This window comes from Rhincodon typus, chromosome 9 (assembly GCF_021869965.1).
Source record: "Rhincodon typus isolate 14 chromosome 9, sRhiTyp1.1, whole genome shotgun sequence".
NCBI classification, from domain to species: domain Eukaryota; kingdom Metazoa; phylum Chordata; class Chondrichthyes; order Orectolobiformes; family Rhincodontidae; genus Rhincodon; species Rhincodon typus.
Window position 1 is genome coordinate 10,076,469 of NC_063340.1, and position 54,919 is coordinate 10,131,387.

The 54,919-nt window shown below is 39.1% G+C and overlaps 2 protein-coding genes across 5 annotated transcripts in view; one reads left to right on the forward strand and one right to left on the reverse strand.

Moving 5' to 3' along the window:
- Positions 1 to 1,890: 1,890 nt before the first annotated feature.
- gzf1 (GDNF-inducible zinc finger protein 1) lies at positions 1,891 to 25,117 on the forward strand. Of its 4 annotated transcripts, none has more exons than XM_048600746.1 (8): positions 1,908 to 2,231; positions 5,433 to 5,509; positions 7,072 to 7,183; positions 8,851 to 10,295; positions 11,886 to 11,980; positions 19,314 to 19,481; positions 20,374 to 20,531; positions 23,392 to 25,117. In XM_048600746.1, the coding sequence occupies exons 4-8, from the start codon at positions 8,872 to 8,874 to the stop codon at positions 24,052 to 24,054; spliced, it is 2,508 nt and encodes an 835-aa protein (XP_048456703.1). In that variant the 5' UTR covers positions 1,908 to 2,231; positions 5,433 to 5,509; positions 7,072 to 7,183; positions 8,851 to 8,871; the 3' UTR covers positions 24,055 to 25,117. The 4 variants fall into 4 exon arrangements, with proteins under 4 accessions (XP_048456704.1, XP_048456703.1, XP_048456706.1 ...); XM_048600748.1 differs by lacking the exon at positions 1,908 to 2,231 and adding an exon at positions 2,274 to 2,292; XM_048600747.1 differs by lacking the exon at positions 5,433 to 5,509 and having other exon boundaries at positions 1,891 to 2,231.
- Positions 25,118 to 37,147: 12,030 nt separating this feature from the next.
- LOC109936176 (beta-soluble NSF attachment protein) overlaps positions 37,148 to 54,919 on the reverse strand; it is a 38,904-nt gene continuing 21,132 nt past the window's right edge. Inside the window, exons 4-11 of the mRNA XM_048601041.1 lie at positions 53,895 to 53,941; positions 53,662 to 53,739; positions 51,951 to 52,006; positions 51,781 to 51,865; positions 50,735 to 50,839; positions 49,615 to 49,683; positions 49,063 to 49,113; positions 37,148 to 39,318 (exon numbers count right to left, since the gene is read on the reverse strand). Coding sequence (XP_048456998.1) covers positions 39,220 to 39,318; positions 49,063 to 49,113; positions 49,615 to 49,683; positions 50,735 to 50,839; positions 51,781 to 51,865; positions 51,951 to 52,006; positions 53,662 to 53,739; positions 53,895 to 53,941 — 590 coding nt within the window. The 3' untranslated portion in view covers positions 37,148 to 39,219. The remainder of the gene's footprint in view (positions 39,319 to 49,062; positions 49,114 to 49,614; positions 49,684 to 50,734; positions 50,840 to 51,780; positions 51,866 to 51,950; positions 52,007 to 53,661; positions 53,740 to 53,894; positions 53,942 to 54,919) is intronic.

The following is a 54,919-nucleotide window of genomic DNA, read 5'->3' on the forward strand; positions in this document are numbered from 1 at the left end:
TTTTTTCCCTTCACAGATGCTGCCAGACCTGCTGAGCTTTTCCAGCAACTTTGTTTTTGTTCCTGATTTACAACATCCGCAGTTCTTTCGGTTTTTATAATACCAAATTAAACCAGTCCAACCTGCCTGCACTTGGCCCATACGTCTCCAAACATTTCTTATTCATGTACTTACCTAAATGTCTTTAAACATTGTGACTGTACCCGCATCCACCACTTCCTCTGGAAATTCATTCCACACACTGGCAACTCTCTGTCTAAAGAATTGCCCCTCGTGTCTTTTTTTAAACCTTTATCCTCTCGTGCCCTCTAGTCTTGAAATCCCCCACTAGGAAAAAGACAACTGCCATTCACCTTATCTATACCGCTCATTTTATAAACCTCTAAAAGGTCACCTCTCGATCTCCCATACTCTAGTGAAAAACGTCCCAGCTATCCAGCCTCTCCTTATAACTCAAACCTTCCATTCTGGTAAATCTTTTCTGAACCCTCTCCAGCTTAATAATATCCTTCCTACAACAGGGAGACTAGAACTGGATACAGTACACCAGATAACACTGGACTCCAACTTAAAATTTAGACCATGGCCTCTGAAATACAGCTGGGACTTGATGCCTGAAGAACAGTGCTCAGAGCAGAAAAATCCAATGTGTCACTATCGTCAGCAGCAGCTGAGATGTAAGTAGGCCTGCAACAGATCTATTTTCGAGAATTTCTTTCCAACTGCCAGTCACTGAATAGGTCTTCTACAAGTGGGAGTGGGTTTTGATCACACACTTGATTGTGACCTTAAATTCGCCACAAGTCCTCATCTGCTTTTAAGAGCAGAACAATTGGAGTGGCCCATTCACTGATTCCAACACTCCCACCCTCAGCGGCTGTTCCAGTTCCACCTCCACTTTAGACTGAATGGCATACACTGTACTGGATGCACTTTCAGACTCCTCAGATGAGCATCTGGATCCAGCAGTATTTTAATTTTGACTCCTTTCATTTCCCCCAGGGTTCCCATGAAGACATCTTCACACTTGTCCGGGGTTTCTTGTAAACTCAAGTTTGAGTCCACCAGCGTATTAACCACGCCTCGTTGAACTTTAATTTTTGTAACCAGGCACAACTGAAAAATGCAGGGTGTTCGCCTTTTACCATGTATAGTGGCGATTCTGCAGGCAAGTACCTTAACTGTACTTTCACCAGTACATAGCCCTTCAGTGGCATCACTCGTTCCGTGTATGTCTGCCATTTTAATCTTGACAGGCTGCATTGGTAGTGCCCTTAATTTCTCCCAGTAGACCGATTTGGGAATTAGGAAACCACTGCGCCCATATCCAATTCCGTCTTTACTGTCTTCCCCTCTAATTTGGGAAGAACCCAGAAATGATCAGCTTCACCCGAAACTCTGCCGACTCTCTGTCTACTTTCTGGCTGGCAACATGTACCCATTAAATGGGGATGGGCGAGCAGGCTCGAGAAGCTGAATGGCCTGCTATGTGAAGAGTCAAGCACATTCCTGTGAATGTTGAGTCTCACGTAGGCCAGATAGGTAAGGACAGCCCTTTTCTCCCCTAAAAGGACATTGGTGAACCAAATGGGGCTTTTTTCCTCTGACAGTTGACACAGGTTTCATGGTCATTGTTAGACACTTAATTTTCAAATTGCAGGTTTCCAAATTCAAATTCCACCATCTGCCGCGGCTGGATTCGAACCGCCTGTCTCCGAATTTATTGACCCTGTTCCCCGAAGGCCGCCGGTGTCCCTCGATCTTACGCAATCGCAGCCGTCAAGGGGCGTGGGGAAGCAAGAGGCGGAGCGAACAACGGGCGAGCGTCACGCAGGCGCATTGGAAGACTGGCGACGGGTGGCCGGCTCGCTGGCTCCTGTCGGAGGGCGCAGGCGCAGACGCCGGGAGCGCGAGGCGCGGCCGCTTGGTTCAAGTTTGCACCCCGCTCCCCGCGACCTTCCCGGGAGATGGTGCGCGCGCCCACACACGCGCGCGCGCACGTAGGCTCACGCGCGCCCATGCCACCCCCACTCTTCCTCCTCCACCTCGCCGATTGCTCGCGCCCGAGGGAGAGGGCCCAGCGCGAGAGGCGTCTGATGGCGACCTAGAGCCCGCCGGCCCGCGGGGGGAGGGTGTGTGTGGGGACCTACCGCCTTCCCCCCTCCCACTACACACACACCCACCTCTACAACTCTTTACACTTGTCCCAGGCCGACGGAGAGAGCGAGCAGGTCAGTCTGACCCGGATGGGGAAGGGAAATGTTATTCGGGTCGCGGGGAGGTGGGAGTAGGGTAAGGTGTGCTCGATAATACCTCAGTCTTGTCCCTTTCAGGCTGTGGACAAGTCAAACCTGAGCAGCCCGGGCCCTGGGGAGTTGGTGGGGAGACTGCGACAGCCCCAGGGGCAGAGGAAAGGGAAACATTATTGTCTTGAGGGGAGACAGGTGGAGGGAGCAGCTAAGGCAGCCATTGGGATTGGAGGGTGGGGGTGGAGAGTGTGAGTGAATTGGGGGGAGGGGGTTGCAGTGGTGGTCAGAGCATTTCCTATTTTCTTTTTGTTTCATTTCTTTGCTTCCACAACTTGCAGCTTTGGAGAATGAACTTAACTCACCTTTTTGCAGCCCCCCACCCCGCTCATCGTTTGCATGCCGTGGCGCCCCAGATGGATACAAGGCGCGGAAAGAGCCTCTGGCCCACCCCAGCCCCCAAGGCTGATAAACGAGATGTGTCGGACAAGGAAATGCCCATGATCCCTGGCCCACGTCTAACCCTATCCCATAGCCAGTTAGATTTTGCAGTTGAGAATTTCTCTTGACTTTCTGCACCCTCCCAATTCCCTCATCCCTGCTGTGGCAATTAGAACAATTTCAGATGATCGTTGTGCCCTGTCATTCTCAGTGGTACTGTACCAGGGAGATCATCTCCAATGGAGAGACAAGAATCTGGGAAGCAAACTTCTTTCATTGAGTTGATTTCTCTCCCTGCAAATTAAAATTTTGACTTGGTCCCTGCTCTTCTCTAACCTCTTTAATGGAGATGAATTGCGAAGTCAATGCAATTTGTTGCTTTCATTATCTACAAACCTCAAAAGGATCTCCACGACGGCTCCCCCCGTCTACACTTCTATAAAGTTGGTTAATTAAGATGTTGCTCTTCAACTTTTTAAAAAAATCTTTACAAAGCAGTAGGCTTATTAATATCAACATAGCATTTGCTTGGTCCTTTTGACTTTTCACAGCAGCACAAAGTAATCTGACATGAGGATGTTGATTGTATAATAGAATGTCCAGCAGCGATTAATATGTGTTGCGTGTAACATTCAAACTAACCAGTTGACCATTAAGCTGATGTGAATTAGAAGTAAGTAAACATTCTATAGAACACCAATTTTAAAACAGAAGATGGCTTCATTGCATTTATAGTGAAAAGAATGTTGTATGCAAATATTTTGCTTTAATTAATTACCTGCTTCGCTGTTTTACCTACCTAACATGAATGTCTAAAAAGGTATGAAACAGGTTATGATGAGGCCACAAAGCCCCTCATACCTGCTGCATCATTTTGTGCGATCTTGGCAAACACTTTTTCAACCCTGTTCTCCTGCCTTATGCCATATTCCTTTACTCCCTTAGAAACCAAAAATCTATCTGTCTCAACCTTGAATAAACTAATTGACTGGGCATTCAGAGCCCGCTGGGGTGGAAAATTGGAGAGACTTTCAACCCTTTAAACAAAGAAATTTCTTGTCTCTGAATGAAATTATTATGCTCCTTATCCCGTGACTGTAGACTGTCCAGCCAGGCGCCCCAAACTCCATGCTGTCCAGCGCACTGCAAATCTTACGTGTTTCAATGAGATCACCTCTTGCCTTCCCCAAACTCCAGACAATAAAGATCCGTTTTACAGAATTCCTACTAGGACAGTTACTGCAAGTGTTAGTTAGAATTTGACGAAAATATAGTATTAGACTAAAATGTAGTATTAGAAGTCTTTGTAGTCATTGGCGTATTTCATTGAATTGCAGTCAAAGTAATTAATTTCATTTTCATTAATGTCATTAATTTCAATCTGCTCTATCATGTAACATATTGTAGAATTTACCCCAAGCAGTAAGCAAGTTGGAATTTTTTTTTATGAACGAGTTAACAATTTCATTACACTTGGCATTAACGTGTGTTATCATTGCAAAACTCCATCTCAAAATTTTTAACTAACTATGCAGTTCATGATTCATATAATAGTTTTCCAAATCCACTGGTTTTTGTTTTGGTATATAATTTCGATTGATTGATATATTGTCATGTGTACCGAAATACAGTGAAAAGCTTTGTTTACGAGTGGTTGAGGGAGATAATAGTAAGCAAAGAATGTACAGATTAAAAATACTTAGACAGAGGCTTACAGGTTACATTGCACAGGGTGTGGGCTAGGCGAGATCACCGTTTGCAAAATCCGTGTTATTTGAGGCTAGAGAGTCCATTCTCGGTCTGATAACCACTGTGCAGAAGCTGTTCCTGAACCATGTGTGCATGCATTCAGGCTTCTGTATTTTCTGCCTGACGGAAGAGGTTGTAGGAGATCATTACCAGGTTGTGATGGGTCTTTGATGTTGGCAGCCTTTCCATGGCAGCGAGCCATGTAAATGGAGTCTTTGAATGGAAGATTGGCTTCTGTATGGTCTGGGCTGTGCACACCACTTTCTGTAGTTTCATACGGTCCTGGGCAGAGTAGTTGCCATATCAGGCCATTATGCACCTGGACAGTATGCTTTCAATGGTGCACCTGTAGAAGTTGATGAGGGACCTTATGGACATGCCAAATTTCCTGAGCTGCCTGATGAAGAAGAGGCATTGTTGTGCCAACTTGACTGTTGCATCTGCGTGGGAAATCCAGGACAGGTTGTTGGTTGGCGTCACTCCGAGGAACTTGATGCTCTTCACCTTCTCAACCTCAGCTCTGTTCATGTAGATGGGGGCGTGTTCTCCTCTGTTCTTTCAGTTCTTTAGTTTTTCTGACATTGAGAGACAGATTGTTTTCATTGCATCACGTCACCAAGCCCTCTACCTCCCTTCTGTTAGATATCCATCCCACTGTGATGGTGTTGTCAGCAAACTTGATATGGCGTTCATTTCGAATTTGGCAACACGGTTGTAGGTGTAAAGGGAGTACAGTAGGGGGGTGAGGGCGCATTCTTGAGGGGCTCCAGTGTTGTGTGTTATTGTGAAGAAGGTGTAGTTCTGTATCTACACTGATTACGGCCTGTGGGTCACAAAGCTGAGAATCCAGTTGCAGAGGGCGGAGCCGAGACCAAGGTCACGGAGTTTTGAGATCGGTCTTGAGAGGATAATGGTGTTGCAGGCAGAGCTGTACACCTGATCATCTTCCAAGATGGTTCTTCAAACTTATCTATGATTTTATATTTCCCATCTTAGGAACCTCCACTGTTTCAAAATATTGAGAAAACTGAGCTGACGAAAAACTGAGCTGTTTCCATATTGTGATTATTTTAGTAAGTTTACTTTTCCTGCAAATATACTTGTTGTATTTATGAAATTAATAATATTCTGTTTTTCCCCATTAATAATTCTCAATACAGTCCCTCCTAGATTGAAGTATACTGAACAGTGTGCCTCAACTCTTATAATGCCCATTGCTAAATGTTGCTGCAAAGTACTGTGCTCATGAAGGCCATGAAAACTTTATGGCTATGGCAATTGCAACTTTCTATCCATCCCAGGGTACCAAGGCTTTAAAGTATGAAACAAAAAAGCCAGTCAGCCCATTAAATCTGTTCCTTTCATTGACAGTTTGTGATCCAGCCTACAATGGAATCTATTGACTTACGGTCAAAACATACTGTTTGGGGCAATATGTGTTTATCTTCCTGATAAACCACAGAAATTTTAGCGAGACAGGGTCTTATCTAAGTTATTGCACTATGTCCGATTTAGATCATCTTCCTAGGAGAAACTAAATTCGGTTTGCTGCCTGTACTTGTTTTTGTTCCAGTGTCTGGTGAATTGCTGTACCATGCATGCAAGGCCAAAATTTGGAACTCTGAGAATTTCTGTTGTTCGTATTTCGGCCCCCTCCATTTGGTGAATATTCCATTGTATCCTCTAGTGGTATGTTGTACATAAATACTGTCAGATCTCAAAAGGTAATCTGGCAAAACTTGATTGGTTAATTTATTTCCACATATGCTATTAAAGACAATTTTGCTGGTCCAGAATAGCTAACATTCTTTAAAGTCACACAGTGACCATCATGATTGTAGAATATGCATGACTGTCTACATATATATTAAAAGCCTGCTGTTCTTCAATTTGATATTCCACTTCATAATGTACAACAAAATCTACAATCATAACAGCTCCCAAAGCTGTTCCTGGGGGATGGACAGCAGGGGGGACTCCATCTGGTGAAATTGTACTGTTATTTCATGAGCTATCATTCTTACATTGCAGACATGGAATTTTTCTGCACTGAGTGAGTTCATTTCATTTGTTTTATAGCTTGTTCCTGTGGAGGTCTTCTAAGAACTCCAAAAGTTTTAGAAGTTAGGTGTACATGATCTTGGGTTTAAATCAGTATATTCTCAAGCAATCAAAGCTATATCACTAATAATTTCTGACAAGTACAACAAAGTTGCAAAATAGAACACCAGTGCAGCTTCCTGTTGAAAGTACTGTCACTTTTTATTACTGTTGAGTTGGAGAAAAGAGGAATTTTAGTCTAAGTCTCTTGCTTATTTTCTTTCCTAACTGCTGGCTCTGAAAATGATGCATCCTATGGTTGTGTTGCATCTACCAACCGGGTGATATAACACATGAACGGAATTCATTCTAAGTGAATATTTATATTGTTTGTGAACCTTTTCCAGCCTTTTCCATGATTTGATTTTCCTTCTCTCTTGCATGTGCAAATATGCTATCTGCTTTAATCATTCCCATGCACGGCATAGCTTCCTCAATGTATGTATTTAAATAGCAGCAATATCCTTAAAATCAGAATTTATGAGCACTTTAGCTCATTGTTTTTATGTTAACAACCACATTTGTCTGTATTAAGGTTGGAAGCATTACCAGAATTTAATCTGCACTAGACTTTTGTACTTCAAATCCAGAATACTGATCATCTTACAGTCATGACATAATTGACTCTGGCATACTAAACCTCACAAGTAAGTGTGTGTCTTTTTTTTAAAACTATTTAAACCAACTGACTTGCACTATTTGTTCAGCTTTAAGGCCTGTAGTCTTCACTGTATTTCTATTGTCATGTCAGTTGTGTTTACATAGGTCCTTTAATTTCAAAAAATTACCAGAACTACTTCATCATAAACTTGATGAAAGCTCAGAAGCAGGATTGAAAAATACTTGGTAATGACCAGGGCGTTTGAATTCAATCCTAAAGCAGAAAAGGTGTTGGAAAATTTTATGATCCTCCAGAGTACAGGGCGTAGATGGTTGAAAGCATGCCCCTGATGATAGGATGAATGCATAGAGATATGCACGAGAGGCTCACAATATTTGGCCTGTTAGCAGCAAGTATGGGAGAGAAACAGCCTGCAACTGGAGGAGCAGCTTCTCGCTGATTCTATCCACTCTATTTGCAGCATGACTTTTCTCTGGTTGCCTCATGATTGAATTCTCCTGGGCATTTAGAGGTCTCTGTGTATTTTTAGCTCCAGAATTGGGAGACATCATAAATGGATTTGAACTTGGGGGTGGAAGTTTAAAGTTGAAGGTGTTTGAAGATTGGAAGCCATTGTAGATTAGCAAGGACTAGAGTAAAGGACAACTATCATTTAGTATCAGGCAATGGCAATTTAAATGAGCTGAAACTTATGCAGGACGGGTGGCCAAAACAGCTTTGAGATGATTGAGTCTTACATTGTTAAATATTTTAAGAACACATGGGCTGAGGTGAACCAAGGAGAAAGAAAGTACTTTTTAACTTAGTAGATAAGAGTCCCAAGCTAAAGTCGCTGTTGAATCAGATATTAACGCCACTCAGTATAGTTCAACATGAGACAGTACTATGGAATAGGTGCAAACAGTTTGAGGGATGGACTGATTTTGATTGATACTAGACCTCATCCAAAGCTTAGGTCAGGTAATGAAGAAATGCAGGCAGATCATGATTCCACATTCAAAATTGCATTGTCAACTTCTGTGTTTTTTTAGTAGGGACTACATTGCGCTTCACTCCATTGGGGTTAGGTTGTTTTCCAACCGTTTGATTTTCTACCTTGTAACTATTGTCTTACATTTTCCATGGAAAAGAATAAGTCATAGGGGTGAAGTGATGTATTTCCATAATATTAATGTAATCTATTATTTCTCAGTGTGGTCTTTAAATTTATTTTTTCCTACAGAAAAAATAGATTATCGTGTCTATCAGTAGTAGATGAAGAGTAATGCTTTTGATTGATCAAATGTTCCAAAACGTTTTGACAGGGAAGGGAAAATTTATCCATTAATTTTTTGTTTGCGTATCATTATTCAATTCTCACAGCAAGATATTCAGACTCATGTACAGTTACAAAAGTTGTTTTGAGGTGTAACAAATCTAGAGTTTTTTCCTGCATAGGCTTTGTCTGTGTTCCTGCTCGGCTGGTAATGAGCTGTTTTCAGCCTATCGCATGCAGTGAATATATTGATTTAAACATGAAGGTATGAGAGATCAGATTGTTCAATAAAAATGAGTGCTAAGAGTAATTAGAAAAATCTGAAGAAACAATACATAATGAATTATGTGCTATTATTTGTCAAACAAATTCAGAATTTATTAGGCAAGCCAGGAACATAATTGCTCAGTTTGACTATATACACTTTTATGTTGCAGGGTTTGACAAAATAAAGGAAGATGGTCAGCAATCAAGTTGTATTGGAGTCAAGGGCAGCTCCGAAAAACTTGTTGGATGAAATGCACAAACTGCGGATTTTATGCTACTTCTGTGATGTAACTGTGCAGATCGAGCACCAAGGCAACAAAGAGGAATTTGTTGCTCACAAAGCTGTGTTGGCAGCTGCCAGCAGTTACTTTAAGGAACTGTTCCTTAATGAAATGGTGAACACTAAGATTACTATTGTTACTTTGCAAGACATTTACACGGCAGACTTTGCCTCTTTTTTGGATTTTGTATATACTGCAAAAGTCGAGGTTGAAGCCGAGAGGGTACAAAGATTACAGGAGATTGCAGAGAAATTGAAGTGCAGGGAACTAGCAGAAGTCTGCAGTCAAGTAAAATCACAGATACTTGAGTCAGCTCTAATGGACTTGGGCAATTTGGCTGATTCCCAGGGAACAGAAGGAATTATAGACAATAAACAGGACAGTCATTGTGTTTCCCTTTCTTCTCAAAACACATCAATTCCTTCAACACCAGACATTCGCCAAGTGTCCTCTGCCCAAGATATTTCTGATGAAGAGAAATCTCATGATCAAGATTATAAGCCATTGCTAGTAACCACTAGAGCCAAAGGCTGGGAAAAGTCAGAAAAAGAGAAGAAAATGGGGAAATCTTTTGGTGTAAAGGCCAAACGAGCCAGTGGAAGGCTGGCAGGCCGAAAAGTCTTTTTGGAAATTCCCAAAAAGAAATATACTCGCAAGCTTCGCGAGCAAGAGAAGGTTGATCAAAATTTGGAAGAGGCATCTGAAAAATTGACCTGTGTAGAAGATAATCAAGTCATTGAAGACCAAGTGAAAAAGGAAACGATGGCAGAAATTGTTGAAGATCCAGATGAAGATGATGGGATGATGGAAGGGGACGATGATGAAGATGAAGAGGCAGAGAGTGATAGTGATTTTGAATTAGATGAAGATACCAAAAAGACACCTGATGAGATTGAGAAAAAGAGAAGAGGTGGAAACTTTAAATGTGACAAATGTGAGAAAGACTTTCAATATGAGAAGAGCTACTTGAAACACATAGAGCAGAATCATGGTGTGACACCTGAAATAATTTATCGCTGTGACACTTGCAATCAGACTTTTGCTAATCGCTGTAACTTAAAAAGCCACCAAAGGCATGTCCATGTTGAAGAGCGTCGCTTTCCATGCTCGCTTTGTGGTAAAAAGTTTAAAAGGAAAAAAGATGTGAAGCGGCATAACCTTCAGGTTCATGAGGGTGGTGGAGAGCGTCACTTGTGTTTGCAGTGTGGTAAAGGACTGAGTTCCAAAACTGCTTTGAGACTCCATGAAAGGACGCACACCGGAGATAAGCCTTATGAGTGCACAGAATGTCATGCTAAATTTTCTCAGCCTTCTGCACTGAAGGTGCACTTGAGGTAAAATTGTACAGAATGACTTTTTATAGTATGGATTTTAAGCAACTGTTAGCTGTGTCATTGCATGGATTTGAGCTTGTTCCGAAGATGTCCCTATGATCTTGTTCTTTGCAGCAATATAATCTGCACATAACTAAAGTATAATCTTATGTCTTACAGTTTTATGGGCAAGGTGGAAAAAGTAATTAATTAGTATAAGAGTACACAGAAGAATTCTTGTTCTTGCAATTTCTTTAGAAAACTATGCATTTTCTTTGAATGCTTTGTTTCATTGAATAGGTGATTTGCTAACGAAAGTAAAAAGGAAATGTACTTTAGCATGCATATGATGAGACCACCTCATGCCTGCGATTCCACTTAGCCAGACTCCAGTCTGAGGGTATTGATTTTATTTAATTAGCAACTGCAGATCCCTGAAGCCATGGAAGAGCCACCTCATTTGCTGAGTTTAAGGTGATTATTACACCACTTTGTGGTGGTGACACACCTCAGTAATGTGCAGCATTGTTTATGTCTTTCAACAAGTGCATAAATAGTTTGTACTGAGGCCTCATTGGTAGAGGTTGCCTGTCCTGGCTTGTGTTGAACCCCCTTATTGAGGACCACTTTTACTGTGATATTTCAGAGCTTGCCACTTGACAAATGGGGTTTGTCACAAGGAACTTGTTAGAGAATTCCTTTGGAAATTGTGACCATTTGTAATGTACAACTGATCTTACCAAGAGAAGAATCAAAAATTGAAAAGAAAGTCGATCCTAGTTTCTAAAGTCTAGCCACGAGTTAGAAGCCAGCAATAATCGGCTGCTATTGTTCTCTCTTATTTACTTTTGCAGAGTCTGTTTGCACTGTTGTACTGTATGATGCCATGCATAGGAGCATCTTGAAACAGTTATTTAAACACGGCCTATTTGTCCTCTGCATGGTACATTCCTGATGGATTTTGGGCCACAAGCCCACACAGCTTAGAGGAAAATTAGTGGTGACTCGATTTATATAATATTTCATCACCTGTACCGTCAGTGTGAAAAACAAAAGTGTGAACGCTAAGCAGGTAAAGAAGGAAAGTTAGAGGGGGAAGATCACAAAGCATCATAGAGCAGGGGCTTAAGGAGCCTTTTGAAGGCAAAGGTAAAAATAGCAAGACAAAGTTTCAAGAATGAATTTCAGATTGGGGTGTAGGAGCATGCTACTTTCTTACATCCCCTTTCTATTTTGATAATGAGTTTGGGAAAGAAATAAGGGAAAGATTTGGTCCAAGTGTTGTGTTTGTTTTTACAATATCAGATTTTAAAAAATGATACTTATCTTTTCAGGTCAATTAATTATCTGTGGGCCTCCATTTGAAAATTGAGTTACCAATGAACTGCCTAATTTCAGAACCTACAAGAAAAGTAATCAGCAAACTGCCTCTGGTTGTTTTGAAGTTGTAACTAGACTGTATGCAGCATTGGAAAAGGCATTTATTTCTGCTTTAGAATTTAGTATAGTTGATTTGAAATCTCGTGCAATGTTTGTAGTTTGATCTTTTAAATAACTCTTGGATTTTAGTATATTAATACTCTTTTTCTCTTTCTTGCTTGCACTCTCAAGGGTCCATACTGGTGAAAAGCCATTTGCCTGTGATGAATGTGGTGCCAGGTTCACACAGAATCATATGTTGATATATCATAAGAGATCTCACACAGGTAATTTGTTTTACGCTTTTCTGAATTCTATTTGTATGCCTACTTTACGCCTAGTACAGCCTGAAGCAAGATGTAAAATGTAAATCAAACATTGTGATTCAACCTTGTCTCCTAGCTTATTAACAATCATCTAAAATTGGCAGCACTGCTTGAATTAGCTGATAACCTTGGAGCTGTGCCATAACAAATGGCATATATTTGAAAGAGAGTGAAAATAGAAGCTAAAGAAATTGATAGTAATAAAGAATAAAGGAATGACAAGCATGATAGGTCTGTGCAAGCAAAATGTGAGTCAGCTGATCTGTCTCTAGATCTGATCTGTCTCAACCCGACCATTATGGTCCGTGAGATAGTAGGAACTGCAGATGCTGGAGAATCTGAGATAACAAGGTGTAGAGCTGGATGAACACAGCAGGCCAAGCAACATCAGAGGAGCAGGAAGGCTGACATTTCGGGCCTAGACCCTTCTTCATTATGGTCCGTAGCTTGTTGAATTAGCACTATTATCGATTGAACAGTTTGATTTCTGGAAGGTAAGTACCCAGACGCTAGAGAAAATAGTTTCTGAATGAAGAGTATGGTAATGGTGGAAATAAAATGGAAGTATCACTTTGCAAAGGACTGTCTCGCATTTCTGTTGCATTTTATAATATTAAATCAGGCTGTGGAAAAGTTACTTTGGTTGCTTTGACCGTCTTGTACAGGCGTGGAGAAACTTTAATGTAAAACTAAATGTAACAAGGAGTAAACTTTAATTTTTCCAAAAAAATAGCTTTTTTAAGAATTATATTTGCACAGATACGACCATTTATTTTCACATTAATTTTCTTCCCAGCCTTTCTTTAAGTGTTAAACGCTTGCTGAGGTATGGGCTCCATAGTTGTCATTGGACTACGGTATTTACAATAATCACTGTACATGAGGGTGGCTTATTTGGAATGTTCACAAGGTAAAATAGCTTGTGTGAATTGCAGCTGATCCTAACCTTGGTTAATGTACACTCATTCACTTTCAGTAAAGGCCACTGGATAATGGTCAGGATCAAAACCTTGGCCAGTTCTCCTCCCCTTATTTTATCTAATTTTCCTGCTGTGCTCACAGATTTAATGAAACGTTACAGATTGGGGATTGAACTTGCTTGTGTAACTCATTCATGTGATAAACCGTTGAGCCCCAGAGGCATCCCCGAAGAAAATTCCTTAATGTTTGCATAACTCCAAAAATGAAAATGGGTGTTTTTGTGTAAGTGACAAACTGTTGGAAATAATTGTGACTGCTGTTTGTTTTTCTGGATAGTTCACATATGTGAATAAATTTTGGAGCTGTTAGTATTCTTCTAAAGTGTGAATGTTTGTCCAAGCTTAAGTATTTAGACAGGCTCTACAGAACCAGGATTTTGAGGGAATCCGTAATTCATTAGATGTGTTGTACTTTGAGATATTCCCAATCGATGTAATATGGTGCTATATGAAAGCTAGTTTGTTAATTGAATTTAGGAGAACAAATTGATACAGGTTCCAGCCAGCCATGTTGCAGAAGAAATATTGATGGATATAGCTACTACATATCCAAAAAGAAATGTATTATGTAAAAATAAATGGTTATTGGAACTAAACATGTGGTATCAGAAAATTATGGAACAGCACAGTTGGATGTGCAAAGCAAAGATTAGATTGACATTTTGGTCCACTTCTTGTGTCTAAAACATTAACATGTTCTTCAAGAAATTGATGAATCTGCTGTGCATTTCTGAAGTGTTCTAGTTTTCATCTTGACTTTCACTCATTTTCTTTTTTACCACCTTTTACGCATACATAATATCTGAAAAGTACTGCAAACCGATTGTATGACCATAAGACACAGGAGCAGATCTAGGCCATTGGGTTCATCAAGTCTCTCTGCCATTCACTGAGATCATGGCTCATCTGATCCTTAATATCACTCTCCTGCACTTTCCCCATAACTCTTGATTCCCTAACTAATTAAAAATATGCTTCTCAGCCTTAAATATAATTAACTATCCAGCCTCAACACCCCTTTATGGTAAAGAATTCCACAGACTTACTACCCTCAAAGAGACGAAATTTGTCCTCCTCTCATAATTATGCGACCCTTATTCTGAGATTATGCCCTCTGATCCTAGACATTTTCACAGAAGGAAGAATCTTCTCAGTATCCACTCTGTCAAGCCCTCTAAGAATCTTGTATGTTTCATAAATTTCAGTATATCCAAGATCAGTGGGTAATAAGGAAAAGAAGAGAATAGAGTGCAAAAATTGAGAAGTCTTGCTAAAGCTGCATGGGCACAATATAGACCACATCTAGAATATTGTGAAGTTTTGGTCCCCTCGTAAGACACAATCGCTCCTTGAATAAGGGACCAAAATTTCTCAATATTCTAGATGCAATTTAAATTATGCCTTGTACAGTTTTAGTAAGGCGTCACTTTTTATACTCCATTTCCTTTGAAATAAAGGCTAACATTCCATTGCCTTCCCAGTTTCTACTGAGCTTGGAAGCCAGCTTTTTGTGATTTATGTAAGAGTATCTCCAAATCTCCCTCTGTTGCAACTTTCTGCAGTCTTTCTACATTTAAATAATTTGACTTCTCTTTTTCCTGCCAAAGTTCATGACCTCACATTTTCCTACATGATATTCCATTCACCATATTTTTACCCATTCACTTAATCTGTTTATATCCCTCTGCACCTTTTTGTGTCATTTTCACCTTTTGCCTTCCCACCTATTTTTGTGCATGTGCAGACTTGGTGATAGTACATTCACTTCCCTTATCCAAGTCATTAATGTGTAGTGATACATATAAATCACTGATGATTCTGTCATTATTTTCATGTTTTTCAAATGATCGTGTCAGTCACTCTTTACAACCTGCTATCAACATCTAAGAAACAAGATATGGTGCATATATGTTCCTATAATTTGACATGTGGAATCTGAATCAAACTGAACTGAAGTGATGCTTACGTTTTCTTAATAGACTTTAATTAACATTCTGATCATTTAGTATTTTCAGCCTACACTGTTTTCAGCATATATGAATTTTACACTTCATATTTTCTACTTATTGCTACTTAATCTTATTGTACTGAACATTGGGACTATTTAGTCAGCATTTTTAAAGAATGCATTGCTAGTCTTTTTTTTAAACTGGTACATGCATGCTCTGGCATGAATGGTTCATGCCAGTAATTCCCAAGCAAAAATGTGTTTGCTTGGGTTTGTCCTATTAGGAAGAGATGTTTACCAAAGGTCAGAAGAGGAATGCTACTGTGGCTTGCATTGGTGCTTCCTGGTTAGTCACAAATGTATCTCTATTTGAATCTGTGAGCATGAGGTAAGAAAAGTGAGTGCCTTCCCAATATGGGAATTGAAATTAAAGATATTGTCGAATTTTGTGAAAACGCTTTTCTTTAAAGTAAAATAAGATATTATAGTTGTGATGAAAAATACACAAGATAAATCTCAAATTGCAACCATGACCGGGAAATCCTTGTTAGACTTCATTACTCACTTAAAAGCTTCTTGAAGCCATTAATAAAGTGTATAATTAAACACCCGTTAACCTGATTGACTTGTTGCCTGATATTTTTAGTTCTGCAATTTAGGGCTCTTGTGGCATAGTTGTAGTGTCCCTACCTCTGAATCAAGAGACCCAAGTGTATAATAACTTCCCTGGACAGGTTGATCAGGAAATATCTCAGTTCTGGAATTTCTCCATTTCTTTTAGCATTTGATCCACTTTAGTGACAACAATATTACTGACAGTCATGTCACCTGATTTCTCAGACTGGTTTGCAATTGGCACACCATTCGTAAGAGCAATGCTTCAGCTAATTAACTTTCTTTCTGCTCTCCATGAAGTTTGTGTTAATTATCTTCTAATTTCTCTCATTTGCATACCTCAAATGCAGTATCAGTTGCCATTTTCATCAATTCTGATAGCTTTGGAAAACCTGAACTTAACTGCTTCTGATTTCACCTGGGCAATGGGAAGGGAAAATGTAGGTTTTGATGTAAGATGTTGGGAAATGCAGTTGGAGCATAATGGAAACTGTCTGAGTTAGCTTACCTCCCCTTCTGTCCTTCTGCTTTTATTACTTGTCCAGATTTGTATTTCAGTTTTAATTTTTTCAACAAAGTGGGGATAACTTCAGCTTTTAAAATAAAATCTGAATGGTAACTTCAACTGAATTGCAGCAGAAGTTTGAATTTTTTTCAACCAAGATTGAAAAGTTGAGATCCATTATGTTGGAAAGGTGAAGTGTAAAGCAAGCTTGAATTTTAAAAGCAGAAAGATGATTATGGGGACATTCATAACTTTGAGATCTTACAAATAAAATCTTGATTTCATTGTAGGACAAGAATGAAAAAGTAAAACAGCAAATTTGCAGCTTGGAACAATTTTGAGGAGACTGATCAAACATCTAGATAAAATAGAGACATGACAGTTTACAATCTAATGAAAGGGGAAGACACCTAGCTGACGCTTTTTCTGCACAGAGAAAAAGAGTTTCCTTAGATGGAGGCGATGAAATGAAGATTAGGTATACGCTTCAAAAAGAAACTGAATTTCTTGAAGGCATCTTTAACAATGAAAGAATTTTGGATGCTCTATTTGAACTGAGCAGAGATAATGTGGCCAGTATATGAATTGACCCTATGGAGCCATTGTTGATATCTGTTGATTGGACTTTCAGAAAGTGTAAAGAAACCAGAATTCTGATGCTGAATTTTAGCTAAAAACAGGACTGTTGTTTTCTTTCTAATTAAAGGCATTAACAAAATTGCACAGGAAGAAAAAGAATTTAGTATTTTTTTAAAGCTGTTTAGAGTCAAAATGTGGCAGAGCCCATCGCAAATGATTTTGATGCAAGGTCATTCCTGTGATGAAGACACATGCAGCTGTACATTGCTAGGTTCAATACAATGCAGTGAGAAGAATAACCAGTTAATGTTTATTTGTATTATTGGTTGTGAGATAACTGTTAGCCTCGACTTCTGGAGAACTTCCTTATTCTCCCATGTGTTGGGACCTTTTATGAGCACTTGAACAAGTAAACATGGTTTTGTTATTTTGCTCAAGGACGGTTAATTATGGACTCGGACACTGTCTTCCATTTAAGAAAAAACATCACTCTGTACAGAAATATTGAAATAAACAAGATTTCCAATTCCTCATCAAAATCTAAATTCAAAATTCATCCTATCTTCTGAGAGGAAGTGATAAAATGGCTTACATACAGTTATGATTATTTGGGTTGATAGACTGCATACAATATGCTATATAATCACTTAATGTTACCACTACAGTCTGATTTCTTATTGTCTGATTTGTGGGACCTCTTTCATGAAGTGACTGAGTTCAGGCTTAACAAGTTTCATAAAGCACAAGTTTCTAAACTGTAGCATATGCATATGATCTATACCACTAGAGCGTTGGCTGTTCAAAAACATCAAGCAAGGCTATAGTCTGTAGTTGACATTAATGAATCCTGAACCTCAGTTTTAAAAATGACCAAACAAATAGCATGACTCAGGGCTAGTATGTTCCAGAAAATCATTTTGATTCTACTTCGTTTTATTTGAAGTGCCTCAGTACGTGTATTTTACATTGTCTGGACATTGGGAACATAATAGAATAAACATTTTCTGCAAACTTGTGGAGTGTAAGTGATACTTGCATAGTACAGTACAAAAGCAGCTTTGATAGAACATGAATATAGAACACTTTCTCCACAATGGCCAAGATTGAAAATGCAAGATCCATGTAGACATATCTTCTTGTTTACTTGTCAATTCATGAAACTGGTCTTTATACTGGAACCCATTATCATGTTTTGTTGTCCCATTCTCCGCTCCATTGATCTACATTTGTGGAATGGTTATATCAGTTTCCTATTGCTGATTAATTTGATTTGACTTTTTCTTTCAGACATTGGACTGATCTGTGTATAGTTCGGCATATTCTGTCTCTGTTTTGGAATTTCAGCCATTCCAATTTGCCTTTTTATCTCAATTAAGGAACATAGGAAAGTAAGGAGCTGTTGCTAAAGTTATACAAAACTCCGGTCTGGACAACATCTGGAATACTGTGTACATTCTACACAGTGCATCTTTTTTGTTTATTCTCTCATGGGATGTGGGTGTCAGTGATTGGCTAGCATTCATTGCCCATCCCTAGTTGTCCTTGAGAAAGTGGTGGTGAGCTGCTTTCTTGAACCATGTACGTTGACCAACAAAGCTGTTAGGAAAGGAATTCCAGGATTTTGACCCAGCAACAGAAAAGGATTAGTGATATATTTCCAAGTCAGGATGGTGGCCAGCTTGGGGAGAACCTGCATGTGGTGGTGTTCCCATGTATCTGCTGCCCTTGTCTTTCTAGGTGGAAGAGGTTGTGGGTTTGGAAGGTTGGATCTAAGGATCTGACATGAATTTCTGCAGGGCATCTTGTATATAATACACCCTGCTGCTACTGAGAGTTGGTGGTGGAGGGAGTAGATGTTTGTGGATATGGTGACAAGCAGGCTGCTTTGTCAGGATAGTGTCAAGATTCTTGGATGTTGTTGGAGCTGTATCCATCCATGTGAGTAGGGAATATTCCGTCACACTCCTGACTTGTGCCTTGTAGATAAAGGACAGGGTTTGGGGAGTCAGGAAGTGACTTAGTTGCCTCGGTCTTTCTGGTCTCTGACCTGCTCTTGTAGCTACTGTCTGCTGAGTCCAGTTGAGTTTCTGGTCAATGGTAATCCCAAGGAAAGTGGAAGATTTTAGTAATGGTAACACCATTGAATGTGAAAAGGAGGTGTTTTAAAATGGATTAAACTGTATTGATTTTAGGAGTCCAGAATAGATTCAAAAGAATGTTATAAATGCTCCAAACATTAAATTGAGGATTACATAAATTAGGCTTGTGTTCCCCATGCTTTACACATTTTGAGGGTGAGATTAGAGCCAGACTGTTCAGAAGAGAAATTGGGAAAAACTACCTGAAAAGAATGATATGAGTGTGGACCTCTCCCTCTCGCTTTTCTTCTTACCCTCCCTCTCTCTAAGTAGTAGATGCTGGTTCAGTTGGTAATTTTGTTTGAGATCAATACATTTTTGCTTGCCAAAGGTTTTAAGGGATTATTAAGCTAAAGCAGGAGAATGGAGTCAGGATGCAGATCAGCCGTGTTGATTGGTGGAACATGCTTAAGAGGCTGCACGGACTTCATCTGTTGTCATGTCATCCAGTTACCACTGTTCGTTGCTAAAACACAACTTTTCAAGAACGCTTATGTAGCTGAATTAATTTGACTGCTTTGTCTTACAGGTGAAAGACCATTTATGTGTGAAACATGTGGCAAGAGTTTTGCTTCAAAGGAGTATCTGAAACATCACAATAGAATCCACACTGGATCAAAACCATTTGTTTGTGAGATCTGCTACCGAGCTTTCGCACAGAGAAATTCTCTTCATCAACACCTTAGAGTTCATACAGGTATCATATGATTTGTTCTAACTTAGCCAATAATGCAAACAGTGTGGACCCAATAAAGACTTGCCTCATTTCATTATTTACTTAAACTCTTAAGTACTAAACCTGAGCTTGTTTTAAATGGAGTTTACTAAATTTAGCAATCACCTGAGCACCTGTATTGAAGGAATGGCATTGCCGGTCAGAGACTCAAGTTTGTGGGGGCAATAACTACTTAACTTTGGTAAGAGGAAGTTATAGCTGATGAGTAGTCCTTGGTCTTCAAACCTGATTCTCTGTGGTATTATAAATATCTTCACTAATTTACTAAGCTAAATTTGACAATTTTCTGGGCTGCAAAATGTATATCAAGATCCTTTTTGCTTTTGTAATTTCTACCAGAAAACATGAATGTTAGCCTACAACAAATCTATTTTGTATATTGTAATGCTGCTAACGTATTGGTAATTTTTTTCTTTGTTCATTCGCGGGATGAAGGCTTTGCTGGCTCGGCACAGCATTTATTGTCCTTCCCTAATTGCCCAGAGGGCAGCTAAGAGTCACCCACATTGCTGTGGGTCTGGAATCACATGTAGGCCAAACCAGGTAAGGATGGCAATTTCCTTCCCTAAAGGACATTAGTGATCCAGATGGGTTTTTCCTGACAATTGGCAATGGATTCATGGTCATCATTAGATTCTTAATTCCAGATACTTATTGAATTTTAATTCCACCATCTGCCGTGGTGGGATTTGAAACCAGGTCTCCAGAACATTACCTGGGTCTCTGGATTAACAGTCCAGCAATAATACCACTAGGCCATTGCCTCCCCTGTTAATTGGTAATTGTTAATGATTGAAATGTTTGAAGCTTTGAAAAGCTGAGGCAAGCGTGTAATAATTTTGTTTTTTTTCAGGTGAGAGGCCTTACTGCTGTGACCAGTGTGGAAAGCAGTTTACACAGCTGAATGCTCTACAGCGCCACTATCGCATACATTCAGGAGAGAAACCTTTTATGTGCAGTGCATGTGGGAGGACCTTTACTGATAAATCTACACTCAGAAGACATGCTTCAGTGAGTATGTGACTGATTCAATGTAGTCATTCAGATAGAACATAGAACATTACAGCGCAGTACAGGCCCTTCGGCCCTCGATGTTGCGCCGACCTGTGAAACCAATCTGAAGCCCATCTAACCTAAACTATTCCATTATCATCCATATGTTTATCCAATGACTATTTAAATGCCCTTAAAGTTGGCGAGTCTACTACTTTTGCAGGCAGGGCATTCCACACCCTTACTACTCTCTGAGTAAAGAACCTACCTTTGACATCTGTCCTATATCTATCACCCCTCAATTTAAAGCTATGTCCCCTCGTGCTAGCCACCACCATCCGAGGAAAAAGGCTCCCACTGTCCATCCTATCTATTCCTCTGATCATCTTGTATGTCTCTATTAAGTCACCTCTTAACCTTCTTCTCTCTAAGGAAAACAGCCTCAAGTCCCTCAGCCTTTCCTCATAAGACCTTCCCTCCATACCAGGCAACATCCTGGTAAATCTCCTCTGCACCCTTTCCAATGCTTCCACATCCTTCCTATAATGCGGTGACCAGAACTGTACGCAATACTCCAAGTGCGGCCGCACCAGAGTTTTGTACAGCTGCAACATGACCTCATGGCTCCGAAACTCAATCCCTCCATAAAACTGCTTAAACTATAAATTCCTTTACCAGAATAATTATTTTTATTTTGCAAGTGGTATTAAGGAATTGTGAATGAAAGTGGATTATGGTGTAGCTGTAGTTGGGTCCTCCTGTTTTCTAACACAATTTCAATCTTATCTGTCAAATCTGCTGCTTTCACCAACAAATATAATAACCTTACAGATTGAGACTTTAACACAAAAAAGCCAGTATGCATATGTGTCATAAAAAAAGCATTCTTGTATAGTCCCATTCACTCAATGTTTAACATTTTGCTTGTATGTGCATTTCCTGTGAACTTTTCCACTCTGAATTTGTGTATCGACGTTTTAAAATGGAAATTGTCCATGTGAATTTGTCTGTTGTTTCATCCCCAAGATACTGTCTTTCTATTTAGCCTTTTACAGCGGGCCGTATTTGTGCCCGTCATTGCTGGCCTTCATTTTGATATCACGTGCACAAATTTTTTGCATTCCAGAATTTTTTTCCACTATCAAACACGTCACATATACACTCATTACTGTTTTTAGATCAATTCTGTTCTGATTACCTTCTTCTCACCCACATCCCTGGCAGATGTAATGATACTGGAAATCAACTAGCATTAATTACTTGTGTTCTGGCAATGGTTGTTAACAGAAGTCAGTGTTGAGAAAATAAAGCAAACAAAAAGGAAGTTTATTAATGCATAGTAAAAAGCAAGAACTGTGTTGATTTTTGACTTATTTATCTTGCATGTAAAATGAAAAGCACTTGTCCTTTATGATTTAAATATTATTTTAAAACTTTTGTAGCTTTTGTTTGCTATGGCAATCTTTCCTAGCAGTGGAATGGATCTAGAATTCCTATTCAGTTGGATTTTTCATTTCTCAAATTGTTTCCTCAATGTTCAGCCAGTGGTTTTTGAATTGTGAAGTTTTCTGCCTTAATTGGAGAGAATACCTCAAACTGGTTCTGCATTTTGCTTCTGATTGTTATTTTTTCCTCACCAGCATTTTAATTTTAATGGATTTTTGTCTTCATTTGTGATATTTAATCTCTCTATCCATTTAACATGGGCAGAAGATTCAAAAATTAAATGTAACAATTGGCCTTTTAGACAAACTCTGTTTACTCGCATTAGTACATTTAATGTACTGAGATGCAAAATTAAAGAGTACCACCACTAAGACCACCTGGTGACTGTAAAGTCTAGATGGTCTTAGCGACTAAATAGGTGTGACTTAGCTCCGTATTGATACTAACAAATAACTGGAATGCACACCCTTGTAATGCCAAATTTCCTCTGCAGCAATTTAGAATTTTAGCTAATTTTGTTACATTAAGTCATTGACACAGTAATAATTCTTGTAGTTTTGTGAAATGCCTTTGGGATTTCTGAGACATTTTAAAATGCCAAAAATGCAAATTACTTGCCTTGAGGTATTCCAACCAAAATTTCAAATAATTTCAGAATTATTTAATGCTCTCACAGACAGTGAAATGCACCAGCCGATGGACATCTTTCATAGTACCTATAATTCTCATTATCACTATCGAATTGCTTTTTGTATTCTAAAATGTTTATGACTCCAGTAGCTAAATGTATTATATAGATGTTTCAGCAGAGAAGTAGGCAATTTGGCCCAACTAGTCTACACTAGCATTGGAACTTTACATGTCCTAATCTACTTTTATTTAACCGTTACAGCATATCCATCCATTCTTTTTCCTGGATTCATTCATCGGACTTCCCTACAATATCTCCTGTATTTGCCTCTAGTGCTCTATCCAATACTGCATTCCAAATGTGAACCAATTTTTGATAAAGTTCTTCTGAATTCCTTATTACTGACTATTTTTGGAGAAATATATTTTTGATGTTAAACCTACTTAATCCCTCCCTAGCTTTAAAATTTCTCTTAAGGCAGCTTCTTCTTTACTTGAAACATGTATCTCAACTTGGTCAGTTGCTCCTAATAACTATAAACTTTCAGTGCTGGTATCACTTGCACTTGTCTTGTTATTGTGGGAACTTTTCAAACCTCAATTAAGCTATTTCTGGTCCATTTTCTCTTCCAATCTATAATTGTCATGAAAGCGGTGGATAGCAGGGCAGAATGAGCATGTTCACCAAGGATCAATTACAAATATGTTGTGTTTTATACATGCTTCATGTGATATTTTAAACCCACCTGCATTTTAATTATGCTGTTCTAAACAATTGTCTCAATCTTTTTTAAATTAACAGGTTCATAACAAGAATGCACCATGGCAATCCTTCCTTGTCATTTTGGATGAGGGCTCTAAAAAGAGCCATATTCAAAGAACAGATCTCCACCCATTTGTTGATTGTGAGCAAGTTGCCCCCTCAGAAGCACAAGAATCAGTGTCTTGTACAGAAATACTCAATGACCAAAATACAGTCACGCTCCATGGAAACATCTCTTCACATGAACAAAACACATCTGGTACTTCAGATTGGAGGTCAGCTGCTTTGCCTTCCATCACTATGGTAACTCAAGCAGCCTCCATGGCAGCAACTTTTAATGAGCTTGCAGTACTCCATGCACCAACCGATTCAGTGCAACCTCACTTGCATATCTTGGCAAATGTTGAACAGTTAGGTGCTGGAAGTACACAAGCTCTAGTGCTTGACAATAACACATTGGAAAAAAATGGGACCCCTAGCACAAGCATTGTGACCACGATTTCTGTGCCTGCATGTCTAGCCATGACTAGTCACATCAGTAACATGTTAACACATGGAGCTGGGGTTGGTCAAATGCAGAGTGGAACACCTGTCACCATATCAACAGGTTCTTCACAGCTAACTGTTATGCAGACTGATAATCTATCGACATTGCAGAGTACAGTAAATGGAGTGACCAATATACAGAATATTCAAATTTAAGCTAATATTAACCAGCTGTGTTGTTTCCATCAGCCCATAGACTTGTTGATTAATTTTAAATGATCAGATCTAAATCTTGCAAGTGAAAAAGGAATAAATCACATTTTGTCAATCTTTGGTTATCTGTAAAATATTTGCTGTTTTTATTCACTGGTTGTAGCCGTATAATCTGGAGCATCAGGAGTCTGGTTTATTTCCTCAACTCCTTTTGAAGCTCTCAAAGCTGCAATTTATATTTTGTTGTTCCACTTCTTCCTGATACCTTTTCTGCTGGGATTTCTGGGAAATGTTTTTTTAAAGATGGGTTGGTTTTAGTAACCTATTAAGGTTTGATAATTGGATGTTGAGCATCAAAATATCTTTTAACCTAATGATTTGATAGATCCTCTGGAGCAAATCATGTGATGCTGAGTGTTTAAATTGTCCTGTTGCACAATATTTCTTTTCCAAATCAGCCATTAATTTTGGCATACTATATTAAACAATTCTTAGATAACATAAACTGCATCTTTAAGTTTTCAGAGAAAGAATCTGTTGGCTGACAGTGGGCAAGTGTGCTTTCTATTTTATTTGATCACCCATCATGTTTCAGATTCATTGCCTTATGATGTGGGTAGCAGTATTTACATCCCAGATTTCCCCCATAGAAATGTACGTGCCTTTTTAATACTACGTAGGTGGATGAGTAGTTTGAGGGAAGCCTTGCTGTTTGACTTCATGTTTTTATTGATAATGTCATAATACACATTTAAAAGACTCCTTTTAAGATCAAAAGTTTCCACCAAAATCTTGAAGCTGTTGTGAATCCTAAATCAGAATGATAACTAAATCTTCAAAATGTATAAAGTGATCATTTAAAGTGTATTAGGCACGTGGAGAAAATTTGTAGTAGGAGAAATTTTCTTCACTATATCACTAACTATAATATGAGAGGTTTGTGATCATCTTGTGAACTTGTATTGAACTTCAGTATAAATTGGTTTTGCAAATCTCACAAATGCAATTGTAGAAATTGTCAGGTCAAAAATGACATGCAGTTCTTTTTTTAAAACAAATTGGGTAATTTTATGCTGTACTGTTGTCTTTGTGTATGTGTGCATTAACTTATTGTCTTAACAGCTTCAAAAATGCTTTACAGGAGTTCATCATTTTTCCTGATTCTTTTATTTGTCAGATTGTGAGCACTCTTGAAAAAGAATGTGATGGAGTTTCTGGAATTTGTAAACAACAATGTGTCCCCTCAATAATGGACAAGTTCCTTATCAAATTGACTAGACTTGCAACAACCTTATTTCGGTTCCATTATCTGGCACTTTTAAGACGAGCTTTGTTAGAAATTATCAATATAATTCAATGTAGTGATAAACACTATCTGTTCTTCAATGTACCTACCTATTTGAAAGATTGTGTTGTACTTCAGAATGAGAAAGGTAGTCATTGCTTTCTTTTTCTCCCCTTTAGTGATTGAAGGTTATCCATCTCTCTCAGTAGATAAATGCCCTTTGACTTTATATAGTGGACTTCGTAACCTTAAAGAGCCAGGTCTCATTCAACCACAATATCAGTGGAATGATGTACATCCCGTAAACTTAAATTATTTTAAAATTTGGAATACACTCACTAGTAACCTGTTACATCCTCCACTTTCCCCTAGAACCAAAAGCTTCTTTCCAACACCAGAATTTCCATATTTGGATATGAAAGCTTAAATGCAGGATTGGGAAAACACTGTTCAAAGCCTATGCAACCTCTCCAAGGGGCGTGTTGTAAGATGCTAGTGACGAGAGTTATCAACTCATTTATCGCCGACAGTTGTTCCTTGTGACCTGAGATTTCTAAATTTTCATATACATTGTTATTCGTAACAAAACACTAAGTATTTATTTAATTTCTCTGCCAAATCTCTATCTTCTACAGTTAATCATCATTCATTCCTAAGCAGTTATTCTTCTTAACTCTCTTAATGTTTAATATGTTTGAAAGTTCTAAATTTTTTTTATTCTCCGTCACTTGCAAGTCGTCTTTTTCAAAACATCTCTTAGCATTTCTAATCTCCACTTTCATCTCGTGAAAATTGAGTACAGCAATAAAATTAATCACAAGCCTCCCTTTTAATTTTAATCTCTAGTAAAAACAAAAACTCTGTTTTTAATTCCTTCCCATAAAATCTACCCATTTTGATGTTCAGATTTCTTACTGCTGTCCGTAGACTTGCTTGTTAAAATTTTTGCCCATAGAACGTAAACAAGATCCTTGACAAATTTTGCAAAGTTATTGTTTTACTCTTGTTTCAAATGAAAATGGACCTCCTCTTGTAAGTTCAGTATCACATCCTTCATAGTTCCTTACTTATTTGTTAATCAAATGGGTATTTTGGCATTTATTTTCCATCCCTAATTTCCCATGACAAGGTGATGGTGAGTTGTGAGTTTGAATTGCTGCAGTCCACATGTAACAGGTACACTCACAGTGCTTTTAGAATGGGTGTTCCAGGATTTTGACTCAGACAGTGAAGGAACAGGAACGTGCTTCTAGTTAGGATGGTATGTGAGAGCTCACACATGATGATGTTCCCATGCATCTATTGCCATGGTGAGTTGCTGCAGTGCATTCTTTTGAATATTTTGCACATTCGCCAATGTACCACTCATTCCTGACACGATTATTTTTGAATATTGGCTTGTATTTTGTTTACCTGTTTTTCCAATTTGTTTTTATTACCCCTTGCCGCATCTGCACCAAAGTCTATATATAACTTCTGTTTAGTTGCATGTTCCATCATAGATCATCTGTCTTCACTGCTGCCTCACAGCGCCAGGAATCTGGGTTCGATTCCGCCCTCGGGTGACTGTCTGTGTGGAGTTTGCACTTCTCCCTTTGTCTGCGTGGGTTTCCTCCAGGTGCTCTGGTTTCCTCCCACAATCCAAAGATGTGCAGGCTAGGTGGATTGGCCATGTTAAATTGCTCATAGTGTTCAGGAATGCTTAGATTAGTTGGGTTATAAGGGGATGGGTCTGGTTGGGATGTCTGAGGGTCGGTGTGGACCTGTTGGGCCGAAGGGCCTGTTTCCACACTGTAGGGATTCTGTGATTGTTCTAGAGTTCAGATAGTGTATCCATAGTTGAAAAAGTATAGTGAATGTCCCAATTTGAAGCAGGGATTAGTAACTTTGCCTTGTCTCACCACAGGTACATTTTCCACTAGTCGATTATGAAATTGTAAAGATTGCAGTAATTTAGTGTTTTTCACGTAAACTACCCCTCTCCCAGTTTGAGGATAATATAGTGGAATGTGTCTTTCACCGAAAGCATTTTTGAAAAAACACATTATTCTCAGATGCAAATAAAAACAGTCTCTGCTCTGTTGAATTTAAATAGCTTTAATCTAAGTCTCTCAGTCAAATACATTTTATGTTGTCGTATGATTGCACTGGATTAAATAATTGTGCACAGTGACATTTGCAAACTGGTAATGATGGGGCAAACTCTGTAAGCGGTAGAGATGACCTGTGGTGACCTGCACAGAGAGCCTGAATGTTTATGCTACTTGCTACATCCAAGGTTGTCACCACACACCTAACTATTGCCAGTAGTATTTTTTTAATTTCTTACAACTGTAGGTGAAATCTACCCAACATTGAAGTTATTTTGCATCTGATACTAATGGTGTTGCTCAGTTCATAGGCTAACTTGTTAAGGGAATCCAGTGGCAGATCTTTAAGGAAAATAGGGGAGTAGGGATTTTTTCTTTTGTGTGTATCTAAAATGTGCAGAAGTCTTCTCATCTTTGATTCCTTCTGGTGACTTTTGAGCTGCATTTTGGAAATTGAGAGTTGTATCTTAATTTTTGTTAAGTTTTTACGTTATTCAAGTTAAGTTGACATGAAGTGCTGAAACTTTTGCAATTGTTCCATGATCAGATATGTTAATAGCAATTTGAAATAGTAACTGAATTTTTAAGCAGTACAGTTGAAAGGTCCATTAAAAGTAGAATTTTAAAGTTAGACATGCAACAATTTCATTGCAATGTTTTCTTGGTAACTTTTGTTATGAGAAGGATTATATGCAACTTCCTAATGAGCAAACCTTTCAGTAGCATTTGGTGCTATCAAACAGAGCTGCAGGCCATATTATGTCCCCAAATGCCAATCTTTTGCTGTAGTTCTGTGCCCTCCCTGCATGTTGTCTATCTCTCCCTCCCTCTTCCTCTCTCTCTCTCTCTCTGCAACCAACCACACTTCTCCCCATGTCAATATTCACTAGAACAAAACAAGATTTTAAAAAAAGATATATTGGTCTTTAAAAGCAATTTTGCATAGCTGTATTGCTCTGTTATTCCATTCCCATTGTCTTCTGCTTAACAAATCTTTCTGATAACAGATGCAAGCAAAGAATTTGTTAGCAGAAAAGTATATGCTGCACACGTTCTGAGAGATGTGGTTTATGAACAAACATAGAACCTGTTAAATTCAGGCTAGATAACACATTTGACATTGCCCTGCTGTTTATTCATTCAGGTTTTTAAAAAAATTACAAGTTCAGTCATCAGATTTTTAACACAAAGTTCCAAAAGCATCCTATTTATTTTATTTTCACTCTTCAAATATGTTATTGTGTGTATTTTCATCATGTTAAATCACTATTTTGAGTGAAGCAACATTGAGTATTGTTAGTATTGATAGTCAAATGCCTCAAACAAGAATGTTATTTATCTTAGAAAATATCAAGTACTATGTTTATTTTCTTATTTTCCTATGAAAGTGCTTATATAGGTAGTAAAATATAAATGTAAATCAGACTTCTTTAAGTTGTGTTTTCCTTTCCTTTATACGCTCAAATTTGAACAGCTTGTTAAAGCCTTATTCAAGTATTTTGTTTCAATTAATAGGTCCTATCAAAGCAGTAAATGTGGCATGAAAGTATCTATCCAGGAATATTAAGGACAGAAGTTTTGTTTAAAGGTTCCTACAGTTCTTCTGGGAGGAAATTGTTTCTTGATTTTATTCCTGCATGCCCTAGTTCTCAAGTTTTGACAACTTGTTTTTGATTCCAGAGAAAGTAGGGTAGATGTGAAGAACCATCAGACATATTGACCAATCTTCAAAGCTTCAATGAATCCGTGTTTGTAAAATTTAATCCTCGGACCATTTGTCATGCTGTGCTGCATTTCTTACAAGGTTAATATATTGTCTGAGTCGCCAAAACTGAATGCAGTACTTCAGATGAGAAATATATCACTGAAGTTATTCTTTGTATTCTAGCCACTTTGATGTAAAACATTCCATTATCTTTTTGTTTTCTTAATACTTGTCTACTATCTTTTAATAATTTCTCTGCTTGGACTGTCAAACCTCTTGGCTCCTCTAGTAGTTCTTATTTCTCACTAATTGGAAAACAATCCGACATTTCACATTAGCCCACATCATTATGTGCATTCCACCTGCAGCTTACTCCTCCCATTTGCACTACGCAACTCTTCCTTAATGCAAACCATTAAGAAAAAAAATTGCGGTGAAAAGTTGATTTCACAGAACAGGTACCTGGGAAACGCTGCTAAGATCTTGTGAAAGTCCATACTTCTACTCTCCTCCCCAACCACATTTTAACCCAATTCAAAATCTTGCTCTAGTTCTGTGCATGCTTGCCTTTGTTTCTAATGCTTAGAAATTTTTGAGTTGATTAAAAGCGATCTGCATTTTTTAGAATAGTTGTTAGTGTTTTGAATCAACCTGTTCAGTCCTTTTCCAGCATAGGTAGAATTCAAACCCAGATCTTCCGGCCGACATAATACTCACTTCTGTACAGCATGGTCACATAAACTACAACTGCTGATTAAGAAAGCAGTGTTGGTCTAGTTAGCTGGAGAACATCCTATTCTTAGAATAGTGCTATGGAATCCTTGATGACCACCTCTAATGGTAGAAGCTACACAACTACCTAATCTCATTCAAAAGGCAGCACCTCCATTTTGATATTAAAGGAGTGCTATATTATAAATGGCAAACAAGATTGTGCAGTCAAGTCCGAAACTGAGCCCACAGGCTCAATATATTCAGTATATAAAGGGGGTTTTTGATTTTTCCATTCCGATGATAAGCTGAGCAAAAGCACTTGGTTTCACTGCATAGAATACAGTTTACTGTTAATGTACAGCTCTAAGCTGTACCAGCGATATTTTGCTTGATACAACTCTCTCAAGTTCACAGGTTAGCAAGCTCTGTTATGGCAGAAAGAGAGCAATTGCTGAATAAGCTACTGGTTACTATTAGAAGATTTTTCAAAGTCGGCATCTATCTGCTTTCCTAGCTAACGGTAGTGCAGCATGTTTGGATGTAATCTTTGAATACCAATGTCTTTGTTTTGTTGCCTGTTTTTTAGCACTATCAGTAATTCATTTAATACATTGTTACTAATAGAATAGTGCATGCTATTTCATAAAAATCGCTCAGAGGAATTGAACAGTTCTAAGGGGGAAAAGAAATAATTTCTCTTGAAATAGTAGATTAAAAGTAAAAGCAGTTTGGTGTTAGTATTTTCCCTTTATGGTCAGATATGAGTTATGGTTCAGTGGTACTAGTTATTTTTAGTTCTACCTAAATAACATTTTTCTTATTTTTATTCAGACTTCACTTTTTTTTCCCTCTTGATAGATCAGTCATGCTGCTGGAATCATAAATCAGTCTCATTCTCAATTTTCTGAGTAATTCATGTCAAGCAACCTTGCTATAGTGTACAATCAAATGATGTTCAATCAGTAAAACTATAAACAATCTGTAATACTGTGATCTCCAACCTCTCCTGTAGGATGGCAGCTTGTGTTAACTTCCAAACCAAAACGTAAAATATAGATTGATTGCCTCATCAAAGTTGATTTAAAACATCAGTAGTGATTTTTTTTTTTGCATAAACCTCTGTTCAGGCCTCAAGGTAGCATAAGGAGTTTATTTTAACATGTAAACTAGTTTTAATAATGCTTATATTAACGTGCAGTTTCCTAGGGTTCTTGTTGAGGCTGTACTGTTCACCTATGATGTGGTGATTGGTACAAAAGATGTCATAAAGCTTTGTTCTAGGTGTCAATTTAAACTTAAATTGCTGAAATAAACAAAATTTTGTCTTGCATTCATTAGGACAAGACATAAGAATACTAATTTAAGGGAAAAATCAGTATTTAAATAGTACGAGTGGAGAATGCTGACTGGTGGTAGAGAATGCATCAGTAATTAAGGATTGATTGACAGTTACCTGCCAGGCTCTTTTTTAAACTTTAAACAAGGCAGGTTGACTGATTGCTCAAGCCTATGCCCTGACCAGTGAATGTCTGTCATCTATTTTGTTGAGTTGAAACAGGCAGAATGTGTGTACATATTCTTTCCATCAGCAAATAACAGGGCCCTGTATATTACTATAGCTTCTGATACATGCAAGTGTGCCACTACAAGCCTAACTGACAATCCTAAATTAGTTGTCAGTCAGATGCTTTGCATGCAGGATTGTCCAGCAAATGCTGTCTAATTGCAGAACATATAATATTGGACACTGTTGCAAGTATTTTGAGCAGTCTCAGCAGTCAGTGCCTTGTTTGTTGCAAGCAGCATCTGGCGTATGCTGTACAAGGTGCTGGTGAAATGAAATCTAGAGTATTGTGAGCAACTTTAATCCTCTTATTTAAGAGTATTATTTCATTGGAGGCAGTTCAGAGAAGGCTCACCAGAATGATCCCCAGTATGGAGGGATTATTTTATAAGCAAAGGTTAAATAGGTTGGGACTCTATTCATTGGAATTTGGAAGAATGAGAGGGCATCTCATTGAAGCATATAGGATTCTTAAGGGGCTTGACAGGGTATATCTGACAGGATGTTTCCCTTCATGGGAGAATCTGGACCAGAAGGTGTAGCATCAGAAATAAAGGGTGCCAATTTAAAATTGAGATGAGGAATTTCTTCTGAAGGTGAGCATCTTTGGAACTTTTTGCCTCAAGAAACCTTGTGGTTATTCTTGATCAATAGGGTATCGAGGATTTAAGGCAAAGGGCAAGAAATTGTGGATGAGAGAAGTGTTGAATCAATCATGATCCTATTGAATGGTGGAGCAGACCTGAGGGGCAGAACAGCCTACACCTGTTCCCATTTCGTACGGCTCTTATGATCTTCTGCTGTTGGGTACAATCCAGGAGAGGCAGCCTTTGGAGTGTTGCAATAAAGCTGACTACACAAGCTTCAAGTCATTAGTGAGTCTGACTTTGCAACACTGATGGTCTTAGGCTGAGGTGATGTGCAGAAGCATATTTTACACATTGAGCGTGATGAATATGGTCTATCACTTGGCTATTCACAGACTGAGACAAGCTGAGTTTTTTGTTCCATCCTCCAGGCATAAGGGGTTGCAAGAAGAGAGACCTGTAAAATTCTCTCAACACTCAGAACTAATTTACTGTACCTATTGGGCTGTGCTTTTTAAAGATTTTCAGTCCATAATACTGCAAGTCCAGTTGTGGCTCCCCAAATCAATCTTGCAGTTATCATTCTTCTCAGGCAGTCATCATAACCCTTCTATTTTAAGTTTATTATTCTGGAAATATTTGACATCAAAAACTTAAGAATGCAAGGGTACTCCCAGGAAACCTAAGATACCATCTTCAATCCTAGTTCTGACAATTTTTGAGATAGCTATAAACTGCTGCAGTATGTGGAGGCTGTGCTGCTATCAAAATACTGTTAACATATTAACCATACACCAGGATTGTTAAAACAATGTATCCTTTTTGTGTGTACAGACATGCCTCCAACTAATGTTTACTATGAGGTTGTGCAGGCACGTCTGACCTGCAGTGTTGGTACTGTGTTCTATTTACGGAATCACAGAGCAATGCATCATAGTCTGTCTCCATAATGAATCGCAATTTTGAGTGTTCCCAAAAAGGTTCATGCACATCACAACTTGACAGAGATAGTGAATTGTGCAAAAATGTTAACGTGCAAGTTAGCCTAGGATCTTGAAATATTGAGCTTCTAACCCAACCCCTCTTCAAGGATATGATTGTAAAATTTGTCCTTTGTGTAAATGTTTAAAATTATGTTGTCATTCTTATGGTGCCCAAGTGACTTGCTTGTGGAGGGTGCTACTTCTCAAGTGTTGCCAAAAAAAAATTTTTGTGTTAAAAGGGCTAAATTCCTTTATACATTCTAATGTCTGTATTCTACAAACTCCCGTTGTTCTTGAACCTGAGAATTTTAAGGACAGAAAATAATTGGACCAATAAAAGGTGATAGCCAAGCAGGTTGATGGAATCAAAGTCAGAGGGTTTACTTGTGCAGATTTTAATCTGACAGCAATTGCATATTTATTTCAAGTGATATCAAATTTTAGTTCATACAACTAGTGATTAGACAATGCAGCAACAGACTGGGATCAGAAGAGGTAATAAGTAATATTTGGTGTTCTTCATGGGGCTAAGAAAGAATGAGTTGTCAGAAAGGCTGTTAAGAAAGCAATGAAGGGAGTGGTAGGTGGAGTTTAATTTAGATTAAATGCGAGATGTTGCATTTTGGTAAGGGAAACCAGGGCAGGACTTTACAGTCAATGGTAGGACCCTGAGGAGTATTGCTGAGCAAAGAGACCTAGAGGTGCAGGTGCATAGTTCTTTGAAAGTGATTTTTTTTTTAATATAGAATCACTACAGTGTGGAAATAGGCCCTTCGGCCTAACAAGTCCACACTGACCCTCAGAGCATCCCACCTGTAACCTACCTAATCTACACATCCCTGAACACTATGGTTAATTTAGCATGGCCAATCTACCTAGCCTGCACATCTTTGGACTGTGGGAACCCACGCAGACACGGGGAGAATGTGTAAATACACAGACAGTCACCCGAGAGTGAACTCGGACCCAGGTCCCTGGCACTGTGTGGCAGCAGTGCTAACCATGAGCCACCGTGCTGCCCCTAAGTTGCAGGTAGCCAGGGTGGTGAAGAGGCATTTGGCACGCTTGCCTTCATTGGTCATAATATTGAGTATAGGAGTTGGGATGTCATCCTGTGACTGTACAAGACATTAGTGAGGCCACTTTAGAATAGTGCATACAATTATGGTCACATTTCTATAGGAAGGATATTGATAAACTTGACAGGGTGCAGAAAAGATTCACAAGGATGTTCTTGGGATTTGAGAGTTTAAGTTATAGGGAGAGGCTGAACAGGTTGGGTTTTTTTTTCCCCCGGAGTGTCCAAAGCTGAGGTTGAGCTTATAGAGGTTTATAAAATCATGAGGGGCACAGATACAGGGAATAGCCAGGGTCTTTTTTTTTCTAGGGTGGGCATGTCCAAAACTAGAGGGCACATGTTTAAGGTGAAAGCAGAAAGATTTAGAAAGGACCTGAAGGGTAACTGAGGTGGATACAATTACAACATTTAAAAGGCATCTGGATGGGTACATGAATAGGAAGGGTTCAGAAGGATATGGACCAAATGCTGGCACATGGGTCGAGGTCAAATTAGGATGTCTGATCGGCTTGGAGTTGAACCAAAGGGTCTATTTTTGTGATTATGATTAAACAGGTTCACTCCAACACCAGTATTTCCTCCAAAGCCTTGAGCATCATGATGTTTGTGTGCAGTGCAGGGAAGGCTGTATTTCTGGCCCATTGTAACAAGTGCAGCACCACCATCTCCCAGGAAATCTAGACTCATGTGCCTGTTGTTGCCTAAGGAACTGGCCAAGCATACTGTGTTGGAGGGGATATAGGTGGTGACTACTCTAGCTTCAAGTGAAACACCATATTGCTTCCAGATTGTGTGTGTTTTTTTTTCAGTAAAATAGGACATATGAATTAAGTAGAGTCCTGCTGTCATTCAATAAGATCCCAGTTGGCTACAACCTCAATCCACTCCTTTGCTTATATAGGATCTATCTAGGGCCGCTGCCAAATATTCAAGGAGTCTGTTTTAACACCTTGGAGAAAGAGAGAGAAAGTTCCAAAGATTCTAGTCCATCTGAGGAATAAAATGTCTCTTTTTATGTGAATTAGATGGTGACTCACCACCCCCCCATCACCATTTTTAAAACAGCAACCTCTAGTTCTAGATTCTCCACAAGAGGAAATGTCCTTTACGCATCTATTCTAATTTAAAAAACCCTGCTGCCCGCTGCCCCACAATCTTAATATTTCAATCATGACACCTTTTACTCTAAACTTCAGTGCATACGAGCGTAGCCTGTCCAACTTCTCCTCATCAGACATTTGTGTAATCTAGAGACTAAGAATGGAAACCTATTACAAGAGGGAAAAGAAAACATCAAGGGAAGCAAAGTTTTGATGATAGGATATTTTATTTTAAATGGAGGCATTTGTTTTCTTGTGTTTCAGTAATAGACCAACTTTCAGAAGCATTGGTCTTCATAATTCTGCAAATCTGACAAAACACCACAAAGACTAGATTGTCTTAATGCATTCAATATTAAACAGTTTCTAATGCACACACAGTCACAGATTTATTAACAATACCTGTGAAGACAAAAACATGCTAAAATAATTACACTGGGACAATACCTCATGACATCTAAAACACAACACACAGAAACAAGCATACAACCCACACAACATAGTGGCAACAGCTCTGGATGGTAACAAATAGTCTAGGTAAAATACTAAGGAAAGTCAGTGGAATTCCTGCCAAAATGTGTGCTGGACATCTCACTTAAAAACACGTTGCAGGTACAAAAAGATTTCATTCTAAATTGAAACTGGGGAGAGGGTGGGTGGTGGGACTACCTTAAATGACTTCAGATAGCTTCTTTCACCAATATACCACAGTCCTTAAAACGTAAAGGGGGTTCACTAAACATAATTCCTTTTTCACTGGAATTAACAGAAGAAATTTCATCCTTATCATTCTAAAGTCTCTATATCGTACATAAAATTTATCATGCCCCACAGTTGTCAACGTTTTTGACCTTATCACAGCAAGAGCTATGGAATTACTAGTTAAAATGAAAGTCAGCCATTATGAATACATTTACAGTTTTACAGACATGAATGCCAAGAATATTAATATTGCATATTTAGACTGATCAGTTCTACTTTTACTGAGATGCTTTTTTAAGAATTACTGAGCTAGTGTTTGGAAGAAGCATCAGCTAATATAAAGTGCTTGGCTTCTGCTGAAACATTTTTTTCTTGTACCATTCTACGTCTACAATTTGTTTAATGGATGGGGAAAGAGTCTGGATTTCTCAATTCTTACTGTCAAGTAAAGGAAAAAATACTCTTGACAACTGTGGGTCATTGTGTGGTTAACTAAAATCAAAAAGTCTGACCATTTTTAAATAACATACTTTTTTTTTAATAGTTGCTGGAGTTTTGATGCTTCAAAAATCATTTGCTAACACTTCCAACAAAGCAATATGTGGCCATTTCTCAATAATATTGAAAGATATTCTCCAGGAATACAAATTATTTAAAAATTACTTCATTGTGATCACTATATTTTGGTGTGGCAATTCACTGGATTATACTGTTGACATCTGCAGCAATAAATTGGATTTCCCCATTAGATTTCCAAAGTATTTTTCTCAATCTTTTGTGTATATAAACTTTATCACAAATAATTGTGCATTAAAATTAAAGTTGCAATAAAAGTCCTTTCTTTAAAAAAAACAAACCTATCATGAAGAGAATGGTGAAATGCCTGCCATAAAGCATTTTTATCTACATTTGTTCTAAATGAGGAATTCCTTTCAATGAAATTTATCGCACTTGCTAAATTGAGTCTTTGCAACAATTTGAAATGGTGATCCCAGAATTCTGTCTGATACGGGAAATTATTTTTTTACAGCACCATTTTAACTCATGTTTTTGCTGTTGCACAATCCAAAATGACCTGCCCATACAAATTATATAAATCAAATAAACATCAGATTTTAGTTTCTGTTCTTTTAGTCAAAAATAAATAACTTTAATTCAATATACATTCTTTAGGTTAAATAGTTGAGGATTTAGTTCTTTTTTTAAAAAAAACAATTTACAAAATATAGAGACAAAATAACATAAAACAAATAACTAAATGTGACAACTGAACAGACGTGGATATGCAGTAATGAAGAAAAAAGGACAATAAGTCCTCATTGGCAATAAAGCTCTTGCTGCTGGACTGACCTGCAGTTTTTATTTTGCAGACAGTGAATATACAGAAATTGTTGTAACTGAAAACACACCAATATCTGGACTGAGTTCATTTGTCAGTACACAATATTTGCATTTTACACAACTAAATATTTTGAAACACGAAACACATGCAAAGTAGATCATTAAGTCAATTCTGTGTTTTCACTGAAGAACCAAGTTTGAAGACCTAAAACAGCTCAATGAATTAAAGGTTTTTATTCAAGGTTATGTTTAATGACACTGTCACAAACATGGCAAACAAACACATTAAATGCAGTCATGTCTTTGTTAAAGATGTGTATATCACAACCTTGGGAAACAGCTCATTGACCAGCTTCTTTAGGATATTTTATAAAACATCCACATGCTTACATATAAAGTGCTCAGCTTCTGAAGATTGCATACAAGAACAGAATATTTATTTGTGAAGTGTAGCTTAAGGAGTTGGACACAATGGATTTGAATCTCCTTATCCCTCCATGCCCTGAGGTCCTATCGTTACCCTTCAATTAGATTATTATCACCACTTGTCACTGGTAGACTGCCAGTTATTTACAGTCTTTAAAGTATTAAAGAATAATACTACTCAATGAAATCCATATGTCAGGGATAATATTTGATCTGTGGAATCAACTTTTACATGGATTTTTGCAGTGGAATAATAAGATCCTAGCATCATAATCAGTGTTTTTCCATAGCATAGCTAGATGTTTCACACAGAGACCACATCAAGCCTTTGTTCTAGGATGTTTTACCTTACAAGATGTTTTGCAAAATTGTTTCCAACAAAAACTGTTCACAACTGAACATGTGCCCGGGCTAAAACTGCACCATGTACAACAAAAAGCAGCATACTATTAGACAAAGATATACTTTAGGTTGTTACAAATACATAAACACATACATGCAAGCACGCACTCAAATGTGGAAAAAAAATTGTGGAAGCTTTTCACAAAATATTCAGTTCTAGATTTACAAAAAGCTTTCTTCTTTATAAAACATTACATAGAATATTTGTGTAGTTACAACCCATTTAGACATTTTGCAAATTGGAAAAAGTTTCCACATTTTCAGCTGCACATTATAAACAGAAACAACTAGTGACTGCTGCCATATTACATAACCAGTGTGATGCAAGCCTTTTCCATTGTGTCCATGAGCATTCTAAGCTTAAAATAAAATACGTAACTAGAATAAATGGTTAAAAGAAAGCCAGTTTTAAAAACCTACTTCAATCATCTTAAGATGAAGTATCTACCATTTAGCAATAAACTGTTTTAATACTTTCCTAAACCATTCTAAAAGGCCACTAGTTTACACACCATTAAATTCATAACTCTAATTTATATGACCGATGAAAACCATTTTCTAAAATACAAAATGAAAAGGGTATATTGATCTTTTCCTTTGTATCGTTATAGTCATCTATAAATCCTGGCATCCAAAATTAAAAATCAAAGCAACTAAAGTGACTTATCAGCTCTAAATACAGAAGGAAAAGTGCAGATTAAGTTCTCCAAATGGAACATTTTGTATCCTATGAAATCAACATGTCTTTTTTTAATGTTAGTTATGTGCCATTTGGTGAACTAGTGCCATGAACTTTAGGATTCTGCGGAGTATAAAATTTTCAGAAATTGTACTCCACCTAAGTTTCTTCATATTCCTTTCCTGCAGCATTTAGTTACCACCCAATAGACTTTCACAAGCACAAAAGAGGAAATTTCACTAGCATTCAGAATGGCTGTCAAGCAAAAATGTTGATGCGTCTTAACCGTGCCTTTTAAAATGCTGTGATGCTTATGGCTGGGATCTGTTCCCAAATTGGGCATTTACGAGCAGAATGGAGAAAACAATATATTTAAATGATACATTAATCAGGCATATTAAACAAAAGAAACAAAACTGAATTACTAACATTGAAACAGATATATCCACAACCCAGCATGCACAATAGCATATCACAATTGGCAAAATGTCTCAAGTGTATGCAAAGCTATTTCACTTGAGGTCCCCTTCTCCATGAATGGACTTTTTGATGCGCAGTAACATTGTTGTCAACCACTGGTCCAGTCGTGATATAGAATCAAATTCCTTCACCTACAGACAGAGACAGAAATAAACCCCATTCAAATTGATAGGTTTTATTTTATGTATGTGTTAAATATTCTATCTAGAAGTACCCTACATAGCTAGCAACTGACCTGTCAATGTTCTTTAGATCAGCATCTCTCGTCAACTGAGGGATGGTGGTCCTGATGCAGTAACTTTTATGCAGTCCACAGTCAATATTAAGTGCTCCCAATATTTTTGTTTATTCATTCATGGGATGTGGGGATTGCAGTAATTATTGCCCATCCCTAATTGCCCAGAGGGCTGTGGATCTTGAGTCACGTGTAGGTCAGGCCAGGTGAAGATGGTAATTTCCTTCACTAAGAGGACACTGGTGAACCAGATTGGTTTTGCTGACGATTGATAACAGTTTCATGGTCATCATTAGACTCTTAATTGCAAGTTTCTGAACTCAAATTCTACCATCTACCATGAACCTGGGTCCTCAAACAAATTATCTAAGCACTGGGCTATCGCCTCCCCTTGTGGCCATCACTGTGCCTTCCAATATGCTGGGACAGGACATACTGAGGGCTGGTAGTAGAGGGATGGTGTATGGATACAGCTGTACAGCATGATTCAGTGAGTACAAGCATGTGTAGTTGTCTCTTGACTAGTCTATGGGATGGCTCTCCCAATTTTAGTACACGGCCCCAGATATTAGCAAGAGAGAATTTTGCAGCATTCACTTCACCAGTGTGTTTCTGATGCCCAGATCTATATCCGCTGGTATCATCAGATTTAATTCCTATTTGACTTTACTGTAATGGCGTGCTTGCAAGCGGTCTTATGGCACAGTGGGTAATGTCAGAAGCTTCAGGTTCAAGCCTCACCTCAGGACTTGATGGAAGGTGTGTCATACAAGGCCAAACAGGTTCATTATCAGAACAAAGAACAATACAGCACAGGAACAGGCCCTTCGGCCCTCCAAGCTTGCACCGACATATTTTGCCCTTCCATATGAGAATTGTCTTCACTTACAGGATCCATATCCCTCTATTCCCTTTCTATTCACATATTCATCCAGGTGCTTCGTGAATACTGCTACTGTGTCTGCTTCGACCACCTCCTCTGGCAGCACGTTCCAGGCACTCAGCACCCTTTGTGTGAAAAACTTGCCTCACACATCTCTTTTAAACCTCCTCCCCTCTACCACCCTCACACCTTGAACCTATGTCCCCTAATAATTGACCCCTCCATCCTGGGAAAAAGCCTCATACCTTCCACTCTATCCATGCCATTCACAATCTTATAAACTTCTATCAGGTCATCCCTCAAACTCCTGCATTCTAGTGAAAACAAACCCAACCTTTCTTCAGAGTTAAAATCCCCCCCACCAGGCAACATCCTGGTAAACCCTATCTGTATACGATATTCTGAGTGTGGCCTAACTAAAGTTCTATAAAGCTGCAGCATAATTTGTCTGTCCTTATACTCAATGCCCCTTCCAATGAAGGCAAGCATGCCATAAGCCTTTTTTACTACCTTATCCACCTGCGCTGCCACCTTCAATGATCTGTGGACCTGTACACCCAGATGCCTCTGCATTTAAATACTCCTAAGGATTCTGCCATTCACTGTATAACTTCCACTTATGCATAACTTTCCAAAATGCATCACCTCACGTTTGTCCGGATTAAATTCCCGTCTGCCGTTTTTCTGCCCATGCCTCTATATCCTGCTGTATCCTCTGACAATTCTCCTCACTATCCGCAACTCCACCAATCTTTGTGTCATCTACAAACTTACTAACTAGACCTGCTGCATTTTACTCTAAATCGTTTGTGTAGATCACAAACAGAGGTCCCAGCACTGATCCCTGTGGAACACCACTAGTCCCAGCCCTCCATTCCAAAAAGCATCCTTCCACCTCTACCCTCTCTCTCCTAGGACTAAGCCAGTTCTGTATCCATCTTGCCAGCTCACCCCGGATACCATGTGACTTCACCTTTTGTACCAGTCTGCCATGAGGGACCTTGTCAAAGGCTTTAATGAAGTCCATGTAGACAACATTAACTACTTTTCCCTCATTAATCATCTTCGTGACCTCCTCAAAAAACTCGATCAGGTTAGTGAGGCACAACCTCCCCTGCACAAAACTGTGCTGTCTATCGCTAATAAGTCCATTTGCTTCTAAATGCCATTGGATCTTGTCCCTGAGAATCTCTTCCAATAATTTTCCTACCACCGATGTGAGGCTCACAAGCCAGGAGGATTTCCAGGATTATCCCTGTTACCTTTCTTAAACAATGGGACAGCACTGGCTATTCTCCAGTCCTCTGGGACCTAGCCTGTAGCCAAAGAGGATACAAAGATGTCTGTCAATGCTCCAGCAATTTGTTCTCTTGCCTCTCTCAGTATTCTGGGATAGATCCCATCAGAACCTGAGGACTTATCTACCTTAATGCTTTTTAAGAAGCACGACACTGCTTCCTTTTTAATAGTAATTTGACTTAGAAACTCAACACTCCCTTCCCCGAGATTATCCTCCACCAAATCCTTCTCTTTGGTGAATATCAACACAAAGTATTTTGTTTAGGACCACATCTACTCCTTCTGGCTCCAAACATAGATTCTCTCCTTTGTCCTTCAGAGGGCTAACCCTTTACATGGCTACCCTCTTGCTTTTTATACATGCATAAAAAGCCTTGAGATTCCCCTAAATCCTGTTTGCCAATGACTTTTCATGCGTCTTTTAGCCCTTCTAATTCCTTAAGTTCTTTCCTACTTTCCTTATCTACTTCAGGGCCTTTGTCAGTTCCCATCCTCCTAGACCTTACACATGCTTCCTTTTCCTTTTTGACCAAGGTCATAACATCCCTGGTCACCCAAGGTTCATGTAACTTGCCCAGACCCAACCTTCTTTCTCACAAGAACATACCACTCCTGAACTCTTATCAACTGCCGTTTGAAATACTCCCACATGTCCGATGTGGATTTACCCTCAAACAGCCGCCTTCAATCAAAACTGTCCAGTTCCTGCTTAAGTATTGTTGTAGTTCACCTTCCCTCAATTTAACACCTTCACCCAAGGACTGCTGACATCCCTATCCATGAATATCTTAAAATTCACGGTATTATGGTCACTACTCCTAAAATGATCCCCCTCACTGAAACTTCACTCAGCTAGCCAGGCTCATTTTCCAAAAACCAGGTCCAGTATAACTGCTTCCCTGGGTTGGACTGTTTACATACTGTGTCAATCTGTAAACCTTACGCCTATGACAGGCAGTACAAGTAGGCAGGTTTCCTGATCAGGCAGAACAATATGTATGGGTTTGGAGCAAGGGCAGGCCATTCAGCCCCTCGAGTCTACTCCGCCATTGAAAAAGATAATGACTGATCTGTTTGTGTTTTGAATTACACATTCCCATCTACTCTTCATAACAAGGCCTAACAAGAATCTAATGAACCTCTGCCTGAAACATATTCAACCTCATCTCCACTGTCTTCAGAGGCAGAGAATTCCAAAGTCGTACAAACCTCACAGGGTAAAAAAAATTCTGCTCGTCTCTGCCCTAAAAGGGTGATCCCTAATCTTTAAACAGTCCTGGATGCATCCACAAGTTGAAACATCCTATCCATGTCCACCTTGTTAAGAATGTTCAGGATTTTACGTACTTCAGTCAAATCACTCTCATTCTTTTATATTGGGATAGAAATAATGCAGTCTTCCGACATATTCTCATAATATAACCCACTCATTACCGGTATCAATCAGGTAAACCTCCTCAGAACTGTTGTCAACGCATTGGCATCTTCCTTAAGTAAGGAGACCAAAACAACACACGCTACGAGATGTGGGCTCATCAATGCTCAAACCGAAACAGGACATTCTAACTTTTATGTTAAATTTCTCACATCATAAAAGGATAGCATCCCTTTTGCCTTCTCTATAACTTGCTGTACTTGCATACTAACCTTTAGTGACTCCTAAACTAGAATACCTAGATTCCTCTACACCTCAGTACTCTACAATCTACAACCATTAAAATAATCCCTTTAAATGATATTCTGCTTTTTTATTCTTCCTGCCAAAGTGAACAATTACAAATTTTCATACATTACACTCCATCTGTCAGACTTTTGTTCACAAACTCTACCTATCTAGATCTGTCGGTATCATCCTCATGTTCTCTTCACAAAATACTTTTGTATTTATCTTTGTGTCATCACCAAACTTAGCTACCATGCTTTCACTCCCCTCACCTAGATATTTTCTAATCAACCTGGGCGGCATGGTGGCTCAGTGGTTAGCACTGCTGCCTCACAGCACCAGGGACCCGGGTTTGATTCCACCCTCAGGCGACTGTCTGTGTGGAGTTTGCACATTCTCCCCGTGTCTGTGTGGGTTTCCTCCTGGTGCTCCAGTTTCCTCCCACAGTCCAAAGATGTGCAGGCTAGGTGGATTGGCCATGCTAAATTCCCCATCGTATTCAGGGATTAGGGGGATGGGTTCTGGGTGGGATGCTTTGAGGGTTGGCGTGGACTTGTTGGGCCAAAGGGCCTGTTTCCACACTGTAGGGATTCTATGATCTATGAACCTGTTCAGATATGTTATGATACATGTTTAGAACAGGTGGGACCTGAACCCCTGCCTCCTAGCCCAGAGGGACACTACTACTGTTCCACAATAGTCCTCGCTTCCCTCATCTAGAAGCGTTATCACACACACAATTGAATGGTTTTCCCACCAAATCACCAGTGACTTTTTTTAAACCATTAACCATCACCAGTGCAGAGGTGACCTGTACCTGGCCATGTAAGGTGACTTGTACCTGAACACGCTAAGTGGCCCATACCTGCTTACAAGGTGGCAGACAGAAGCGAAGCAAAACTAAGCAGCCTGCTCACACAGTGAAATACAATGGTACCTCTGAACAGAACTGCTAGAAGTTCAGTAAAAGACTGCTGTATGTTCCTAAACAAGACATTTCTGATAAAAGGATGCCTTAGGACAGATAGATGACCAATTCTATCGTTATTAATGAAAGCATGATTGAGAAACATCAGGTGCTAGATTAAGTCCTTAAGCAGCTGCAAGAATGACAGCTAAAGTTATTTTGTAGTAAATAGTGGCCTCTTTGAAGCTACCGGCAATATTAATTCATTTCTAGCTAAAAATGTTTTAATCATAGAAGTTGGTTTCAATACATAAACGGAATATAATACAAGCCCTAAAAAAAATTTAACCTTAGATGTGAAGGTTAACTAGCCTTAGGAGACACCTTCTCTCATGACCTGAACAACATAGATTGCTCACAACCCATAAAATTACAAAATGCTGATAGTAGAAATGGCTGTTAAACGTTACACTGATAATTAACTTCATAACAGAAGTTAACCGTATAGCAGTTAGTTAAAACTAACTGACTTTTTATTTTTACATTATATAATTGGGATAGTGGGAAAATAAAATGAGTAACTGAATGTGATAAAAGACAGCACCAAAACACAATGGGTAATAGGATTTGAGCTGTCCTTACAGATAAACAAGCCTGAGAAAGACCCGAAGGAGTATAGCTATTAAACAAATGGAACGTGAATGAATAGGGTGCATAGAAAGATCACAAGGCCTAGAGATTACAATATATAGCTAACACCATAAGATCATGGGAACCTGGGGCTGTCCACAGAAGTGCGCATCACTGATTAGGTGGTCCATGGGTTTGGGTGTTTGGATTAAGGGGAAGGACAATGAATACGTTGCGTTTGATTATTGTACCACAAAATGTATGAAAATGCTGTATTTCCTTGTAAAAGCAGAGGGCATATCATTGGTCTATCTTCTGAAGCCAGATTTGGGAAAGATCCTTTGGCCCTCTCCCTGCATAAACCAGTTTTTGCTTGAATAAACATCTTCCATTTGCCTGAATCCTGCCTGCATCCTGAGTTTTTGTCCTGGGTTGGGAAAAACACTCCTACAACCAGTAATCACCTACGCAGCCAGTTAGAAATTTATGCGCAAAGTCCATTATGGACAATGCAAACCATCAAAAGGTGAGGGGGTAGGGAGAACAGTTAGGGGCTAAATCAAAATGGAGTTGGAAGGGGAAACAAAGCACTATACCACCCCGCCCCCCGTCATGTCCACTTTTCTCTAAAGACATCAAGAGCATAGATGTCCACTACATGCTGCCTCTCCAATGACGCCCAGACATGAATACACCCTCCTCATTTAAGTCATTGATATAATTTGTAAAAAGCTGAGGACCCAGTACAAAATCTTACAAGATTCCATCATCACCTCCTGACAATCAGAAAAAGTCCCACTTATTTATGCACGCTGTCTGTTTTCTAACCGCCAGCCAATCTTCTATCCATTCTAATATATTGCTGCCCTTCCCCCAACACCATGAGTTCCTGCTTTGTACAATACCCTTTCTTGCCGTGCCCTGTGAAATGCCTTCTGGAAATCCAACACTAAGTCTACAGGTTCCCCTTTATTCACAATGTATATTCCTCCTTCAAATAACTCCAATAAATTGGTTAAACAGGATTGCACCTTCATGAAAACATGCTGACTCTTCCCAATTAATTTGATTTTTTTCTAAGTACCTCCATACTGATCAATTCTGCCCCACAACAGACATCAAGCTAACTACCCTATAGTTCTGTTTAAATCTCCCTTCCTTCATGTTACTTCACAATTTGATGAAACCTTTGCTGATTTTGGAACATTAATACCAACCCATCGATTGCTTCCTTAGCAATTTAACATAGGATGAAGTTGATCAGGACCCAGGGACTTATCAGACTGTGGTTCCATCAGTTTGCTTAGAATCACTTCCTTAGGTGATTGTAATATCACAATGTTCCTCTCCTCCCAATCCATTTCATGACTTAGTACTTATATTGGAATGGTTTTTGTGATCTCTTTAGTGAAGACAGAAGCAAAACATTTGTTTATTCCATCTGCCATTTCCTCATTATCTACAATTAATGCCCCATTCTCACTCTCAGAGGATCAACACTCATTTTACCTCCTCTTTCTTTTTTAAATGCCCGTAGAAACGTTTTCTGTTCATTTTTACATTTCAGGAGTACTTCCTTCCATACTCAAGTACTAGTCACTGTCAACCATGCTCCTCAAATTCTGTCCAACCCTCTGACCTACCACTCTCCTTTGTGCAATCATATGCTTTTTCCTCAAGTTTGATGCTTTCCTTAACTTGCTTAGTTAACCACAGATAGTAGTTCTCTACTTTTCTTTATAGTGGGAATATGTATTCTAAGTACTCTGAAATAACCCCATAAATATTTGCCAATGCTTCTCCATTGATCCATTCCCAGCCTGGTTCCAAGTTTACTTTAGCCAGCCCAGCTCATACAGTTGCTCCTATTTAAGGTTGAACACCCAAATCTCAGGCAAAATATTTTCCCTTTCAAACTGGATGTAAAACTTAATTGTATTATGGTCACTGCTACCTAGAGATGTCTTTACTCTCATTAATTATCCTGTCACATTATACAGTACCAAGTTGATTTATAACTTGCTCTCTGCTTGGCTCTGGAATGTGCTGTTGGAGAAACTCTCTCAAAAGCAGTCTACAATTGCCAATCTGATTTTTCCAGTTTATTTGTAGATTTAAATCACCCAAGCTTATTGCCATCTCCTTAAATCACAAACATCCAATAGCTCCCCCTTTATACTTTGTCCCACATTGTGGTTGTTGATAGGCAGCCTTCGTACTACCCCTAATAGAATAGAATCCCTACAGTGCGGAAATAGGCCCCTCGGCCCAACAAGTCCACACTGACCATTGGAGCATCCCACCCAGGCCCATTCCCTTATAACCCACCTAAGCTACACATCCCTGAACACTATGGGCAATTTAGCACGGCCAATCCACCTAACCTGCACATCTTTGGACTGTGGGAGAAAACCGGAGCACCCAGAGGAAACCCACGCAGACAGGGGGAGAATGTGCAAACTCCACACAGACAGTCACCCGAGAGTGGAATTGAACCCGGGTCCCTGGCGCTGTGAGGCAGCAGTGCTAACCACTGAGCCACTGTGCCACCCCATCCTACTAGTGACTTCATTCGCCTACTGTTCCTTGTCTCCACCTGATCTCATGAACCAAGGTCATCTCTAACTCATTGACTCAGACTTTGTTTACAGTACAAAAGGAGGCCATTTGATCCATTGTGTCCATGCTGGTCAACTAGTAATGACCATTTTCCAGCTTCTGGCCCATAGCCTTGGAGGCTATGGCAATGCAAGTGAAAATCTAAATACTGCACAAATGGTACAAGAGTTTCTGACTCAACCACAGACAGTGACTTCCAGGCTCCCAACTTACTCTAGGCGAAGAGAGTTTTCGTCAGCCCTCCTCTTAGCCTTTTACCTCTGACAAATCTATGCCCCCTGGTTATTGTCTCCCTGTACTAATGGGGAAAATGGGCCTTCCTATGCCCCACATTGTCTTAGACATCTTCATCAGCTCCTATCTCAACTTTCTGTACTCCTAGTAAAGCAACCCCAGCCGATCCAAACTTTTCAAATAGCTCAGACCTTTCTGCACAGGTAGCATCCTACTAAATCTCCTCTGCATCCTCTCTAAAGTACAATCACACAGATACACACAGACACAAATATACACAGAGACAAATACAGATGCATAAATACACACATATGAATATAAAACATACAGGCACTAACACAGGAACACAGATATATGCACTAACACACTGTGTGTTAGTGGTATAATGTGGTAACCAGAACTGCATGCAATATTCCATATGTGGCCTAACCAGCATTCTGTACAGTTACAGCATAACCTCCTTGCTCGTGTATTCTATGCCTGACCTAATAATGACAAATATCACATATGCCTTCCAACCAACCTTATCTACCTGCCCTGCCACCTTCAGAGATAGTTACTGCAACAGTGTGCTCCTTGATTAACAATGCAACTTCTCCACCTTTACCTAACTTGCTATTTTTCTTGAATGTCATTTACCCTTCAAGATTCAGAAACCCAATTCTTTTCATCATGCGGCCACATAGCTATCAGATCATGATCATTTACCGCAATGTGTGCTATGAATTTGTTTACTTTGCTATGAATGCTAAGTGCATTCAGATACAGAGCCTACAGTGTGGTAACTGCAAAGCTACTAGCTCTTCATGTCTTGTGTCTTGGCAAAAGCATCATTGAGGCACAAACAAACATACTTCGTGGCTTATTGCAACTAATTAGTTTGCAGGGCTATTTCAGGGGACAGTTGGAGTCAAATGCAGACCAGACCAGGCAAGGATAGCTAAAAGTCATAACAAGTCAAATGTTTTTACAATATTCTGATAGATCCATTATGATAGGAAATGCTAGCCTCAGTAATAAAGTAATTGGATTTAAATTCCCCCAGCTGCCACGGTGGGTTTAGCATTAGTCCAGGCCTCTGGATTACTACCCCAGTAACAGTACCACATCCATCCATGTCCTGCAAAGTGCCTTTGCAGCATTCAAGTTTCTCAATAGAAAAGCTGAACCAATACAATAACCAAATGGTATCTCAGTGAAAATGAATTATTGGCACCATTATGTATTTTACATTAGACCAGCAATTCCCGAAACTCTTTCAATAAATGAAACAAACAACAAATAAATCTGAACTCCGAACACAATAGATTGATACCAATATGTACGGAGCTAATTTTATTCTTCTGTTGAGAATCTTAAATATGTGAATTGATGTGTGCACTTTTCACAACTTATCAGTACTTACTGCTTCAGTGTAAGCTTCGCCGTTTTGTTCCTCATGAGCTTCGAGCAATTTCTATTCACAAAGAAAAAGAACAGTCAATATTATTGTAAATGTATATCCAGAGTCTGTCTGGTATTCACCTGCTATCACACCAGCCCTGACGAATGAAGTGACAATGCAGAGATGGAGAGAAAAGTTATGTCAAAGAGTTAAGGGGGATATCTAGGGCAATTCTGGTATTTGAGGGGAAAGAAGGGCTTGAAGGATGGCTTTTATGAAGAGGTTGTTAGTTAAGCTTTAGGCATATAGTCAGCATAACCACAGATGTAGACAGAAATTAAAGACAAACAAGATATTCAGACTGCCAAAGCTAGTTGTTCACACACTATCAGCGGCATTGTGTAAAGATCAGGCAATGCTTATGAAAGACTATGCACAAAGGTAATGGGAGACACATGGACATTGAAGTGCAGGAATCGTAAAATGCATGCTTCAGTCTCTGTATAAAGCTTGAAGGTGTACTGCAAACTCTTTCTTTGACAAACCATCAATGCAATTATTCTCAAGCGTCACCTTTAAAAGTTTGCATTCTCGTGAATCGGAAAATGCTGGAAACATTTCTTCATACTTCTCCAGAGCAAGCTGTGACGAAACAAACATTTAATTTTGTTACATACATGCTAAAATAGAGGGATAAAGACCTCATCTATTCCTGCACCAGGTCAGCTTTTGTTTGTCTTGACAATATTTACAATTGCTTGGTAGAAGAGGGCATTGCTAAAAAGAGGCACAATGTTGAAGCTTTCCATCTTGCACATATCAGGATGGGGAAGCATGAAATCAGATTTAGAAAAGAAACAACAATTTATACAGCACAAAAAGAGGGTGTTGTTTGGTTGGAGTATGGTTGGCATGGAAATACAGTAGGAAGTGTTAATTGTCAATTTTAGCAGATTAAATTTAAACCAGGCAGGTGGGTCAACCAACTAAGATTGACAGTATCTTGAATAATACTTACACTCTAAGGAGCACTTTGAATATGATTTAATAATATATTCCTGCACATAACAGTGCTGGCATCTCCATCATAGGTATCTAGCACCTCCAACCTGATTACGTTTCAATAAATTACATGCCCTTACAAAGACATGGGAACAAATGCAAACTGGCTCGAATTTTGCAGTGAGCATTGAAGGAATGGACTTTTCCATTCACCTCACTTGCAGTTGCTGACAGAGTTTTAGCAGACCCATCAGTGGAGACTTCCGCATGTCCAGCATCCGCACTGAGCATGCTCTACAGGGTGTCTGTGGAGTTGGTGAGAAGGGGAAGAAGCACGGTAGCTCCTCAACAAATCAGATTGAAGAGACCTCATAGAGACACTCAGACGGAAAAGCAGGGAGCTAAAATAAAAAGCATGTACAAATTACTTATATTACAGAATTACACTATTTCCTACACTAGCGTGACATCTCCATTAGTCTAAGCAAGCCATTTTGTTGCTCCCATCAAGCTATCTGGTATATTGTATTATAGGGCCCTAGAGAAATTGGCTTTATGCTGTTCAAAGTATTTTCATTTACAAGTAGCAGAAATAAGTTTCCAACACACCAGCTAGAACTTGATTCTAGGCCATATCCCGCTGTGCACCTAGTCCCCAAGCAACAATGACTAAGAATGAAGTTACACCCACCTTAGCATTGAGCTCGTCAACAATAAAATGACACAATGCTGCTTTGAAGAAATATTCCTTTGCACTATATTTCAGCAGTGGATTATCCATGGTATTGGTCCCAACCTGAGGGATAAAAAGCATACTTTACTAGTCATAGCATTTAACAGATTATTGCTGAGAAAAGAAAAGAGAGAGAGATATGCTGTTGATGTTCTTGTCCTGAGCTCATCATGACTAGTGCAAGAATACCAAATCTCAAAAGGGAACAACAATTTACACCACATGGAAAAGACTGCTCAGCAAGTCGATACTGATTGGTTGAAGATGCAGTGCCAGTGATATGCACCAGAAATCTATTGTTTCCCATGCCACTATCAGGTTTCCCTTGTAAATAAAAGTGCCCTGTACTGGTTATACAGCATTAAAGCACTTGAAGTGGTGAGAAAATGTGTCCCCACAAATTTCCTTTTAATTGTTCTGTCTCCTTCAGTTAGACAAGAGATATTATCTGTATAAAACTATGTCAGGTCACCATTAGATTTGCTTGTTTAAGTGATTCACTTGATATTTTTAAACTTGAGGACTAGGTGTGCTGATTTTGACTCTGGAATTAAAATCATCAGGAGATAATCCAGCATCTGAAAGTGATTTTCAGAGTTTGCTGGGTGCTTTTCTGAAGCCCGAAACAAAACAAAACCTCAAGAGTAGTATGAGACTCCCTCAAAATGTTCAAAGAGGTGGGGGTCCCCCATAAGAGTAATCTGATTTAAGAGAATGGAAATGATCCAAGGGGAGAAAAGGTTCAAAAGATCAAAAATGTAACAGGTCTGCCTTATGACTACAGTGCCCTTTCCATTCTAGTTTTCAAACAATGTGGAGGGATACATTACAGAACTGGGATTAGGAACAGGGACAGAAATCAAGGGACCTACAGCCCCAACCCAAACACAGTGGCCCCACATATCTGACTCCAATGTTAACCCTTGTCCTGATTAGGATTAGATAAATGTGAAGCAAGAGGTGTGGCAGATGCAGAATAAAACAAGTCCCTCGTTGTAACTGACCTGCTCATAGATTTCTATCGCCTTCTGATACTGTTCTAGCTGAGCTGCGTAGGCAGCTACTTTCAACAGACACTTGTTAGCGGAACTGAAACAAGAATGGCCAAATCAGCAGTGCTTCCAGTAATGTTAACAGAAATATGATATATGTGTTCACTAGCGCTGATAAATACCTGTTCGATTCTTCTCCTTTATAGTAATCTGCAGCTTGTTCATAGTGAGCAATAGCCTGAGAAATTGAAACAAATACATGACAATGTTTAAGAGTCACAGTTCCATCTCATTGCAATCTTTACCAGGGTCTGATAATCTCTGTGCTATACATTGCACAAGGAAACCTCTGTATATTTTCATAAAATGCTTTATTCCGTCTGCCCCATGGATAGGTTTTTCCTCCAACCTCCAGTACATAGGTAGAATGTTGCACTGTATTGGAAGGGGTATTTGTTTATATTGTCAATCTTTTCAGAAAACGCAATGATGCAATTAGTTGCCCTAATGAACAGATAAACTGTCTCACCTTTTCAAAAAGTTTTAGTTGTTGGAAAAATTAGCAATGTGTAGCAAAGATAATTTTGAAGCCTATTTCAGAAAATTATCAATGTCACTTCATCATTCAAGAGAGATAATCCAGGAATATTAAAAACTTAGTCATCTAACTCGTGAGAGAGATATTGAAAACTTTTACCGGGGAGAGAGTGGCAAGAGTTCTTCGACAAATAATTTTATAGACTCCCTCAAGTGTGGAAACAGTCCATTTGGCCCAAAAGGTCCACACCAACTCTCCAAAGAACCACCCAGACTCACCTCCCTACCCTATCCCTGTAACCCCACATTTCCCATGGCTAATCCACCTAATCTACACATCCCTGGAACTATGGACAATTTAGCAGGACCAATCACCCAACCTGTACATCTTTGAACTGTGGGAGGAAACCGGAGCACCCAGAGGAAACCCACGCAGACACGGGGAGGATGTGCAAACACCACACAGTCGCCCGAGGCTGGGATTGAACCCGGGTCCCTGGAGCTTTGAGGCAGCAGTGCTAACAACTGAGCCACCATAATTTTTCAAAGAAAATCACTATGGATTTATAAAGGATCAGTCGCTAACTCGTACATTTTTAGAACGTGGATAGTTGTGTTACCATCCACATAGAGACAATAAGTTCAGAAACAAAGGAACCCCACGACTCCAACTGAAATAAACCTGTTGAAAAATATTTTGTTTCGTAAAACTTTTACTTTAACAAACCAACCAAAGTCAACACAGCTAAATTAGTATTTAACAAGTGAAGGTTATTTCAAATAAAAAGGTAAGTTTCACTTCAAATAGACAATGCAAAGATATACCTTAAGTAATTACAAGCCTTCACATTAATTCCCACATAAATGTATCCAAACTCAAGAGTCTTTCCAACTCTGTTTCCTACTCAAATTGATTCTGCCTTCTAATACATTTCATCAGAATTCCATCCAAAATCCCTGGATGCTGTTAACACCGACAATTATAACTCCAGCCTGAGTCATATCAGTGCTGAGGACACAGAATCCCCAGAAACTCCTTTCTCCTTCCAACATCATACCATTAACCTTTTGCTCCATAGCTTTTTGTTCCCATCCCCATGGCAATCTCAGGTCACACGACATTTATTGGTCTATGGATGTCACAATCAGGAAAAAAAAACACTCTTTCAGAATACTCCCAAGTTCATCTTAGTCTTAATAGTCTAAAGGGGACATCATACAAGACCATAGTCTTTTCCCAGAGTACAGAGTGACTGTAACCTGATTATACAAAACGAGTACGACATAGAGTTTTTGCTATTATAGTGAAGAGCATGGAGTGTGTTTAAAAAAAAAAGATTCAGTCTAACACAATACCTTCTCAATATCTACCAATTCCGATTCATAAATCTCTGCAATGGTGATATGGTGTTTTGCTGCAATTGTAAACCTCCCCTGTAAAATAAAGAAAAAAAAATCAAAGAATCCAATCAATCAGTCATTTCTTGAGCCTTCAAATGGATTTATTAGGCAAACATCATCTGTTACTCTGCAGAGTCCGCATACTGATCTACTTCTGAGCACACAGCAATGTTAATGAAGCTTCTTACCATATCTGTGTATATGTCAATAGCAGCATTTAAACTGTTGATGGCCTCTGTGGGGAAAACAATAAAAGCTAAATCAGAAAAGCAATGCCTCCAGTGTTTCAGTGTACAGCTTGTAAAATATATCTCAGTCACTTTTTTACATGTATAACATAGGGGATGAGCTAATAAGAGCACAAGTACACCATTCATCAAGCCTGTTCCATCGTAGCTCATCCAACTTACTCCACACTCCTATCTACTTCAATGACCTTTCACCCTTGGTTACTAAGAATCTCTCTCTACCGTAAAAATATTCAACGTCTCTGCTTCCATTGCCATTTAAGGAAATAAATTCCTAAGACTCATCACTGCTTGTGAGAAAAAAATAAACTTTCTCCGCATCTCTGTCTTAAATTGCCCACCCCATATTTTTAAAAACTGACCCCCTTAAATCTAGATTCTCCTACAGGAGAAAAATTCCTAAACTGATGCCAAGACCCCAAGATCCTGCCAAAATCAGGAGCAATGTAGTGGCTCAGGGTTAACACTGCTGCCTCTCAGCACCATGGACTCAGGTTTGAGTCCAGCCTTGGGCAACTGTCTGTGTAGAGTTTGCACATTCTCCTTGTGTCTCCATGGGTTTCCTCCCACAGTCCAAAGATCTGCTAAGTTGCCCATAAAACCAAGAAATGTGAACAAAAATATGGAGGACTTTAGATTTTCCTTTCTCCTGGTGCCAGCCCATTTCTTTCTCATTTTGTAGCCAGTTGTGAGGGTGACTGCAGCAGTCCCTGTTCACCATTGGCACCAGGGGCTTTCAACTTCAAACTGGACCATGCTCCTTTGCTGCATCACCTACAGAACAATTGACAACACTTCCGCGGCGCAGGGAACCAGCACCCATATCTATCAATGGACCAGCGATGCAGAAACCCAGGCTAATGCCGAGGGGATAACAAGCTGTAGAGCTGGATAAACACAGCAGGCCAAGCAGCATCAGAGGAGCAGGAAAGCTGACGTTTCGGGCCTAAACCCTTCTTCATTTT

Bases quoted from the DNA above. Each gene is read 5' to 3' on its own strand.
- gzf1 (XM_048600747.1), top strand. From the start codon at position 8,872: ATGGTCAGCAATCAAGTTGTATTGGAGTCAAGGGCAGCTCCGAAAAAC. The intron at 11,981-19,313 runs GTAATTTGTTTT...TTTGTCTTACAG, and splicing joins TCATAAGAGATCTCACACAG to GTGAAAGACCATTTATGTGT. The intron at 20,532-23,391 runs GTGAGTATGTGA...TTAAATTAACAG, and splicing joins CACTCAGAAGACATGCTTCA to GTTCATAACAAGAATGCACC.